Genomic DNA, 72,089 nt, shown 5'->3' with positions numbered 1-72,089 from the left:
ATCGAGGGGGAAGAGAGGCCAAGTAAAATAAATCAAAATATATAGTTTCAAAGAAATACCTACCATAAATAATAATAATAAAAAAATTTATATTTTGACCTGTTAGAAAAACGAAATGACTATATAAATGCAAAACCTCAGTCATTATTATTCTTATTCTTTATCAAAATTAACATTTTATTATGTTTGCTACGCAATAGTTCTATCAACGTATAGCTCACACTGAACGAGCTAATGATTCAATGTATGAATATAAATTAATATTGAAAAGTTTTTAACAGTAATAAAATATAATAGTAATAAAATATAACATAAGACGTACTTTTATCAGGTAAAATAAAGCACTGTTTGCATGTACAACTTCATGATTATGTTATGTGAATATATGTATGATAGAAAACTGGTATAACGACATCAGTTAAAAGATGTATTCTTTGTTTTATTATAAATATGACAGTAAAAATGTACTTACGTAGAATCATGTGATAAATATTTGACAATTAGGTACATAGCTATTGATTCAATTTTTTTGTCATTTCACATGTTGATAAACTTAAAGCCTCGTGCAAACAAAGTCTGCGTTGGCGTTCACGTTAAAAAAAATTTGTACTATAACTGAAGAATAGAAACCTGCGTTTTTAATTAGATACGCCTCATTGATCTAATGAGATGTACTATTTTCTTTTTTATTTAATACAAAATAAGCATACCATACTCGTATGTTAAGTATTTTGAACGAGAGTACAAAGAATATTTGTTCATAGTACAGTCATATAAAAATAATAACAGATACCATTGCTTTTAAAGTTTTTCTCCAAATGAAAAACATCCTATTTCATAAAAGTATAAAAACAATGGTATATATTATTAAAACTTAGAACTCATATCCTATAAATTTAGAAGTTTAAAACGTGTATTAATCATTGTATGTCTAAAATTCCGAGTAATGGTATTCATTTTACTAAAAATTACGAATTTAATGGTCGACCCCGTTGATACAATGGGATGCCCTATTGATGTTATGTTTTTTCAATTATGTGCGTACTATTGATAATCAATGGTATTTATTAATGGGACAATAGTATTTACTAAAAAATAATAATGGTGTGACAATATTAAACCAATCGTATTTCCCATTGGATGAATGGTGTGTGCCCTATTAATAATAACAGTTTCGAAACTATTGTTTCAAAAACCCACAAACCATTGTTTTTACAGTAAAACTATTGTTTCAATAGTAAAAACCCATTGAAACACGTCCTTTAAAAACAATAGTCGTACCATTGGCGAATCAATGGGATGTTTTTTTCTGAGTGTACATAACGTGGAAAAAACGCTAGCACGCGAGAACATTATCATTTGGTGGAATTGGAGAAGGAATAATCAACCTTGTGCATGACAATAGTAAAATACCCATCCTCCACAACTTATTGAAGAGCTTGAATTTTAAGGAGGTTGCAAGGAAGGAAAAATATAATCTTTTGTTAGCCGTATTCAATAGAAAACTACAACTACGAGGAGTGCTCGAAAAAGTTTGTGTTTACTCGAATTCAAAAAATTTATCAGCGTGCTTCCGAGTATGTGATGTGTGCAGTGCATGCTAAAAATAACAACTTATTAAAATTAAATGCCTGAAGAACTTGCTCATATATCCAAAGATTATGTTAAAAATATTTCTTGTATTTAAAGATTTTAAAAAGTACCTGGAAAAATGTTTTGTTTTCACAATTTTAGAAGCCATTTCATTCTCCAAAAAATCTTTATTTTTTAAAGTTTTATTTGATAATCCTTAGAGCGGTTTTCTTTTAAATTAATTTTTTAGGTATACACTTCATGTCACATGAATAGCATTTTTCGAAAAGTATGAAAAGTATGTAATAAGTTTATATTGCAAACAAACTATTTTGATTTAGTTGATAAATAAACGTTTTACAGTGGCTATTCCGAGGATGGTCTTAAAAAGTGCCTATTTTTTGTGTCACATGAATTGGGAAGAGGTCTAAATTTTCCTTGAAGACCCTTTAATAGCTTAAAGAAATTGTTATTAATTTGTGCTGCCTCCTGATTTCTGAATTACTTTAAGCAACCTGTGTGATGTTCAAATGGTAGACATGTGCATTCAAGAGGACACAAGCGTCCACAGGTTTTTCTTAAAACCAACCTCTGTCTATCAACTCCTACTCTCACCACCCCTTGGTGAACATCGGGTACTAGTACCTCAACTGGAGATTGGGTTCCAACCCCATTGGAAATTTGTTGAGGGCAGCAAACGAAAGAGGTGGTGAGAGGTGTTTCCACTAAGGCACCTCTCCTTATCCAGACGGCAGCGGAGGAATTCCCGAGATGGAATCAACGGTGGCGTCTACAGTTCCAGTAAGGTTGAACTACTTAGTGAACACCTTATAGGGCTTCTTCGACTTATTCGGAGCCCAGGCCTGTAAGGAGCGGTTTTATCCGGCTCCCCATCCTTGGAGTTATACTTAGGATCTATCCCTCCAAGTTGGGTGTTGTCCCGTCGGGGTTACTTTCTGACCACGTAAAAACACCATAGTTGCGAAGCATAACAAGCATTGGATACGGACGGATTTAATGTTGACAACCTACGCAAACGAATTAAGGACAACGAACTTTGGATATGCATATGTAATGTTAGGTCTCTTAACAGACCACGTGTAACCGAAGAATTAGCGCAAGTCCTAGACTGCTATAAAGCAGACATCACCGCAAAAAGACCGAAGGCAAAACAGGGAGGTGCTGGGAGAAGGTACAACGTCAAACGGCTACAATCACCAGAGATCAACAAATCCTTTTCCGACCGAGTTACAAGTAACCTTTCTCGAATTTCTCTGCCGCCAACACAATGTATCGAAAACCAGTGGCAACAGTGCCCATATGCAATCAGAGAAGCCGCCTCTGATGTGCTGGGTTTCAAACAACCACCAACAAGGAACCCCTGGTTTGGACAGGCAAATGCAGCCAAACAACAGGCACGCAAAGCGGCACTGCATAAAAGGACGATAGCTGCTCGTGAGCTCTATGAGCAGAAGAGGCGAGAGGAACGCCGACCGACTTCTCAGAAAGAAAAGAGAGGGCATGAGAAGCGTGCGGTCGAAGATGTTGAGAGATATAAAAGCAGGAATGAGGTTCGAAAGTTTTATGAACAGGTGAAACGAAATTCACAGGTACGTTAACCTAGAACCGAAGGCTGCAGACGAAAGTGGAAACATCATAGTGGAACCGCAGTCAATGCTGAGGATATGGAAGGACCACTTCTGCAGACTGTATAACGGCAACGAAGAACTGAATTCAATGTAGACAACCAAAGCCAACAATCCCGTCCTCCCGACCTAGACGAAGTAAAGATTGCCATAACTAAGTTGAAGTCTAATAAAGCCGCTGAAGCGGATGGCTTGAACGCTGAGCTCTTTGAAGCAGCTGGAGATAAGTGGGTTAGGAGCATGCACCAACTTATCTGTAAGATATGGTCATAAGTAAGCATGCCCGATGAATAGAACCTCAGTATTGTTTGCCTGATCCTGAAAAAGGAAACCCTCTAAACTACACCAACTATAGAGGAATCAGTCTCTGCTTAACATCGTACATAAAATCTTCTCTGCCATAATATGTGAAAGTCTTAAGCCCATCGTCGACAACCTGATAGGTCTTTATCAGTGTGGTTTTATACCAGGAAAGTCCACAGTTGATCAAATATTCAAATAACGGCAGATCCTGGAAAAACCCCAAGAACACCAAATCGACAACCACCATCTTTTCATCGATTTCAAGGCCGCTTATGACAGAATATACAGGGACGAGCTGTATAGAGCCATGTCTAGTTTTGGCATCCCTGCCAAACTCGTCCGTTTGTGCAGGATGACCATGGAGAATTCACGCTGCTCCATAAAGGTTTTAAACAAATTAACAGAACCTTTCGATGTCAAAAGACGTTTTAGACAAGGTGATGCGTTGTCATGTGATTTTTTTAACATCGTGCTTGAAAGAATAGAGTAGAGCTCACACGTGAACACTAGAGGCGTTATCTTTCAAAAGTCTGTCCAATAATTACTAGCATATGGTGATGACATTGACATAATCGGAAGAACTCAGCGTAATGTCAATGTTGCTTTTGTGAGTATTGAGGCAGAGGCGGCAAAAATTGGTTTAACGGTTAATGAGGGCAAAACAAAGTACATGCTGTCGTCTAGAAAGGACAAACAACAGCGTCGTCTTGGTCAAAACGTCACAATCGATAGATGTAACTTTGAGGTAGTCAAGGACTTCGTCTACCTAGGCTCCGCTGTAAACGTAGAAAACAATACCAGCGCTGAGATCAAACGCAGAATAACTCTCGCTAACCGCTGTTTCTTTGGACTAAGAAAGCAATTGAGTGGTAAAGTCCTCTCTCGAGGGACCAAAGTGTTGCTATATAAGACCCTTATCATCCCCGTCCTGTTATACGGTGCAGAGGCATGGACCATGACAAAAGTGGATGAAAGCCCCTTAGTTCGGTTCGAGAAAAAAGTTCTTCGTGTGATCTACGGTCCCGTATGCATCGAAGGGGAGTGGAGGAGAAGATGGAACGACGAGCTGTACGGGCTGGACAGCAACGTAGACTTTGCCAGAAGGGTAAAAGTCCAACGACTAAGATGGCTGGGTCATGAAGCCTAATAGTCGCTTTGCTGAAATGGCCTGCAGTTTTTCAATTTTTCTAGTGTGGATAGCGCATAGCAGCCTTTGGGCATGCCATCATTTACCTGTTAGTATGCTCACGAGCAATCGTGTTTACTCGTGAGTCCTTATGCCTGTCCTCGCTAGCTCATCAGCTCTCTCTGTGGTACAAATTTTATTTCTGCTGGCTATCAATGAAAGTTTTGAAGAAACTGTAAGTATTTTCAAACAATATATCTGCAAAATTTTTGATTGCTGAAATATTTACGTTTAAGAAAAGTTGACGGAAAACTGAACAGAACTGAAGGTAAGGAACACTAGTTTCAAAAATTTTTGTTACAGCGGAACATCAAGAAGCTATTACGAAATTTGTGTTGACCTTTTTGGAACTGAGGACGAAAACAGAAGTTTGAAGGAAACAGAAAAAAGCTTAAGGCCAAATAAGTTCAAGCTTAGTTTTTAAGTTTAAAAAAATAGAACAAGAAATGCTATTAATCAATCAATCTAACTTAAATCTAAAGAGACCGACGACACGTGTTTAAAGTATCTTTTCATAAATAATTCGTTCGCAAAGTTAGTCCTTAAGTCTTACTTGCTTAAAGGCCCTTTTTTGTTTTTAATGAAATAACTTGGAAAATACATGTTGGAAGTAGAAACACAGCACCTTGAGCGACTATACTATATTAAGTGATAAAGCCACAAGACAACAACATGCGGTAGGTTTTGAGATCGTCCTGCATCTGTCTACTAATTCGCGCTCACTGATGTTTGATTCTGGTGACCGATCTTTATTAATGTTATATTTAATCTAGATTTTTTGGTTAATTTTGGACAGGCTTTGTCTGCTGCAAACGTTGGAACCGCAAAAGCAATAACGGTAGACGACCACGAATTTGGTTTAATAAAAGCGGCCAATAATAACATGGAAGAAGAACTACTAGGGCTGCTGCTGTATAAGACTGCTAGTACTAACTAATAGATCCCAGACATGACAAAGACACCTTGACATATTATCATCAGTATTTAAGAGGAAAGTCTTACGGAGAATAGTTGGTCCCGTTTCTGAGGAAGAACAATGCCGGAGAAGGTAAAACAATAAGTGATACGAAATATACCATGAAGCTTAAATACTCGTAGCATCAACGATAAAGCTATGCCTCCGCTGAAAAGATGGCGTACACCAGGACGCCTGGAGCCTTGGGGTGCGCACCTGGATGGGGTCGGCCCAGAACTAGGAAAAGCGGAGAAGCATGAAAGGTCGAGGGCCTGGATCCTGGACCGGATTTTAGCGAGTCATTGTGTAGGCCGACAAAGAAAGTAAGTACACTAAAAAAAAAAATTCCATAGACTGAAAAGAAAAGTGTCATACGTCAAAATATTTATCAATACCTGAGTACTTTTTTATTTAACATAATTGGACAACTATTAACGTCACATCATCTGTTTGATTATCAGCAGAGTTATATATTAGCTAAATTTGAACAACTGTTTCCTAATCAGTCCCGGAATGCACAACCTTTCACTCCATGGGCTATCACCGAAAGTGAACTGATAAAATAACTGCAGCGAAAATTACTTCATAAACATCCTGCTAAATGGTTTCAGGAAAAATGCCATCATCTTTTTTGGATTTTGTCTTCATCCTTCTTATCATAGGGATGATTTCATCCAACTCCATGGCTTATAACGATAATCTGAATTATTCGTATATAACAAATGTAGCGTCTTATATGATAATATATGCTCAGGCATTATGACAGTTGTTCTTAAAATCACTGATGTGGCCGCTAACAGCTCTTAGAGTTCTTACCACTTCGTAAATTGTTTTATTATAGCTTACAGTATGATGTTATTCTTCATGAATCGTAAACGACATGAAATGTCCTATGTCCTATACTATGTACCGACATCCTTCACATTAAAGGATTAATAGAATGAACATTGAAATAAATTACATAGCTTTAAAATTTTCAAGGAATAAATTATTATCTTCTATTCTTTCTAAACTGTCTTTGCATTCGAAATTTGCTTTAATTTTACATTTAAAACTCGTATCCATTTTCCTAGGGCCTGAAGTCTGAATCTGAAATGTGAATAAATTGGCGGTGTTCTACAACTGTGGCCAAATAATAAAATTGGCTAAGAGTGTGATTTTTTTCAGAGAGCGTGATGCTTTTAAAAATTCACACACAAAAAATACACTTTAGAACATTAATTTATGATTAAATATTCTGAAGCGCTCACATTTTTTAAGAAAATTGAGCCCTTTGGTTGTTAGACATCATAATCTCCTCTCTTCTCAGACAATTAAATTTATATGTTTTTCAAATTTTTACTTTCATTTATAAATAAAAAATAAATATCAAATATACGTAGGTACGAGATATGAATCATCATTTTTGATTCGGCATATTTATTCAGCCATTAGAGAAAGATAATAATCATTTAAGACTTGGATCATTAAACTTTTGAAGTATCTACGACTATACGTATCTAGGTAAAATTTATATGGATTTATACAAACTCATCCTGTGGAGAATGAATTTTATTCGCACGCATTGGTTTTTATGTTTCGACGGTACCATCTTTTACATTTGGCTTTCATTTTGTTGTAGGTGGTTTTGTATTATCCCGTCAGAATTGTTTTTGTGCGAATACAAAAATCGATATCCAGAGTGTTTTTTGTTGGCTCAGACAGCATTTGTGAATTCATCACCATAATAGGTCTGCTAGGAACACAACATCAGGACGCACGTGGTACTTACAACAGCTCGTAGGCATTCAGAGATGTCTGAGTAGGCTTGCCAGATTGGGCTATTCATTTGAAATTGGACTATTTGTTGGAAATTGGTCTATTTTTGGAAACTGGGCTATTTTTTGGAAACTGATCTATTTGTCAAAAATTGGGCTACTCTTTTGCAAACACTTAAAGGGTTTAATATGCCCAAGATACAGTGTGTGCATTAGGAAAAGAGGGAAGGGTTAGATAGGAGTTGTCGGTGTACATTTTTTTTTTAAATTTCTGAACATTGCAATGCCAGGGAAGGATAGAGCGTGGCAAGGCGTTCCACATTCGCGTAGTACGGCTAAAAAAAGAATCTCTGTACTTCATAGTACGGCCGAAGTTGGGCTCAAGGGTAAACTGATGGGCATTCCTAGAAGCGCGGATATTACGGTTAAATTGTTTAAGGGGAGGAATGCAACTGGCTATTTCAGTAGAACATAGTCCGTTAAAATAACGGTAAAAAAGGGTGAGGCAAGAAACCTCGCGTCGATGTTCGAGTGATGTAAACGAGTAGATGATGTTAATGTCACCAATCATTTTAAAATTTCTTTTTTGAATGTAGTCCAGGAGGTTTAAATAAGTTACTGGAGTACCAGTCCGGAGATGAGAGTTATATATTCAAGTTTTGGACGTATATAGGTTTTGTAAATTGTAGCCAGATCAGACGGAGAGACAAATTTCTTGCAAAGTCTCAAAAAACCTAGACATCTTGCGGCATTTTTGGCAACATCGCGTATGTGATCGCTCCACAAAAGGTGGTTGCTGATGCGCATTCCGAGGATGTCAAGATTTTCCGTTTGATTGATGCAAGTGCCACTCATAGATAGTGGCAAAGAGGGTTTATCTCGCTTTAACGATGCAAGACAGCATTGCGTTTTCGAAGCATTAAACTCCACACGATATTTTATTCCCCATTGTACAATGCTGTTACAATAACTTCCTATGGGAAGTTAATAAATGTCATAATACTGGCAAACTAACAGATAACTATCCATGGATTTAGAGAATTAAGAAAATGGGAATAATTATTTGTTGAGTACCCACAAATAAGATATAGACCGTTGAAAAGCTTAGTTCAAGGCCACCCTTTTTGAGTTCGTACATTGTAAGCCACAGGGAGGTTTGTTACAAAAAAGATTCTTCCTTTTAAGACAGCAAGAGTTCCAAAATCGTAACCTAACAAGCCAAAGCATAACGTCAAATAATAATTATTAGATGGGTGGAAGAAGCTAACGGGCGATCTAAGATCTAAGAAGTTACTTCGAGCTATTGCTGCTGCACAGATCAATGCTTTTCATCTTAAATAATAGGTGGCACAACAGTCCCTCGTGAACAAGGGCCTAGTGGCTAACAACTCTCAACTATGCCTGTGTTAGCAAAAAAATAGCTTATCACTGCAAAATTGTTTTTTTTTTTGGTTAGTTTTTAACTTCCCATAGGAAGTTATTGTAATGGGTCCGATTTGTCAAATTGAAAATTTTGACATTTCTCGACGTTTCAAGGTCCCTAGAGTCGAAATAAAAGATTTTTAGAAAGTCTGTAGTGTGTGTGCACGAACGTACGTTCGCGACGTTTTTTTCGTCGTCCATAGTTCAAGAACCAGAAGAGATATCGTGTTTAAAGAAATTCTGTTATACAGATAATTTAGTGTTGAATCGGCTCTCAAGAAAATTGAGTGGGTAGCAGTTTAAAGAAATGAAATAAACTTTACCAAAAGGTAAAAAAAACCTCGCAAGGGTACCAGCCACGAACCGAAGCCTGTAAAGACGATCAGGGGAACATCGTAGTAGAACCGCAGTCGATGCTGAGAATATGGAAAGATCACTTCTCCAAATTATATAACGGCGATGACGAACCGAATTCCGCTGTAAGGGAGATAGAACCACTCAACCTCGGAGACGCAGATCAACAATTCCGCCTACCTGACCTTGACGAAGTGAAGATAGCTATATCTAAACTTAAGTCGAACAAAACTGCTAAAGCTGACGGCATCGCTGCCGAACTTTTCAAAGCAGTAGGCGATGACTTGGTACGGAGCATGTACCAACTAATCTGCAAAATATGGTAGGAAGAAAGCATGCGCGATGAGTTGAATCTCAGCATATCGTGCCCGATACATAAGAAAGGAGACCCTCTAAACTGTGCCAACTACAGAGGCATCAGTCTCCTTAACATTGCGTATAAGATCCTCTCTGCCGTATTATGTGAACGTCTGAAGCCATTCGTAAACAACCTGATTGGTCCTTATCAGTGTGGATTCAGACCATTAAAGTCCACTATCGACCAAATATTCACAATACGGCAGATCTTTGAAGAAACCCAGGAACTTCAAATCGATACCCACCATCTCTTTATCGATTTTAAAGCCGCGTATGACAGCATCTATAGGGAAGAGCTCTACCGAGCAATGTCTAGTTTTGGCATCCCTGTCAAACTTATCCGTTTGTGCAGAATGACGATGGAGAATGCACGCTGCTCTATCAAGGTCGGAAAAGATCTTACCGATGCATTTGATGTCAAAAAAGGTTTTAGACAAGGCGATGCACTGTCATGCGACTTCTTCAACATCGTTCTGGAAAAAATTGTGCAAAACTCAACCGTCAACACTAGAGGCACAATCTTCCAAAGGTCCATCCAATTACTCGGACACGCAGATGATATTGACATAATTGGAAGATCAAAGCGTGATGTCAGTGGAGCGTTTTAAAGCATTGCGATGGAAGCGAAGAAGATGGGTTTAGTGGTCAATGAGGGCAAGACCAAGTATATGCTGTCATCAAAAAAGGACATTGAACGACAACGTCTTCGACAAAACGTCACCATGGACAGCTATAACTTTGAGGTAGTTAAGGACTTTGTCTACCTAGGCACTGCTATTAACAACGACACCAGCGCTGAAATCAAACGAAGAATAACTCTTGCAAATCGCTGATTCTTTGGATTTAGAAGACCATTGAGAAGTAAAGTCCTCTCCCGAGCATCTAAAATCACCATCTATAACTATACGACACTCATCATCCCGGTTCTCATTTATGGCGCTGAGGCCTGGACCCTGTCAAAGAAAGATGAGAACGTCTTTGGATGTTTCGAGAGAAAAATTCTTCGGGCAATTTTTGGTCCAGGCATAGATGGGATGGCTAGGTCATGTAGAGCGAATGGACATCAACGCTCCAGCCGGGAAGGTGTTCGAATCCAATCCCGAGGGATGGCGCAGTAGAGGAAGACCGCGACTCAGGTGGGAGAGGACCTCAACCAACTTGGCGTGTGAAACTGGAGACAGCTAGCTAGGGACCGAGCTGGCTGGAGACGCATGTTGGTAGAGGCCCAGGTCCGCCCCGGATTGTAGTGCCACCTTAAGTAAGTCGAGGTTTTTCAAGACATGGTAACCCTGCATACGAGTACAAGTGTGTGCGAAGGACATGTGTAAAGGTTATAATAATGCCGTAAAGGTATTCCTATTGGCAGTTAAATCTTTCATTAACATGGATCATTGTTTGCCCCTAACATGTTATTAGGATGAGTCCAATAATATGGTATGTGTTAATGTGGTTTCCCAAATGGTTGCTTACTTTCAAAACATTTCCTTGATAAAACTTAATATTTTACCGTAAACGTTATATCTATCTACTTACCTATCAAACGTATGAGAGGATTCATTAATTTAATTTTAGGCAAAGAGCAACGTCACGTTTGTAAGGGGTATCTATGTTTTTATGCCTTTCTCGCCTTCCAAGGCAATCATATAGCCTTTAAATACAAAAATAATGTTTTTCTTTAGGTTGTAAGATAGGTATGTAGGTATGTTGGAAACCAAGGGAAACATTGAACGCTCTAGTAACTGAGAACACTTAAAATTAATTAAGAATGATGGGGAACACGAAGGCAAACAAATTTAAAGGGAATTAATAAGGTTAATAAGATAGTTAAAGGTTCCGTTCATTTTAAAGCAGTATACACAATTTGAAGGTAGTCAAAAGATTCGTTTAACAAATTGATAAATTTGAAGTAAGTCATTTGGTACTTTCACGAGGGGCATTAGTTATTACTTTCGAAATAGTAAGTCTCAGTTAAACTAACATCTACATAAATGTATGTATATAGATTGTATAGGGTGTTTTTTTTATCTGCATACGAATTTTTGGTGGTTGTTGGCTATAGTTTAAAAGTTCAGAACGTTGACATGTGACTGTTTTCAGATTTCTGTTCTTTAAAGTTTGACAATTCATTATGAATTGTTTAAATTCAAAACAAGAGCGAAGAATTTCTTTTAGTGATCAAGATTTTTTCTAATTAAATGGTTTCGTCAAAAAGCAAAACAAAGTTAAGCTATTAACAAATCTCCATTTAAAACGAGGAAAAAATACCAGTTACGGATGATATTTGGTTGACCATTGACGCCATAGGGCCAGATTTATTTAAAAAAAAAAAGTAGTAACAAATTTTACTACGTAACTATTAGCCGGTGTGGACATGTGCTGGAAATCATATTTTAAAAAATTAAATACATTTATTTACATTTATCTACCACATGATGAAGAGAAAATAATTTAACAATGTTTCTTTTACGTATTATTGTTTATTAAGCTCTTAAGGAAACACCCGATAGATATTTTGCTTTACCTCCAATTTAGTCATTTTAAGTGATGTTTGAAGTCAATTATTATTCAATGGGTTGTCTTGAATAAATAAATACCTTAACATATTTAATTGTTAAATTCAATGAATCGCAAATTAATTTATACCATTAACAGTCACACTCACAGAATTCATTTGAGGATGGTACTTCTTGAGAACTCAAGCTGAAATTTAGTTTCTTTTGATTGAAAACGAAACATACTCGTAGATCTGTAATTTTAATTTCAGAAGGTTTTTACTGAGGTTGAAAGCAATTTTAAAGTAAATTTGGTCCCAAGTTTTTGGTTTAATCAATATCGTGACTTGGTTAACATGAATCAATAATCCTGAAATAAATTCCTATTAAAGATATTGCATTATTGTGTGGAGGAGTTTAATATTCTTATAGTGATATTTTTGAAAATTTCCTAATGTGAAATCAGGCGTACATAAAATTCAAACCAATAATACAGGATTAAAAAAATTCAAAAATGAACATTCAAATCAAAACTATTGAGCCTTTACATTTAAAATTAAAATGGATTCAAGTTATATGTTATCCTGGTCTGCTTGTGCAAGTGAAATTATATTAGTTTTTAAACATCTTGAGTGCACTCAAATCTGAAGAATATCAACTTATGCCTGAGGAGCCTTCATCAGTGATATACTTGTCTTGCAAAGCTTAAGATGCCAGAGATTTTCTTGTTTTCTATAAATGGGTGAAACTGATCTGCAGTTTTTGACAGTAAATTTAAATAATAAGAACACCCCACCTATGAGAGAAGAATGCACGCTTACCAAAGATAAATAAATGTCATAATACTGGCAAACTGACAGTTAGAACATTTAACTATTTTTTGGATTTAGAGACTTAAAATAATGGGAATAATTATGTGTTGAGTACCCACAAATCAGATGTACACCGTTGAAAAGCCAAGTTCAAGGCCATCATTTTTGAGTTTGGACATTGTGAGCCACAGGGTCTTATAATAGGTAGGTTACAAAAAAGATTCTTCCTTTTAAGACAGCAACAGCACCCAAATTGTAACGGAACAAGCCAATACATAACGTCAAATAACAATTATTATTAGATGGATGGAAAAAAACAGTTAAAGGAAGATCTATGCCCGATTTGAAGTTACTTTGAACTACGAGTATTGTGTTCAACAAATCATTAATATTTATGTTCGACAACTTCCGAATTGCTTCTGCACAGATCAATGCTTTCCATCTTAAATAAATTTGGCGGCAAAACATTCCGTCGTGAACTAGAGCCTAGTGGCTAACAACTCTCAGCTATGCATGTGTTATAAACTGTGATTTTTTAAGAGCTTGAGAACTTTAAAAAAAAAAACGCATAAAATTTGCAAAATCTCATCGATTCTTTATTTGAAACGTTAGATTGGTCCATGACATTTACTTTTTGGAGATAATTTCATTTAAATGTTGACCGCGGCTGCGTCTTAGGTGGTCCATTCGGAAAGTCCAATTTTGGGTAACTTTTTCGAGCATTTCGGCCCGAATAGCCCGAATTTCTTCGGAAATGTTGTCTTCCAAAGCTGGAATAGTTGCTGGCTTATTTGTGTAGACTTTAGACTTGAAGTAACCCCACAAAAAATAGTCTAAAGGCGTCCAATCGCATGATCTTGGTGGCCAACTTACCGGTCCATTCCTTGAGATGAATTGTTCTCCGAAGTTTTCCCTCAAAATGGCCATAGAATCGAGAGCTGTGTGGCATGTAGCGCCATCTTGTTGAAACCACATGTCAACCAAGTTCAATTTTTCCATTTTTGGCAAACAAAAAGTTTGTTAGCATTGAACGATAGCGATCGCCATTCACCGTAACGTTGCGTCCAACAGCATCTTTGAAAAAATACGGTCCAATGATTCCACCAGCGTACAAACCACACCAAACAGTGCATTTTTCGGGATGCATGGGCAGTTCTTGAACGGCTTCTGGTTGCTCTTCACTCCAAATGCGGCAATTTTGCTTATTTACGTAGCCATTCAACCAGAAATGAGCCTCATCGCTGAACAAAATTTGTCGATAAAAAAGCGGATTTTCTGCCAACTTTTCTAGGGCCCATTCACTGAAAATTCGACGTTGTGGCAGATCGTTCGGCTTCAGTTCTTGCACGAGCTGTATTTTATACGGTTTTCCACCAAGATCTTTGCGTAAAATCTTCCATGCGGTCGAATAACACAAACCCCATTGCTGCGAACGGCGACGAATCGACATTTCACGGTCTTCAGCAACACTCTCAGAAACAGACGCAATATTCTCTTCTGTACGCACTGTACGCATTCGTGTGGTTGGTTTAATGTCCAATAAAGTAAACTGAGTGCGAAACTTGGTCACCTTATGTGACTGGGAAGATTATTCCACAGTCTGACAGCACAGACGAAAAATTGCCTCCGTGTTGTCAAACAGGTAAACCTGGGGGAGCGCAACAAGGTAAAACGATTTGAAGAGCAAAAATCAAGCTTAATAAATAAATAATTTGGAGTCTTGTTAAAAATTAGTTTGTAGAGAAGCAAACAACACCGATATTTAAAAAAAAGCTTCCAAGTTGCAATATAAAAGTTGACGAGCCTGAGACGAAACGTGATCGTATCTTCGGAGGTTGAAAACAATCCGAGCAATGGCATTGAATGCTACCTTTAGCTTACGAAGCGAGTTGGAGTCAGGACCTGCAAAATATCTCACACCCATACGTTACTATTGGTATGATAAGTGATTTAACCAGCTTTAATTCAACTTGAGTAAGCAGGATTGATCTAGTAACGGATAGTCCTCGGAGTGAAGCATACATTTTGTAGATAGCACTATCGATATGGGTGTCCCACGTTAGCCTACTGTTGAAAGTTATACCTAGGTTTTTTGCATTTGTGACATATTCGATTTGGCAGGCGTTTAACTGAAGGGGTGGAACATTTTAAAGGTAGGGTTTATTTTTACATATTGGAATAGCTTTTGTTTTTTCTGGATTAAGTACTAGTTCATTCCGAGTTGACCAATTGAATATTGAGCATAAATCAATATTCACTTTTTCTATCGCATCTTCAATCATTCCGATAGGAAATATTATATATAATTGTACATCATCAGCGTAGATGTAAAACTGGCAGTAAGATAAAACAGATGGCAAATCATTAATAAACATAGAGAAAAGTAAAGGACCGAGGATAGATCCTTGAGGAACACCTATGTTGACAGGAAGAAACAAAGACATTTTACCGTTACACGATACGGCTTGCATGCGATTAGTCAAGTACGAATAAATAAGATTTTTGGTTGTGTCAGAAAAATTGTAATAAGTCGTCAGTTTATCACAGAGAAGGCTAGAGTTAACGCAATCGAATGCTTTGGAAAAGTTAAGTAGGATTATCACAGTTGTATAATAATAGTCTAAATCTTGTCTTATATCTTCAGAAACTTTTAAAAGGGCTGAGATGCAGCTGTATCCAGATACCCGATTGGAGAGGGTTAAGAAGACGTGTATTTTCAATATAATTTTTGATCTGGTTACTTAAGATAGTTTCAAAAGCTTTAGATAAAAAAGGAAGGATAGCTATTAGTCTTTATTCTATTTTCTTTCCTCGTTTAGGGATGGGTATAACGTTAGATTTTTTCCAGGAGGTGGGATAGATGGAGGTCATTATGATGGTGTTGAAAATGCGGGTTATGTGAGAAAGTATGAAAGAAAGAAGGATTTTTAAAAAGTCTGGGTGTATGTTGTCAAGTCCACTCGATTTGGATAAATTAAAAATTGCAAAAACCAGATCATGATATGAAAACACTGGGACGGATAACTAACTAGAACATTTAACAAGATTAACATCGCTTACAAGGAAAACATCAAGAAGGGAAGGGACACAGTTAGCCTTAAAATGTGTTGGTTCAATATTATTCACAAAAGAGAGCCCCAGAAGTCTTGATGTCTTACAACAATTAAAGGAGGGTTGAAGGAGGTATATATTTAAATCTCCGAAAATGATTAATTTTGGTACTCGATAACACATTTCATCTATTATCGGTGTTATTAGAACATAACTTACAACTCTAGGTGGCATATATGTATGTATATAGTACCGATACTGCATGTTAAGTAAAAAATTAGCTAATAACTGCAAAATTGCTTTTTTTGGGTTAGTTTCTTTTTTTTATTAACTTCCAATAGGAAGTTATTGTAATGGGTCCGATTTGTCAAATCGAAAATTTTGACATTTCTCGACGTTTCAGGGTCCCTAGAGTCGAAATAAAAGGTTTCTAGAAAGATGTATGTGCATGCGTGTGCACGAACGTTCGTACGTCCGTACGTTCGCGACGTTTTTTCGTCGTCCTTAGCTTAAGAACAAGAAGAGATATCAACTTTAAATTAATTCTGTTATACAGATAATAGTGCAGTGCGGGCTCTCAAGAAAATTGAGTGGGTGGTTGTTTTTACCATAGCAGTTTAAAGAAAAGGTTAACATTTTGATAACAAACCAGTGATACCGAACCAGTATATTTTTGGAAAAAAATCCGATTAACGTTCTTTTTACAAATCAAAAAAACTGAAAAAAAAATTGTCATTTCGAAAATTTTACGAATCAAAAATGATTTTATCTGCAAAATCATTTTATGCAACGAAAAAAAACGTTTTTAACATCTGGTAAAATGTTGGGAAGAATAGTTTTTTTTACAAAAAATAAAAACTTAAAAGAAAATTTAATAAATGTTGGTAAAAATTGGTTTTCGACTTAAATATCTTTTCAAAACTTTGAGATATTGGCTTTAAGCTATACTTTTATCTTTTAGAAAATATTGTTGTCAACATTCAGTTAAATTTTGAGAAAAATCTTATTGACATTATTTTTTACAAAAAATGAGAACCTAAAAAAAACAATACTAACACTTTAACAAATTTACTTTCGATTTAAAAAGCTTTTCAAAATTTAAAAATATTGTCTCCAAAATTTTTTAATTCACAGAAAATACTATTTTCGATATTCAATAGGGTTTTTTTTTTTTATAAAAGTCCAACAATTCGTTTGTTTATAAGAACATAAAATCTACAAAAAATAGTACGCAAATTTGGTAAAAATTGATGTTCCGTTCTAGATAACTCTTAACTTTTGTACAATTTGTACAAATTTAAGGAATGGTAGAGAGAAATCGACAGACAGGATGTTAAGTTATCGGTGTGGGTCGCATCCCAATCCCAGCCTCTTTTTTTTCAAATATTGATGCAATTTCAGTTTGTTCCCAGCTTCCCAAAAGAAATCCCAAGAAATCTTCTTTGAAAGTGATATTTTTTTTTAACTGATCGAAAAATACAGAAGACCGTGTTAATGAATCCCCTATTTCAAATTTTCGACCTCGATGGGTTCGTCTCAGTTAATATTCATATAACTTGATTTAAGGAGAAGTAAAAGTGTCGAAATCAATTATGACAAACTTTGCATAATTTCTTAGACACATATTTTAAATTTCAACAAAATTTTAAGTTTTCTTAAAGAAGGTGTTCCAAAAACATACAAAACTCCAATATTAACTAAGATGTATTAAAATAGTAACATAAATTCTCTTATTAAATTCAGAGCCAAAACTAACCTTCTATAAACAAATATTTTTGACTCTAAGGAAAACATTGGATAGGGAAATTTTCAAAACACAATTCCACTTCAGGAAACATAAATCAACGTGTTTAATATCCCTTTTGAAAAGTCTGTACCAAACCTAAAACAATACATCCATTTGTATGCATCATTATTGCAAAAATATTACATTTTCCAGCTAACTAACTCATTTTCCCTTAGCTTGCTTTTCCTATTTTAGTAGCAGGAAATTTACCAATAACTTTTCACCAAGTAAACAAAATTTCATGATGTTAGTGTGTCTATATGTGTAGTGTAAATACACCAACACCAACCTATCTCACTTCGTTGATTTTATTGATATTGGAAGAGTTACCTACTTTGTAGAATGTACTCATAGGTAGGTTGTAAATTATAAACTGAAATGTGTTTTTCCAACTGAAAAGTTAAAGTACCTTTCCTACCTACAACTGAAAGCTTAATGTATCGAATCGATTTCTTGTTGAAGCAGGTAAATTTTGTGCTTATACGTTGCTTGAAGTACCTGTCTGAAAGAATACATTAACGGTATTTGGATTACATTAAAAAAAGTTTTAAAAACTGATGAACCATTTTGTGTTCTATGACCGTTTCCCCTTTGATTTGGTTTACGAGGGTTACCTACAAGGGTAGATGTTTTTTTTTGTTTTAATATAAATTGAGGACACAAGCTTTGGAATTGTTAATGAAGTTTAAAATTAGCATAATAAGGATTTAAAATACTAATTCTGCACGCAAAGTGGTTCATTGAAAAACCGACCATATTCTCTTACATCTATAGGCACTTGGGTAACGTTTTACTAGATTCAGTTCATTAGCTATTCCTTTTTGCAATATACACACATACATACATACGTATGTAAACAAGATTATTTTTAATTAAGATAGTTTCAGACTTGAGGGGTATTAAGTACCAAGTCTTTATTGAAGGACCTTCTCCTCTGATGTTGTTAAATGATAATTTTGTTCCCAAATTTAGAAAGAAGGTGAACACAAGATTTCGTGTTCTAAAAATAAGTTGTTACATTTTGTGACACATCGTAGTTTAGGTACGGACAAAAGGAGACTTATGGACAATATGAAGAGGATGTGGAAAGTTTTTAAACTGAATTTCTAATATCGCGACACCAAAATTGGTATATTTTAACTGAAGTTTTTGTAATCGGTCCTATGTGTGGAGTTGAAAATATTGACATTTCTCGAAGTTTTAAGGTCCCTAAAGGCGAAAGCTTGTACATCCGTACGTTCGGCAAGCTTTTTTCGTCGTATCTTAATTATAATGACAGGTTCGGGAAAACAATACAGAGGTTCCATTCATCGGGCATGCTTTCTTCCGACCATATCGTACAGATAAGTTGGGGCATGCTTCTAACCAACTTATCTCCAGCTGCTTTAAGTGGCTTTGTGTGCCTGTTGTTTGGCTGCATTTGCCTGCCGACATTCCTCATCAAGCCAGGGTTTCCTTGTTGGTGGTTGCTTGAAACCCAGCACGTCAGTGACGGCTTCTCTGATTGCATCTTGGCAATGTTTCCACTGGTTTTCGATACATTGTATTGGCGGCAGAGAACTTCGAGAGAGGTTACTTGTAACTCGGTTAGAAAAAGATTTGGTGATCTCTTGCGATTGTAGCCGTTCGACGTTGTACCTTCTCCGAGCACCTCCCTGTTTTACCTTGGGTCTGGAAATCCGAAGTGCTACCTTGGCTACAACGAGGTAGTGGTCCGAGTCGATGTTAGCTCCTCGGAAAGTTCGGACATCCATGATGCTGGAAGCGTGTTTGGCTTCCATCGCAATATGGTCAATCTGGTTGACGGTAGATTTATGTGGACAACTCCAAGTTCCTTTGTGGATGTTGAGGTGTGGAAAACGTGTACTGGCTACTCGACGATTTGCCACGCAGCAAAATCTATGAGCATGAATTCTTTGTCGGAAGTGTTGTCGTGCAGGCTGTTTTTCCCGATTAATTCACTAAAGATGTCTTCCCTTCGTAGCTTATCACTCCAATCGTCCAGGACAATTTTAATATCGTTGCTAGGGCCCTGCTCACATTTTTCGTCCAAAAGCTTGAAGAACATGTCTTTGGTCTTGTCATCCTTCTCTTCTGTGGGGGCGTGCGCGCATATCAGGCTAATGTTGCGGAATTTAGCGTTGATGCTTATTAGACGCTCGTTAATGCGCCTATAGTTCAAGACTTTTTGCCAAAGTCTGGCTCCAATGACGAAGCCGCATCCAAATAAGCGCTGTTGGTTTTCTCGGTAGTAATCACCATTGTAAATGTCGCAGTTTTTCATACTCTTTTTGCCCGGCCTGGTGATGTCTGCTTTATAGCAGTCTAGGGCCTCCGCTAATACTTGGGCTGCACTTGGTCTGTTAAGTTACCTAACATTCCACGTGCATATCCGAAGTACATTGTCCTTAATTCGTTTGCATAGGTTGTCAACAGTAAATCCGTCCGTATCCGAGGCTTTTGGTGCTTCGCAGCTATGATGTTTTTACGTGGCCAGGAAGTCACCCCGACGGCACAAACTCCAACCTATACGGCCAGGTCCTAAGTATAGCTCCAAGGATGGGGAGCCGGATAAAACCGCTCCTTATAGGCCTGGGCTTCAAATAAGTCGAAGAAGCCCTATAAAGTGTTCAATAAGTAGTTCAATCTTACTGGAACTGTAGACGCCACCGTTGATTACATCTCGGGAATTTCTCTGCTGTCGTCTGGATAAGGAAAGGTGCCTTAGTGGAAACACCTCTCCCCCCTCTCTCGTTTGCTGCCCCAATAACTTTCCACTGGGTTGGAACCCAATCTCACCCGATGTTCAACAAGGGGAGGTGAGGGTAGGAGTTGATAGGCAGAGGTGGGTTTTGAGAGAAACCCATTCAAGAGGACGCTTGGTATGAATATCAGTGTGAATCTAGATCACAATACCAAAATGTCGGTTTTCCACGTTATTTAAATTAAAATTATTCAAAATTGCATATTCGTTCATACGTATGAAAAATATAATGCTTTTTGAATGTTGCATTCTTATTGTCGGTTGTAACTTTCTAAGAAAAATGTTACTGTCATTCTCCAAAAATTCGGTATTGTGGAAGGTCTTTCAGCTTCAATTCTTGCCCTAGCTGTATTTTGATTAATTATTTTTATTGCTACAAAAATGCGGATTCACGTTCATGACATACGATGGCTGATATAAAAATAAAAAAGAAGCTGTCCCATCCTGTCCTTCGATTTGTCTTGCTTAAAAGTTTTGTAGATTTTCGTGTTTTGTTAAAAAAGTTGTCAGTTGAATCATTCTTAAAATTAAAATAAAAAAAAACTAAAATAGTAAAAATATTTTTGAAATGGTAGACATATGCATTCGAGAGGACGCTTGTGTTCTGGGTTGTGGGGTTTTGAGCTATGGACGACCAAAAAAAAACTTCCTTCCCGAACGTACGTACACACGCGTGCACAGACATCTCTTTAATAATCCTTTATTTCGACTCTAGGGACCTTAAAACGTCGAGAAATGTCTAAATGTTCAATTCGAAAAATTTGACCGATGAATAACTTCCTATATTAACAAATAAAGTAGTACAACATTCCGTTGAGAACTGGGGCATAGCGAATTACAAATCTCAATTATTCGGGTGTGCGAGAAATGTTGTCAGGGATGGAGGGGACCAACTAATTTGAGAAAGCACTTTTCATGACAAGAGTTACTCCCAAGAGGTAAGAAAAACTTTAGATGGCACAGGTAGGGATTAAACCCAAGAGCTCTAGCATGACAGTTCTACGCACTAACGCCTTTGTTACTAATGACCGATTTAGCTGTGATATTTTGCCCAGCTACGATTCTACGTAAAAGTCTTTAAGGTTGAAAATCCAAATATTTACAATTGATGCGAAATTAAGTCACAATAGTCCAGTATAAAACGGAAGAAGCGTATAAAGCTTTTTTCTTGACAAGAATGACTCTTGGAGAATTTGTCAATTCGTCACAAGAAGCAGTAGCCGTAAAAAAACTTCAGATGGCATAGGCAGGGATATCACCCAAGACCGCGGGTACTACTTATGAAGAGTTTATTTGCTTTCAAAAAAATTTCGATTTTTTTTAAGTACGCTTTTTAAAAATCAAATAAATATTGTGATTTTATAGGATACGAAAATTGAGTATCTTGAGTATTGGGTTCACGGGCGAAAAAATAAAAGTTCCCTCTATAAATTAATATAAAATATTTATAGTGTTTATCTGATTTGAATTTCATTTTCATATTACAATTCATTAGAGGGTGAAATGATGGAGGTAAAGCATCAATTTCAACTTGTTTGGATTTTGAATACTCAAGAGTCTTGACGTTCGATGGGATGATATAATATTGAATTGAAGGTATGGTTTTTGATGTAGGAGACGACATACATTAGCATATCCTGAGCTGTGTATATTAAAATTGCAGAAACTTAACAGAGACGTTACGATTAAAGGTGTAATTTAATTTTTCTATCTCCATAAGTGTTTGACGTGTTAATAAATACATAGGTACACATGAATAATAAGTCAGTTTTGATTGACACTTGATGAATTTTGAAGTGCGATTTGTTTGACTAATTATGCTTAGGTTTCAGAATGATGATAAAATTAAATTTTCATTTTAGATTATGGAAAACAGTTCGAGCACCCTCGATGAATGATGAACTGTACCTATTTCTTTACTTATTTAAGGCTGAAAAATGTGATTATGAAGTCAGTTTTCTACTTCTGGGTAGGATTTATCATTCCAACTGGAAAATTTTGATGGCTGGCTTACCAAAATAGTTGTCAAAAACGGTTTGCCACCAATTGTACGTTGTGCATAATTTCACCATATTTTTTAAATAAAGAAATAGTTTAGTTTAAAAATCTATTTTTTTAAATAGATGTTTAGTCAAAAACTTTTGGTAGAATCTCTTAAATTTTAATAAATTGGATGAAAAATTAATTAATTTGGGAGATATCAAGAACAGAACAAAATTTTGTACCAAATTTGCGTATCTACTATTATTTGCAGATTTTATTTTTTATGAAAAAAACGGATTGTTGGATTTTTATAAAAAAAAACTACTGAATATGGGAAACAATATTTTCTGACCAATAAAAACAAGATTAAAGACAATATTTTTAATTCTTGAAAAGCTATTTGAGTTACCAGCTTTTAGTATTAGGTTTTTGTTTTTGAGTCGAAAATTAATTAAGCCTCCAATTTAGTAATGCTTTGCTTAGGTTGTTATTTTTTGTAAAGCAATCAATTAGATTTTTCTCAAAATTTGACTGAATGCTGACAACCACATTTTTTAAAAGATAACATTAATTTAAAGCCAATATTCCAAAATTTAGAAAAGATTTTTGAGTCGAAAATCAATTTTTAAAATTTTAATTTTTTGTAGGTTTTTATTTTTTGTAAAAAAAAACTGTAAATTCGATTTTTCTAAAAAATTTCCCGAATATTGAAAACAGCATTTGCTATAACATTAAATTAGTTAAAAGCCATAATCTCAAGTTTTTAAAAAGATATTTGAGTCGAATATCAATTTTTACCAACATTTATTAATTTTTTTGTTTGGGTTTTTATTTTTTGTCAAAAAAACTGTCAATTCGATTTTTTTCAACATTTTACCGAATGTTGAAAACAATATTTTTTATAAGTTAAACTAAGTTCGAAGCCATTGTTGTAAAATTAACAAACCGTGTTCTATTATTATTCTACTAGATCATGCTGCACCCAACAACTATATACTAGGGTTGGGGGAAGCAAACGAGAGAGGGGGGGAGGTGTTTCCACTAAGGCACCTCTTCTTATCCAGGCGGCAGCGGACGAATTCTCGAGATGGAATCAACGATGGCGTCTGCAGTTCCAGTAAGGTTGAACTACTTAGTGAACACCTTTTTCGACACATTCGGAGCCCAGGCCTGTAAGGAGCGGTTAATTCGGCTCCCCTTCCTTGGGGTTATACTAAGGATCAGGCCCTCCAGGTTGGAGGTTGTGCCGTCCGGGTGATTTTCTGGCCACGTAAAAACATTGTAGTTGCGAAGCACCAACAAGCCTCGGATACGGACGGATTAACTGTTGACAACCCACGCAAACGAACTTCGGATCTGTACGTGTAGTGTTAGGTCCCTAACAGACCTCGAGCAGACGAACAATTAGCGGAAGCCCTAAACTGCTACAAGGCAGATATTACCGATGGGATGCGATGGGATTTACCGGGCAAACCCAAACTAAAAGATTGCGATATATACTACAGGGACTGTTACCGAGAACAAAGACAGCGTCTATTTGTGTGTGGATTTGTTGTTGGAACTAGACTCAGGCAAAAAATTTTGAGTTTCAACAGTGTGAGCGAGCGCATAACGACAATCCGCATCAAGGCTAAATTCGCCAACATAAGCCCAATATGCGCGCATGCCCCAACAGAGGAGAAAGATGAAGACACCAAAGACATATCCTTCAAGCTCTTGGACAAGACATATGAGCAGTGCCCTGGCTATGGCATTAAAATTGTCTTAGGAGATTTTAATGCAGAGCTAGGAAGAGAAGACATCTTTGGTGGCATAATCGGGAGATACAGCATGCACGACACTACCTCCGACAATGGATTCAGGCTGGTCCATTTTGCTGCGGGGTGAGACGTTCTGGTAGCTAGTACGCAGTTCACGCATCTTAATATCGACAAGGGCACATGGAAACCTCCTGATCAATCAACCTTCAACCAGATTGACCACATTGCTATCGACGCACGACACTTAGACGGCTACAATCACAAGAGACTGCCATGTCGTTTTCCGATCGAGTCTCTTATAACCTCTTAGGGAGTCCTATGGTGCCTGCATTAAGCATTGAAAACCAGTGGCAACATTGCCTTGCAGCCATAAGAGATGTCGCCTCTGAAGTGCTAGGTTCCATACAGCCACCACAGCGAAACCCCTGGTTTGATGACGAATGCCGGCAAGCGCACGCAGCGAAATAAGAGGCATACAAAACGGCACGGCGGCGCTGCACAAAAGTACTAGAGCGGCTCGCGAGCTCTACGAGCAGAAGAGGAGAGAGCACCGGCTTCTTAGATGGAAAAAAGAGAGCATGAGAAGCGCGCGATCGAGGAGATAGAGGGATGTCATAACAGGAATGAGGTTCGTAAATTTTACCAAAAGGTAAAAAAAAAACTCCCAAGGCTACCAGCCACGAACCGAAGCCCGTAGAGATGATCAGGGGAACATCGTAGTAGAACCGCAGTCGATGCTGAGAATATGGAAAGATCACTTCTCCAAATTATATAATGGCGATGATGAACCCAATTGCGCTGTAAGAGAAATAGAACCACTCAACCTCGGCGACGCAGATCAACAATTCCGCCTACCCGACCTTGACGAAGTGAAGATAGCTATATCTAAACTTAAGCTGCTTTAGCTGACGGCATCGCTGCCGAACTATTCAAAGCAGCAGGCGATGACTTGGTACCGAGCATGCACCAACCCATCTGCAAAATATAGTCGGAAGACAGCATGCCCGATGAGTGGAATCTCAGCATAGTGTGCCCGATACATAAGAAAGGAGACCCTCTAAACTGCGCCAACTACAGAGGCATCAGTCTCCTTAACATTGCGTATAAGATCCTCTCTGCCGTATTATGTGAACGTCTGAAGCCATTCGTCAACAACCTGATTGTGGCTTCAGACCAGGAAAGTCCACTATCGACCAAATATTCACACTACGGCAGATCTTGGAAAAAACCCAGGAGCTTCAAATCGATACCCACCATCTCTTTATCGATTTCAAAGCCGCGTATGACAGCATCTATAGGGAAGAGCTCTTCCGAGCAATGTCTAGTTTTGGCATCCCTGTCAAACTTATCCGTTTGTGCAGAATGACGATGGAGAATGCACGCTGCTCTATCAAGGTCGGAAAAGATCTTACCGATGCATTTGATGTCAAAAAAGGTTTTAGACAAGGCGATGCACTGTCATGCGACTTCTTCAACATCGTTCTGGAAAGAATTGTGCAAAACTCGACCGTCAACACTAGAGGCACAATCTTCCAAAGGTCCATCCAATTATATATGCTGTCATCAAAAAGGACACTGAACGACGACGTCTTGGACAAAACGTCACCATGGACAGCTATAACTTCGACGTAGTTAGGGACTTTGTCTACCTAGGCACCGCTACAAACACAGACAACGACACAAGAGCTGAAATCAAACGAAGAATAACTCTTGCAAATCGCTGCTTCTTTGGACTTAGAAGGCAATTGAAAAGTAAAGTCCTCTCTCGATCATCTAAAATCACCATCTAAAAGACACTCATCATCCCGGTTTTCATTTATGGCGGTGAGGCCTGGACCCTGTCAAAGAAAGATGAGAAGGTCTTAGGATGCTTCGAGAGAAAAATTCTCGGGTGATTTTTGGTCCCTATATGCATAGATGGAGAATGGAGGAGAAGATATAACGACGAACTGTACGTGCTGTACAGCAACACTGACCTAGTTAGCAGAATTAAAGTCCAACAGCTTAGATGGCTTTTTCATTTAGAACGGATGGACATCAACGCTCCAGCCCGGAAGGTCTTCGAATCCAATCTCGACGGACGGCGCAGTAGAGCAAGACCACGACTCAGGTGGCGCACCCAGGTGGAAGAGGACCTCAACCAACTTGGCTTGCGGAACTGGAGACAGCTAAGTAAGTAACTAAATCATGATTTAGGTTGGCGGAACAACGATCCTTAAAGTTCAACAAAACAAAACTATAAGAAAAACGAAATGATTTAAAATAACAATGGGTAGGTAGCCGGCGCTTACGAGTGGATACCTACTTATTGATTATGGCACCAATCACCAATCAAGATAAATAACATCAAAAAAAAGCGGAAATTGACATCCCAATTAAAATAAAATTCGAGATTAATTTTTCACCTAGAAAGGTTAAGATATTTTATTTTATATTTTATATGCACTCTTCTTAGCTTCTCTTTAAAAAAAGCGAACTTCCTCATCCAAGAGGCCACGACAAGTATACCACCCTACTCTGACCTTTTTTTATGATCTGGTTTTCTATTTCGGTCTTACTGCTACACCCGGCTTTTTCGCTGGGGTGCATGTCGATTTCGAAAACCAGTCAAACCTTTGAGGTCTCTTTCACATTGGTGATTTGAACACCAACCTTGGCTTAATGGACGAGTTCAGTTCTTATCTGTCGAATCCAATTGGTCTAAAAAGTAAACGAAACATTTTTGAGAGTTCGCGAAAAATTTTAATTTTTTTTGAAATTCTGCATCTTAGCGAAGTTAGCTACGTTTCATTTTATGTGAAACATAAAAATTTTCTGAAAACCAAAAACCAAAAAGAATTAAAGATGTACTCAGTTGTGGCATAGATTTAAGAAAAGTATCAGGAAACGAGCCATAAACATCTACAGCACCCAACAAAGCTCTCTAATAACAATCCTTAGGCAAAATTTCTTTCCAAGAATATGTTCTGTAACGACGCTATGACAGTATGACAACGAGTATGAAAACATCAAGTTACATAAAACTTCGTCGAACTTGTGACAAATTCTAATTACGAAATAAACGTCCACCCTCCAACTTTGACAATTTTAAACCTTATACTTTTATGAATCGTTCTGAATATGAATGACCCTTCATTTAAATTAACTATGTAAGCTTGGTGAAGCATACATTTAGCAATAAGTCCTCTTCCTACCCTATTCCCAATGGGTTTTGAGTTCATCAGGTTCTATACAAACCACATTCAATGGCGATTTATGTTGAATTTTAAAACCTACCAGCATTCGGATGTGTCCCTACTCCCTATCCCTCTTCACTAGCCATCCGTCCATTCATCCATCTATCTTTCAAAGCACATTCATCAACTTGACAGACGATAGTCCGCCGTTCGTTAACTATGTATTATTTGTGTTGGCTCTGTGGAATTTATGAATTGCTAATTTTTCTATCCAGCGTTCTCAGTCCAAATTCTCTGATGATTTCTTGTTTTCAATTATCGTTGCTGTGAAATTTAGAATTCTCTGAATCTATTTACAAGTTTCATCAAAGCTTCAAAGGGAATACAAACAAAGATGAAAGATGAATTCATTTCTATTTAAAAGTCGATTTTTTCGCATCAGACTCAAATGTTTCGATACTCCCGTCTTGACTTTTAAGATTTTGAAAGAAGCTCTAATATAATTTTAAAGGGACAATATGAGTCCCTTAAACATTTTGAACAAGAGCCAATTTAAAATTGTCAAGGACCCGACTAATGTATTTCGATTCTTCTTACAGTGCTACTCGAAAACTTTTTCCGATTTTATTTTCATTTGATACTTTGTATTAAATTAAAATCGAATTAGAGTTATGCTAATAATGTTTCTTAAAATGTTAACTGTAGAACGAGTTTCAGATCGAGTGCCAGATTAATTAAGATATTAAAACAATTTTTTGGCAATTCAATAAGAAGTTTTTAGAATAAATTTTAAATAATAAAAAAGTTTTTAACATACACTGTGTGGCGGTTTTTTTAGGTCCGATGAAAACGACGAAAAGAAGGGTAAATCGAACACATGAGAATTCGTGATTCTTCCAACATATTAGATCCATGTTGTAAAAGGTTTGTGAAAATAAATATTATAACATTTTTATAGACAAGTACTTCGGTTTCAGCTTTGTAGAAATTTCAAGCTCTCAAAAGAAGACTTTATCTATTTTTTGGCAACAGCAAATTACCAACACAAGATTGGTGGAGACAGGATCGTACAAGTATGTCCAAAATAATGAAAGATGTTTATCACCTTCAAAATACCCGAAGACTAGAAAATATAATCAAAATGGATTTTATTTGAAAAGTCTGGAATACCTTGAGCGATCGGAGCATAATGTACTCATATGTTGAGAGTGACACCTAATAGTATTAACGCTATTGTTGTTAGTTCTCGAAAAAAGATATACATACATATTCTTGAATCTAAAATTAATTTTTGTTAACTTTCCATAGGAGTTATTGTAAAGGGTCCGAGTTGTCGAATGGAAAATTTTGACTTTTCTCGATGTTTCAAGGTCCCTAGAATCGAAATAAAAGATTTTTGGAAAGATGTCTCTGCGTGCGTGTGTATGTACGTTCGCGACGTGTTTTTTGGTCATCCATAGCTCAAGAACCAGTAGAGATATCGACTTCAAATACATTTTGTTATGCAGATAATAGTGCAGAAAGATGCAAAAAAGGCTCTGAAGAAAATTGCGTGGGTGTTTTTTCTACTATGAAAAAAGGTTAACATTTCGGTTTAAACAAAATATTGCCACCTGTAACAAACCCACTTGGGTGTAGCAAAAAGGAGAGGGTGTCCAGGCCAGGGTAGCTTGGCATGCTTGCATAAGCGTGAACTATAGCTCGCCGACGAGGGCTGGGATCTTGCTACCGCAGCACTAGACAGGGTTACGATTGCATGCCATCATCTGCGAACAAATTAAAAAAAATTGAGACCCGTATTGTCTATGGGTTGGGTGAGTTATCCCTATAGAGGGATTTGCTGGTAGAACTAATAAGATAAGGCAGTTTTCTTTTGGGATTAAACAAATATTTTAAAATAAGATCATATTCCCCTTTTTCTTTTGTCATATCTTCCCATAGTTGGTCTCTTAAAAACAATTTGTCTCGCATTTTTTAATTAGTTTCTTGCAATGTAAGAAATCATTTTTAGGAGCAATACAATTATATACGAAACTTTATCTTTCACTTCTGACATCTGTCACCATTGACATCTGCCTCTTTTAACAGTTGTCACCTATGGCATGGGCCTCAGGTGACCATCTCTAGGACGTCCACTTTGATTTACTAGTGTCCTTCTACGAAATATAAAAAGAGGCTGGGATAGGCCCACACTGTTTACTTCCCATCCCGTCTGTCCATTTGTCTTGCTTAAAAGGTTTGTAGGTTTTCGTGTAAACCTTGTTATACAAAGAAGTATGGATTCGTCAACACCGATGAAAATGAAGGCAGTTCAATAAGTTTTGATAAAAGTATATTGGGTCGGTTTTGCAGCATGTTAAGAATCGTTCTTGATGTCACTGAAGTTTCTTGGGTGAGGCTCTAATTTACACGGGACTGTAGCGCCTTCTTAAGGAAGTAAGATATAATTCGGGCAATTAGTCAAAAATTCATTTTGCGCCTTGATGCTGCATCGTGCAAAAACATTAAGCAGTCTTATACTTGCTCTTTTTTGTACAAAATTTAATTTCTTTAAAATACAATTTTTCTCTTACATTCTCTTTGACAACCAATAGTGATAACCAAGACTCAATTTAAAATTGTATGTGCGAGTACGTCACTGATTAGTGATTTTATTTCTTTAGAGATTCGCCATCTTCATATCTACTAAGCTTTTTACCGCTTCGAAATATTGTTGGTGCTGGAAAATACCAGCGCAATAACATATCACACTGCTGGTTGTTATTCTATGTATAAAGTAACAATTCATTTTTTAAAGGTTAGGGACGTGTTTGAAATTCAACTGAAATTTCACATTAATCTTTATTTTTCATTTTAAGACTTTAGTGTAAGTGACTTGGTCTAAAAAAGGAAGAGATATTATAATGCCAACAAGTGTAACTGATCAAATAAGTTGTTTGAAGAAATCCTGCAAGTAAAAAATCACTTTGGTATCTTAACAAATGAGTGCTAACCAGTGGCGTAGCTAGACCTTTGGGGGCCCTGTATCCAATTTTTTGTTGGGCCCCATCACCTCTTACCAAAACTGGGCCAAAACCTTATACCAATAAATAAGTTAAATTTAATTCAATGTATAACAACATAGGAACTTTAACATAAATACATACTATACATAATATATAGATACATAAATGTTTTATAAAGCTCAAAAAAAAATTAAATAATATTTGCACTTCTTCTCAAAGTACTACTTCCTTTGCCTTTTTTTCTGCAAATTTATTTATTAAATCTTCCATACCTGAAGAAAATTTAAATTTTTCAAGATTATCTGCTTCTATTGATAAAGTGATAAATCTGACAACCGCTTCTGTCCCATTAAAGTTCTGCGATAATTTTTTATTATTTTCAGCTTTTAAAATGATCTTTCAGCTGTCGCTGTGGTGACCGGAAGAGTCAAAAAGAGAAAGCATGCTGTTATTACTTCAGAAAAACTAGAAGCAAGACTCTTAAATTCGATGACTAATAATTTAGCAAGTTCTTTTATGGAATGAATTTTGAGGATTTAGATTTAAGGCATGTTTTTAGAGCAATTAGTTGATTGCAGAAATCACCAGATATGTCTGTATTGTACTTTTCCACTAGCTTTTTTGAACGTTGATTTATCTCATCATTTGAGAACGATAAAAGCTTATCGGGTTCTAACACTTCAAACATACTACTAAGACTATGAAGGCTTTGAAATCTTTGCTGAGTTTGTCCAATCAAAATGTCCAAGCTTACTTACTTACTTAAGGTGGCGCTACAGTCCGGGGCGGACCTGGGCCTCAACCAACAAGCGTCTCCAGCCAGCTCGGTCCCTAGCTAGCTGTCTCCAGTTTCGCACGCCAAGTTGGTTGAGGTCCTCTCCCACCTGGGTGCGCCACCTGAGTCGCGGTCTTCCTCTACTGCGCCGTCCCTCGGGATTGGATTTGAAGACCTTCCGGGCTGGAGCGTTGATGTCCATCCGCTCTACATGACCTAGCCATTTAAGCCGTTGGACTTTGATTCTGCTAACTAGGTCAGTGTCGCTATACAGCCCGTACAGCTCGTCGTTATATCTTCTCCTTCATTCTCCATCTATGCGTACGGGACCAAAAATCGCCCGAAGAATTTTTCTCTCGAAGCATCCTAAGACGCTCTCATCTTTCTTTGACAGGGTCCAGGCTTCAACGCCATAAATGAGAACCGGGATGATGAGTGTCTTATAGATGGTGATTTTACATGCTCGAGAGAGGAATTTACTTTTCAATTGTCTTCTAAGTCCAAAGAAGCATCGATTTGCAAGAGTTATTCTTCGTTTGATTTCAGCGCTGGTGTCGTTGTCTGCATTAATAGCGGTGCCTAGGTAGACAAAGTCCTTAACTACCTCAAAGTTATAGCTGTCCATGGTGACGTTTTGTCCACGACGTTGTCGTTCAGTGTCCTTTTTTGATGACAGCATATACTTGGTCTTGCCCTCATTGACCACTAAACCCATCTTCTTCGCTTCCGTCGCAATGCTCAAAAACGCTCCACTGACATCACGCTTTGATCTTCCAATTATGTCAATATCATCTGCGTATCCGAGTAATTGGATGGATCTTTGGAAGATTGTGCCTCTAGTGTTGACGGTTGAGTTTTGCACAATTCTTTCCAGAACGATGTTGAAGAAGTCGCATGACAGTGCATCGCCTTGTCTAAAACCTTTTTTGACATCAAATGCATCGGTAAGATCTTTTCCGACCTTGATAGAGCAGCGTGCATTCTCCATCGTCATTCTGCACAAACGGATAAGTTTGACAGGGATGCCAAAACTAGACATTGCTCGGAAGAGCTCTTCCCTATAGATGCTGTCATACGCGGCTTTGAAATCGATAAAGAGATGGTGGGTATCGATTTGAAGCTCCTGGGTTTTTTCCAAGATCTGCCGTAGTGTGAATATTTGGTCGATAGTGGACTTTCCTGGTCTGAAGCCACACTGATAAGGACCAATCAGGTTGTTGACGAATGGCTTCAGACGTTCACATAATACGGCAGAGAAGATCTTATACGCAATGTTAAGGAGACTGATGCCTCTGTAGTTGGCGCAGTTTAGAGGGTCTCCTTTCTTATGTATCGGGCACACTATGCTGAGATTGCACTCATCGGGCATGCTTTCTTCCGACCAAATTTTGCAGATGAGTTGGTGCATGCTCCCTACCAAGTCATCGCCTGCTGCTTTGAATAGTTCGGCGGGGATGCCGTCACCTCCAGCAGCTTTGTTTGACTTAAGTTTAGATATAGCTATCTTCACTTCGTCAAGGTCGGGTGGGCGGAATTGTTGATCTGCGTCGCCGAGGTTTCGTGGTTCTATCTCCCTTACAGCGGAATTCGGTTCGTCATCGCCGTTATATAATTTGGAGAAGTGATCTTTCCATATTCTCAGCATCGACTATGGTTCTACTACGATGTTCCCTTGATCGTCTTTACAGGCTTCGGTTCGTGGCTAGTACCCTTGGGAGGTTTTTTTTACCTTTTGGTAAAATTTACGAACCTCATTCCTGTTGTGACATCCCTCTATCTCCTCGATCGCGAGCTTCTCATGCTCTCTTTTTTTCCGTCTAAGAAGCCGGTGTTCCTCTCTCCTCTTCTGCTCGTAGAGCTCGCGAGCAGCTCTCGTCCTTTTGTGCAGCGCCGTTTTGTATGCCTCTTGTTTCGCTGTGTGAGCTTGCCGGCATTCGTCGTCAAACCAGGGGTTTCGCTGTGGTGGCCGTGTGAAACCTAGCACTTCAGAGGCGGCATCTCTGATGGCTGCAAGGCAATGTTGCCACTGGTTTTCAATGCTTAATGCAGGAAGCATAGGACTCCTTAGGAGGTTATTAGAGACTCGATCGGAAAAGGACATGGCAGTCTCTTGCGATTGTAGCCGTCTAACGTCGAATCTTCTCACAGTACTTCCTTGTTTTGGCTTGGATCGGGATATCCGTAGCCGTACCTTGGCTACAACGAGGTAGTGGTCCGAGTCAATGTTGGCCTCTCGGAATGTTCGGATATCCTGGATACTGGAGAAGTGTCGTGCGTCGATCGCAATGTGGTCAATCTGGTTGACGGTTGATTGATCAGGAGATTTCCATGTCCCCTTGTGGATATTAAGATGCGTGAACTGCGTACTAGCTACCAGAACGTCTCGCCCCGCAGCGAAATCGACCAGCCTGAATCCGTTGTCGGAGGTACACAGAAAAAAATAAAGTTGTCATATTAACAATCGTCGATAGTCAACCTGAAATTTGCCCAAATTGTCGCATTGACTACCAAAATAGTCAATATGACAACCTTATTTTTAAAAATTGACTACTGGATAGTCAATAGAACAATTTTCGATTGTCAATTTTGGGTAGTCAATATGACAACTGCGGTAGTCAATAGAACAACTTCGGTAGTCAATACGACAATTTGGTTGTCATATTGACTACCCAAAATTGACTATCGAGAATTGTTATATTGACTACCGCAGTTGTCCTATTGACTACAGCAATTGTCATATTGACTACTGCAGTTGTCACATTGACTACCGCAGTTGTCATATTGACTACCAAAATTGACTATTAAGAATTGTTATATTGACTACCGCAGTTGTCCTATTGACTACCGCAATTGTCATATTGACTACTGCAGTTGTCACATTGACTACCGCAGTTGTCATATTGACTACCGTGGTTGTCATATTGACTACCAAAATTGACTATCGAGAATTGTTATATTGACTACCGCAGTTGTCTTATTGACTCCCGCAGTTGTCATATTGACTACCGCAATTGTCCTATTGACTACCGCAGTTGTCATATTGACTACCGTGGTTGTCATATTGACTACCAAAATTGACTATCGAGAATTGTTGTATTGAATACCCGGTAGTCAAATTAGATTACGGTTTTCAGAAAAAATTGCCATATTGACTATCGTACTTTTCCTATTGACTACCGCTGTTGTCATATTCACTACCACGGTTGTCTAATTGAAATCCTTAAATCTATTTGTCAATTTATTTTATTTTGAGTGAGACAAATAATTTGAAGTCTATATCTTTATTTGTTCTCCTAACACTTGAGTCGAAAACATTTTTTTTTTGTTTTTAGCATGTTTTCGTGTTTTGTTAAAAAAGTTCTCAGATGAGTTTTTTGAAAAAAATTACTTAAAACCAGGAACAATATTTTGAATACGATGAAATAGTTTGATTTCAAAATTCTAAATTTTAGCACAAAATAAAATCAATATATTCACAAGATATCGTGAATCGAATATATCTGTTTACCAATTTTTATTTTTATGAATTTAACTAAATGTCGAAAATAATATCTTCTATAAGATGAATGAATTGTTTCAAGCCAATATCTTAAATTTTTGGAAAGATATTTGAGTTGAAAATCAATTTTTACTAATTATTTTATGTTTTAATTTTTTCTTAAAACCGTCAATTAAAACTTTTCTAAAGTTTGATTGAATGTTGAAAAGCATAGTTTTTCAAATAAATACATTTTTTTCGTAAAATATTCGTGACAAATATTTTGTTTCATTTTTTTTATTTTTATCTAAAAACTGACCGGTTACAATAACTTGCTATGCTTAGTTAATATTAAATTATTAGGCAACCAAAGTAAATACTTAATGGTTGTCTTATCAATAAACACTAGATTTTGACAAATAATAACGTTTAGTGAATGTGTAGCAATGGTATTTAAACTCTCATGGTTTTCCTGTGCTGAGATTCTCCAGTGTTTAAAAAGTGCATATACTTGACTTTTTCAAATAAATTTTAAACATATTGACGGCGCTTCAATTTTATCGGTTTACAAATCAACACTTTGAAATACGAATACGTTTATAGAATGTAATAACTTTTACTTTAATAATAATATTTGTATGGTGCTGTAAACGTACAGGTTTTAACAGGTTTTAGTTTCTGCTGCCTGTTTGTATTGTATTTTCTGAGCTTTCTGTATAATTTTTGCAAATTTGTCATAGTTCACTTTTGCACTTTTTTAATACATGTCCATAGAAAAAAGCTTAAAAACTTGAATAAAATATTCGAGAATTAATATTTATAACTTTTCCAAATGTATATGCCAAAAATAATAAAATAATTTTAAATAGTAAATTATAGTATTATTGTGTCCGTTTTCCCTGTTGACAAAAACCAAACCCCTTAAGGTGTTCTGTGCCAGACACCTTCATGGCAAAATCAAATACAAATCTGAAAATATTTAGATTGCGTTCAGTGTACTCGTAATAGAAGTAAGTTTTTCAATAATTTTTCTGTACGGTCGCGAAAATTTTTTTTGTATTCAACCTCGAATTTAAAATGTTTTGAGTGTATGTACCTAATCAGCGTAATGTTTAGAAAGTTATAAGAAGGTATGTATGTAAAAGCATTATATTTATTAAACACATAACTTTTTTTTGTCAGAATAAAGCTATATTTAAAATTTATTTTTTTCAGTGTGCAAAATTCAAACTCCCTTAATTTCCAGACTAAAACGGTAAATCAACATTTACAGTTATGTTAAAACTAAAGTTGTCATATTGACTACTGAATGTCATCCTATTGACTATTACGATAGTCAATATGACAACTCGGTAGTCAATGTGACAACTCGGTAGTCAATGTGACAATTTTATACTGAATTTTCTATTCAGTTTTTTCCCCAAAATCATTATTCTTTCTTTTGCTTTGGCGTCTGGTCGCAAAACAATTTCTTTCCTAAAATAAAATAATTTTTAAAGTTCTTAAATTCCAAATAACTGGAAATTATAAGTTTTATCTAGTTTCGTTAGTACATTATTAAAAACACCCAAAAACTTCAATTGAAAAAAAATTACAAGGTAAAACATTATCAGTCTTATTTATAAACGCTGTATAGAGCCTACATAAAGTTATGTTATCTCTATAATGCCTCTAAACGCAAAAATGCTATTTATAAAACTTATACAAGGTTGCATAGTCCCATAATAAGCTAAACGCGTTTTGAGGTTGAATAGAGCCTACATAAGGAAATTATTGTTATTATTATTTCGCAAATGTCATTTTGATTTCTCTCCTCTCTTTTTGAAATTAAAATAAAAACAATAATGCCTCTCGAGTTTAGCTCGTGAGCCGAAGAAACGAAGAATCTAAAAAAAATATAGATTTTCGAAAGAGAATATCATACAAATAATTGGAATTATTTTGTTATATTTTAGTTGTTATGACAACTAGCAGATTTTATAGTACTTTTGGCACTTTTTTTGATATAAGCATTGTATAACTAAAATTTATAGCAGATTTTTTTATAAATAGGAATTTTTGCAACGTTACATAGAGCCTACATAAATCCTTATTCACTGTATAACTATTCATCTGTTTAGCGAATTCTATTAAATAAGACTGTATATTAATAAGAAAAATATTTTGAGATATAAAGTTACGGCGTCCTCTTTCAACTTAATATTTTTCAAAGTCATTAAATTCAAAATATTAAACCGACTTATATTGTTAAATAGGTGCATTTTGAAATACATACGTAAGAAATCTATTGAGAGAAATGTAAGATAAATCAAAACATATAATTAAAACAAATTATCTAAGGTATTAAGGGGGTATTCTGGTCTAGAAATTAAAAAAAATCGATTTTTTTTTCTTTTCATATTTTCATAGTTTAATTATTTAAGAATATGTCTACGAGAGGATTTTCCCAAATTCAAATTATTTTCGGAGAAATAAGTATTTTGCTGAGCAGCCATCCAAATCGGTTGGGCTGCAACTAATAGAACAAAAGACATAATGGGGTACTTTAAACGCGTTTTTCTCAGAACTGTCTTTTTGAATTTGATACCCACGATTTCTCAGGTTCTGCCGAACCGATTTACTTGAAATTTTAAGAGATTCTTCTTTAGGGACTTGTCTACGTCCGGAACTACGGCCATCCCCAAATTTTCATTTTTAATATTTTTAACAAATCGAAGAATGTTCAAAAAAATGGTAAATTTTTTATATTTTTCTTTAGACAGCCGCCATTTTGTAAAAAGAAATGTTTGTAACTTTTCCGTAGTTCCAGACATTGCGACATTATTGTAGATTAATAATCTTTTTTAGTTTTTGATTTCAGATTTCTAGGAGAGTTAAAATCGTGGGTATGGTCACGCACCAAATTTTTGAGACGCACCACTCCATGAACTGATAACTAACGGAATTTTGATTTTTTTTTTACTTTTTTATTTTTTTTTGTATGCTTCTAATGTGAATAAATAATGTATAAAAAAATGTATGGTAAAATTGTTGCTTGCTTTTTTCTACAGCACTTCAAAAATTTCCTAAAATTCATGTCTCTAGACCAGAATACCCCCTTAATACTTTAAAGAAATGCTAATTTGCCAAAAAAATGTAAAGACAACGTGCATCACATTTTCCATCGCGGTTTTCATATTGACTACTGGATGTCATCCTATTGACTATTGCGATAGTTAATGTGATAACTCGGTAGTCAATATGACAACTTTAAAATTTTCTATTGAGTTTTTACTTTTTTCCAAATATCATTATTTTTTCTTGAGCTTTGGCATCAAGTAGTAAAAAAATGTCGCTGCTAAAATTAAATATTTTGAAATTTCGTAACTTCTAAATTTTAAGAAAAATATTAGTTTTAACTTGTGTCGTTACTGGATCTTTAAATAGATATTGAAATGTATGTGCATCAAATTGAATACCCCGGTTGTCATATTGACTACCGCGATCATCCTGTTGACTATTTTAAATTTAGATTGCAAACATCTTCGTTTTTTATATAAATGTAATTTATTTTGTATTATTAATACACGATTGTCCTTAATATTTTTTTTCAACTCTTAGCATTTCCACATCAATTCTCAAGGAAAAAACAGAGGAAAGCATTTAATGGAGTTTTACAAAGGAAATTATTGCTTTCAACAACAACAACAACGTTATTAAACAGAAAACTAAGAAATCATTTCGTAAGTACAAACAACAATGAACTAGCTTTTCTTGATATACTTGAGTTTGCAAATGCTTGAAAATTAAAAATAGGTTTCATTTTTGATTAAAAACTGTTATAATACAAAATACTTATGATTTAATGATTCAGTACTAAAAACACATTTTATTAACAAATTAAACTTACACTTTTAGATGCAGATACAGATACCGAAACTTGATTCAATAGCTTGAAGTATGACAATTTATCGGTCAAATAATTCAACAGCTTGTGGGCGGCATGTAGCCAATTAACTTCATCGAACAAAGCGAAATATTTGAAAAAGGGCCCTATTATAAGAAACTCAAGATCAAGATAAGTTGTTACAAGTTTCTGTTTTCAATCATATAACATACAATTTATGTTGAAAAGATTGAAGCAACATTTTAAACAATCTTATTTTAACAATATACTAGTTAGTAATTCGTTAAATATTTAAAAATTTACTAAAGGAGTCCAAAATTTTAAAAAATATGTTGCGTCTTTATTTTCATTTGGTTTTAGTTTCAAATGAATAGTTTTTGAAAATCAAAAATATAAAAAACTTTCATATTTTTTCAGTTTGTTTTTTCTACACATTATGAGAAGCTTTTTGACTACTAAAATGAAGCTAAAAACTAACTAAAATTAATTGTTAACAGGTCAGTTTATTTATTTCGAAGATAATATGAAGTTTGTCTAAAACAGTTCTTAACTGAGCACAAATTGATCTACAATCTTATAACCACTTTTATATGTATGTTTTTTCTTATTTCGTTATTAGATCGATAAAGACTTTATAACGTTCTATGCAACCAGCACTTCAATACCTTCCTTGTGGCAAAATCATTGGAATACATAAAAAAACTTCATGAAGGAAAACATTAAGGACTAAAAGATTACAGAAACATTGAAGACTTGGGAGATACTAATTTTGGAGAAGGTACGTACATTTATAATTATGTTCCTTTTTATTTTATAATGATTGAAATACAAATTAAATTAAATCTTAACCCATACCTTAATTATGTCTACATAAACAATTGCAGAAATTGATGTGTCAACTTAATTTATAAATTCTCTGTATGAAATTAATAAATACATAAATGTCAAACTGTGCATTACTAACGGTATCCTTTTTTATTTTTATTCCTTTTAGGTGATTTCGTGCTAAAGATAATTAAAAGTATTCACTTCTAATTATTTTCAATAGCAGCAGTTTCAAGAAAATCTGACACCGGAGCCAAGTCAAGAAGCAAGTTCACCATCAAAGAGTGACTGATGGCATTCATCTTTGAAGCAGAGACGATGCAAAGTATTAGAGGACAACATAGCATTCCGGAAATCCAGAGGTGAAACTATTCAACCTCTAATACTTACATTAAGGGAACAAATTAATACTTCATTTCGTTATATGGCCAAAAATCAAGACAACCAATGACATAAAAGCTGTGGACGTCTGTTTCAAATACTTTTTTTGTTCAACATAAACTTTATAGAAACATAAATCCAGAACTGTCAACAATGCAACCTACGTTAAGTATATAATTTTATTTATTTATAAACAGAAGTAAGTAACTCTGTTGTGTTTATTTGTGGTGTATTATTTCTTGGATTTACTTTTTTTGAACATTTTTTTATTTCTTAACTACATTCAAAATAATATGATTTAAAAAAAATATGTAAAGTAAGCACATCAAGTTAGAAAAACAAGTAAACAAGAATCATAATTGTAACACAAGAAATAACACACACAAAATAAAAATAACAAATTAAGCTGTTTTAGTTTTGTCCATCACTGCATAAGTTGTATTTAGTATATAAGTATTAATATAATAAAAAATATACCAAATAATCTATTAAAATAAATGTATTTACACAAAAAAAAAACAAATTTTGTTTTTAATAAAATTTAAATTTTGAAGATTTTACAGATTGGAAGCAAACGGGGTGAGGCCACAACTGCGGTAGTCAATATGAAAACTACGGTAGTCATTATGACAACTGCGGTAGTCAATATGACAACTATGGTTGACATACTAACTACCATAGTTGTCATATTGACTACCCCGGTTGTCGTATTGACTACTGCAGTTGTCATAATGACTACCGTAGTTTTCATATTGACTACCCCAGTTATCGTATTGACTACCGCAGTTGTCATATTGACTATCGCAGTTGTCATATTGACTACCGCAGTTGTCGTATTGACTACCGCAGTTGTAGTATTGACTATCGCAATTGTCATATTGACAACCGCAGTTGTCGCATTGACTACCGTAGTTGTTACATTGACTACCCCAGTTGTCGTATTGACTACCGCAGTTGTCATATTGACTACCATAGTTGTCATATTGACTATCATAGTTGTCGTATTGACTACCGCAGTTGTCACATTGACTATCGCAGTTGTCATATTGACTACCGCAGTTGTCGTTTGACTACCGCAGTTGTAGTATTGACTACCGCAATTGTCATATTGACTATCGCAGTTGTCGTATTGACTATCGCAGTTGTTATATTGACTACCGCAGTTTTCATATTGACTACCATAGTTGTCATATTGACTACCGTGTTAGTCAATACGACAACCGTAGTTTCAATTTCTTTCAACCAAAGTTGTCATATTGACTACCGCAGTTGTCATATTGACAACCAAATTGTACAAAAATTTCAGATCTCAAAATTGACAACCGAAAATTGTTCTATTGACTATCGCGGTTATCGGCTGAAAATTGACTACCAAATTGTCATATTGACTACCAAAATAGTCAATAGGATGACTTTTTTCGTTCTGTGTAGTGTCGTGCAGGCTGTATCTCCCGATTATGCCACCAAAGATGTCTAAGACAATTTTAATGTCATAGCCAGGGCACTGCTCATATGTCTTGTCCAAGAGCTCGAAGAACATATCTTTGGTGTCTTCATCTTTCTCCTCTGTTGGGGCATGCGCGCATATTAGGCTTATGTTGGCGAATTTAGCCTTGATGCGGATTGTCGTGATGCGCTCGCTCACACTGTTGAAACTCAAGACTTTTTGCCTGAGCCTAGTTCCAATAACAAATCCACACCCAAATAGACGCTGTCTTTGTTCTCGGTAGCAGTCGCCGTAGTAGATATCGCAGTCTTTTAGTTTGCGTTTACCCGGTCCATCCCATCGCACTTCTTGGATGGCTGTAATATCCGCCTTGCAGCAGTTTAGGGCTTCCGCTAGTTGTTCGGCTGCACGTGGTCTGTTAAGGGACCTAACATTCCACGTACATATCCGAAGTTCGTTGTCCTTATTTCGTTTGCGTGGGTTGTCAACAGTGAATCCGTCCGTATCCGAGGCTTGTTGTTGCTTCGAAACTATGATGTTTTTACGTGGCCAGGAAGTCACCCCGACGGCACAACCCCCAACCTGGAGGGCCAGATCCTTAGTATAACTCCAAGGAAGGGGAGCCGGATGAACCGCTCCTTATAGGCCTGGGCTCCGAATATGTCGAAGAAGCCCTATAAGGTCTTCACTAAGTAGTTCGACCTTACTGGAACTGTAGACGCCATTGTTGATTCTATCTCGAGAATTCGTCCGCTGCCGCCTGGATAAGGAGAGGTGCCTTAGTGGAAACACCTCTACCCCCCTCTCTCGTTTGCTGCCCCCAACAACTTTCCACTGGGGTTGGAACCCAATCTCCAGTTGAGGTACTAGGCACCCGATGTTCACCGCGGGGAGGTGAGAGTAGGAGCTCAAAACCCACCTCTGTCCAAGCAGGAATAGTAAATATTGACTTTGAAGTAAATTTCCGGATCAAAAATTCTATGATCTTCTGCCAACTCATCAAAAAACCGCTTCGTTGTTTTCTTCCTTTTATTTTTGGAGACAGGCGTCACTCCCCAATAATCACAAAAAAGTTTAGAGAAATTTTTTAAAATGTATATCCACGCACAGACAGATTAAACATTTCAGTTTACGTGTTGAATTGAAATCCGTTTTGCCTAGTTCACTCAGACAATTAACGGGACTTTTTTTGGTTGCAGATACATACAGGGTTCGGAATATTTTGAAAGCTCGAATAAAAAAGTGTTTGCAGGTTGAAGTTGTAGTATTGTTGGTTGGTAGGTCATGAAAAAAGAAAAAGATACACAGGAAAAAAAATATTTGACGCATGTAAAAAATAATCATCAGAACATTTTTTTGTAATAAAACTTTATTAAATATTTAAGTGAATTTTTTTACACACGTCTTGTGCTATATATGTTTGGGGGCCCCTATATCTCGGAGCCCTGTTACAAGGATACAGCGGTAGCTACGCCACTGGTGCTAACTGACACTGCACACATATTGAACAGAACAAAATTCTCTAAAGAAAAATGTTTCTTCTAAAAAATCTCTTTCTGCTGCTCAACCTTATTTTATTCCCAAACAGACAAAATCAATTTCAACTAATACTCCAGGGAGCAAAATAAATAAAGATATTGCGATTGCGATTAATTTAAATTCTCTTTCTGCTGCATCTGATGCTAATGAGATTATTGCCAATGCTGCTGTGGCTATTATTGATGAAAATATTGCTGTTGGAGATATCGTGGTTCATGATGCTGTAGTTTTAGATATTGCTGCTGCTGTGGATATAAATGGTATTGTTGCCTCTAATGATGCTGCTGGTGCTGCTGTTGGTATGGAATTGAAACAAGTTGTTCCTGATTCCTCAAAAGTTGTTGCCTACATTCATGCTGCTGCTGAATATGTTGCTGCTGTTAATCAAAATGCTTTGTCTGTTTCTAATGATCTTACTGCTAGTGCTGTTGATAAGAACGATAAGACCTTTGCAGCGCCTACTGCTACGTCCCATGTAAGTGATAAAATTATGTTGGGTACTAAACCACAATGCAGTGATCTTAAGATCGTAAGAAACACAAAATGGTTTCATATTGGAAGCTTTCACAGCATGATGAAATTATAAATTTCTTGCTTTAAGCTCACTAAACACAATGAATGTGATCTAAACTTAAAGTTTGTAAATTTTAAAATTGGGATTTCTGCCGAATGCGCAAAAAAATATATGTTGTTACTTTTTGGCCTCGCGGGGTGAAAATTCGCCCTTTTAAATTCATTAATTTACGATTCGTTGATTTCTTTACGATCAGATCTGTCAAAACCTAATGGCATGGACAAAATATTCTGTAACTCATCGCTTAAGGTGTACTATCGCAATGCTCGTGGCATCCGAACGAAAGTTTCAGAGCTTTTTATCAACTCAAGTCACCTTGATTATGATATAATCTTAATTGTTGAAACCTAGCTCCATCCTGGTATATCTTCGTATGAACTTTTCGATTCAAAATACTTCATTGTCTACCTACGTGACAGATGTGACACCCTTTCTGAACGTGAAGGAGGTATTTTGGTTGCCGTCAGTACCATTCCACCTAAGAATGATTTTGAAATTTATGAGAAACATGTTATGAACATTGAAAATATTAATAATTTATGTTCTGATTTTGATAATGTTTGTTGTTTTGGTGATTTTAATTTATCTAACATTGTATGGAAGTGGTCTGAAGATGATAGTTTATTTTATTTTTTTCGTAATAAATTCCTTCACAAGTGTTATAAATGTGAAAAGAAATACGTCAGGCTACCCAAAGCAAATGATATTTGGGGACACTGAAGCATCAGATACATCATCAATAATTTGTCTATTTGCTGACGTTTTCCAATCCGTTTATTCACTTGCTAAAAATTACAGTTATAGTTCACTCTTGGATAATTCAACCTGTAGCGTTAATATCGGAGGATTACAATTCAGTTTATATTAAATATATTCTGGACTCCAGTATATAAAGCCCAAAACTATACCTGGAGCTGATGGTGGACCCACTTTTTGAGCTAAGTCCCTATGCTATCCTTTGTATTGCATATTTAAAAATTCTCTATCTCAGGGTATATTTCTAAGTGAAGGGAAAATATCTTATCTTGTGTCAATTCATAAATCTGGACCTAAAAATAAAATTGAGAACTATCGCCGTATTCCAAGTTGTCTGCCATCCCTAAATTGTTTGAGAGCCTAGTCAAAAACAAATTGGAATTCATAACCCGAGATCATATTTCTGACCGACAACATGGCTTTGTTTCCGGTCGTTCTAATATAGCTCTTTTCTCAAATTATGTGTTAAATTCGTTTGTAAGTAAGAATCAAGTAGATGCGATCTATACCGATTTCAGTAAAGCTTTTGATTCGGTGGATCATTCCACTTTAATACACAAATTAAAACTTTATGGTTTACATTCTACTCTTCATGATTGGCTGTCATCGTATCTAATGAGAAGATCTCAAAAATTCATAATACATAACACTTTTTCGAGATCTATTCAATGCACATCAGCTGTTCCTCAAGGAAGTCATTTGGGTCTGCTCCTCTTTGATATTTTTTAAAGTGATATAACTATACAGTGATAAAATAGTCTCAATACCTCCTTAACGCTGATGATTTAAAACTCTTCTTAAAAATCAATTGCATCCATGATTGCAAGCTGCTACAGGACGACCTTAATCATGTCTTCGAATGGTGTAAATTAAATTTTCTAAAATTAAATATAAAAAAATGCAATGCTCCACATTAGCTTTTATTACACGATCAATTCTAATGTATTATCTTGTGTAGAAAACAAAAGAATTAGGAATTATATTGGACAAAAATTATTCCTTTAAAAGTCACATGGATTATGTAATTGGAAGAGCTTACTCAACTGTAGGATTTATAAAACGTAATTGTGTTGACTTCAGTGATCCTTACGCATTACTATCCCTATATATATCTCTTGTGAGATCTATATTGGAATATGCAGATGTCATTTGGAATCTGGGTTTTAAGACCTGTGGTTTACTAGATTCATATTTTATAAGATGAAGCGAACTTCTATCCCAGATTATAAAGCAAGATGTCTTTTTCTAGGTCTTAAGTCTCTTGAATCTAGAAGAAAAATTCATGGTATAATGCTTGTGAGGGATATTTTATGTTATCACGTACGTTGCTCATCTTTGCCTTTAACTGTACCAATTTATGTTCCGTCAAGAGCTTTGCGTAGTAGAACATTTCTGTTTGAATCTTTTCACAGAACAAGCTACGGTAATAATGAGCCGATTTGATTTTGCAATGAAGTTTGTCAATTTATTGAATTAAGTAATTCTAGGGATTTGTTTAAGGCCAATTTATTGTTATTGTTTACTTTTTAATATAATATCTGTTCCTTTAAGCTTGTAGATAAATAAATAAATAAATAAATTCCAATTGCTGGTGAGAACTCTGGTCCTCATGAAAATTCATATTGGAAAACTCAATATAAATGTCCTCGCTCAGTGCCAACGAGCTGAAATTACACAAATTCAATACATGTTTTTTTTTTTGGCCTTATGCTTTTAAAGATTAAATCTCTTATTAATAAGACATCCCACTTTTTTAAAGTTTACTATTAGAGCAACTCTTATTTTAGTTTAAGATATTCAATGTTTCTAATTCTAATGATACCCTTCTTCTTAGCAGAACAATACAGGCAATATAGTTCAATGTTGATCCATAGTAATATAATACAAAAACTTAAGCCGCATTAAAAAGGACAGTTTTTATCAGTAGCATTAAAAGATTAGATTGCTTTTTCGCTGTTCCTTTTTTTATTCAATCTTTTGAGTCCGATCATGCCCTGAGGGCCAACAAAGAATAAATAAAGTTTTAAACCATACGAGGGTTTGACATTTCGGGGCGATAACAATCTTCTGTTTTTTTGTCAGCGATTCCATGCAAAGGTTTACGAAGAGTCAAGAGAGATAGTATCCTCAAAGTGAATGCAAAATACTCAACGAAAATAGTAGGCACTTTAACTTCTTGCAACTCCATCACACAACATCAACAAAATCGTATATTTTATTAACTGTGTATAAAGCTGTTGGTTAAGGTTCTTGAAGTTAGAAGTTTGCTTTTTTTTCTTCCTGTTTGGCATTAGCTCTTATATCAAGACGTCTTCGTCGCTCGACGGCAGGATGACAAAACAAGAAACAAAAAACACTATAAATTATTCTAAGATGCTACCTTATGTCGTATATGTGGCTTGTGTCGTTTGGGGATTTTCGGCTTCACAAAATGTATAAATCGCCATCAGTAAAAGTATCTCGATGAGAAGTAGATTAGTTTTATCTGTTTATTCTCTTTTTTCTAAGTCATAAGGAAAACAAAAAAATAGAAAGTGCTTCAATTCCGCACTTAAAGAGGAAAATGAAAAAAAAATAATGGGGTTAAGAAGTCGTAAGATCAGAAATGCGTTTAAATTTGCGAAACAGTTTTTGAGAGTCGATTACAAATAGCGATTGAAAGTTTTAAATGTATTTATGACATCATTTGTCTTTTGATTAAGGTTGAAAAATGCAGACGGCTCTTGGACAAATTCAAGTAATGAATCGCTGAATTTACTATTGGACACACACTTTCCTGGTAGTTCTCTTACCCAAACTTGCAACAATTATATACGTTCAAGTTCAAATACAACAAATCCACAAGGTCTGATCACAAGGGATAAGCTACAATGGGCTCTCAACAGTTTCAAACCAATTAAATCGGCATTACCAGATGGAATAATACCAGCCGAGTTACAAAATACTTCTGCTATAATTGCACCAATCTTTGAGGCAATTTTTACCAGCTGTCTTTACCTGGTCCATGTTCCCTCCGCATGGAGAGAAGTTAAAGTTATTTTTATACCCAAGGCAGGTAAATGTTTGCAAGGCAGTCCTAAAGATCTATGACCTATAAGTCTATCATCATTCCTTCTTAAGACCTTGGAAAGATTAATTGATATTTATTTAAGGGCAAGTATGGATACAAGACTTCCGTCTTTGTCTCGATATGCCTGCTGTAAAGGTAAATCGGTGGAAACAGCGTTATACGCACCTTCGAATATTCTTTCCATCATAAAGAGTTCACTATGGTTGCTTTCCTTGACATCGAAGGTGCCTTTAACATTGTGGACACATCTGCAATCACATCTGCACTAACATCTCTAAATGTAGAGAGTTCGCTTCGGGAGTTAATTCATTTAATGCTTACTAGCAAAATAGTTAACTCAAAACTGGGCAACTCTTCTGGTAGACGGTTCGTTAGTAGAGGGACAACGCAAGGTGGTTCTCTCTAAGCAGATCTCATATAAGCCCGATAATAGGTGTCATATCCGGACACTATCTAAAAGGAGAGCAAGCCACGAGACTAGGCGTATTCTCAAATGACTTTTGCAGAAGCTGTAAGGAAGAAACGGTTCTTCATCTTCTCTGCACATGCCCTGCTCTGGCTCGAAAACGCAAGAATTACCTAGGAGAATTCTTCTTTAACGATCTAAACGATCTAAATCAGATCGGTATAATCAGCCTCTCACGTTTCGTTAGGGACTCAAGATGGTTCCATTGAGCTTAGGAGGATGCTTCAAGATTTATGTGGTATCACAATGGGCCATTAAACTGGCCTAAGTGTGTCCGTTTCCATCTTTCCACTATAACCTAACCTAACCTAAGGTTGAATATATTTTTTTTCGAACTCGAATCTACAAAACTTTAAGAACAGAACAAAATATTCTAGTTATTAAAAATTAAAGCACACAAAGGGCGAGGCAATATATTTTTATATTCCTTGTCATTATCGATGAATTTATTTTACTACCTTTGTCTCTTTGAATTTATAATTTTATTTTTCGAGTCAATGAAAAATTAATTAATATTCCTTGACTTAGAAAAATAAGGTTTTGGGAATCACAGTATAAACACAATTACCGAGCACTTGCTTCTGTTTATTCATTAAGGGTAATAACTCAATTTTTCTTGAAAAGAACAATGAGGTCGAAACATCCATCTGCATACATATGTATGTACAATATACATTTAATTCGAAGAGAGGATTTGGGAGATATATTTTTTTGTTTAAAAGGGTTCTAGAAATTATTACTTTCCTTCTTAGCATTTATTTCCACCTCAATAACTTTTTATCATCACTCATAATTTATTTTATTTATTTACGGGTGAAAAGATAAAATTTAAAGGCAAAAGAATAATTTTGAATTTTAATAATTATTTTTTTTATAATAATTAAGCTTTGTCGTTCTACCGTTCTACGCATAAAAGATTTTTCAGGAAATTAGAATGCTAGTTGATTTTAGGTAATAATTTTTTAAGATACTCAGGGAAAAATAATTCATTTCAAGAAATAAATACAGGGACATAAGGAGACGAAATGTTTTTATGGAAATGGACATCAATAGAGATTTCAACCTGTACCAGAACAAGAGAACACAAAGCGAGATAGTATCACATTTTTTGTACCATCCTTCGAAATTTTGGCTATGGTAGAGGGTGACTTTTCTCGGTTAACCTTGAATGTAAATAGATCGAGCGGAATAAGCATGTGAATCTTCACTTTGTAGCTTGATGTTCTGCATGCAAACCAAACCATCCATAGGTAGGGAACTTCTCACAACACGGATGCCTAGTACGGTTGTTCATACGGTAGGACTATTAATAATTTGAAATTATTCAATGGTAGAACTCTACCTCGATGAAGGGAGAGTAAGTCCTGAAAAACCACATAATAAATGCTGGTGTGCCCCAGCGCTCTGTTCTATCTCCAACACTCTTTCTCATTTTTATTAATGATCTCCTGTCTGCAACTTCTAATCCAATACATTGTTTCGTTGACGATAGTACACTACTTCTTATTTTTTAAAAGCAACTTTTAAATGATGGAAGGATCTAACATGGCAAATACTCATAGAATTACATCAAAAGGAATATATAATTAAATAAAAACAAAAACTTTACACTGCATCTAACATCAAACTTAATTAAATTAAATCCAATAACATAATTTTGGACTGTTGAAGACTTAGTGATTTGTTTTTAAGACGGTTAAGAAAACAAAACAAAAATAGAAGTAAAACTTCTGAAGAAAATAGTCTGCTGAAAATGTCCTTCCAAACTTTGAAGCATTGAAACACTTCTTCTTCCATCACTAGCAAGTATAGTGCCTAGTTCTTGGAGCCTTAAAAAGCAATCAAGAGTAGAAAGTTGTTGACTTTACAACTCTTTCTTTGAAATAAATAATGAGTTTGAAAATGAGGACAATTAAAAACTTATTACTTTGCTTTGAAATTAAATGTTGATATTTTATTTGTCTTCAACGTAGCATAGCCAAAGGAAGTAAGAAACTTATTTGTTTATAATTATGTTACTATTACATTTTTGTTGCAGGTTTGTATGATCAATAAAACGAAATGAACTGAAGGGAGTAAAGTGTCCTTTAAATTCTCATTTGGGTATAATATTTTCAACTATTAGGATTACTAAGGAAATGACTGGAAAACATAGCCATCTACGAAATGCGCTTTTTCTGGATTTAATGACCTTTTTATTGAAAGAGCATATATTTTACTTAGGTATATAGTTGGTATTGTAGTTCGTATTTTGTATAATTGGTAAAATAAGCTCTCGAAAAAGTTAATAAATAATCCAAAATACAGAAAATTAATGAAAAGAAAATAGATAGTAAATCGTTAAATAGTATTCTTTATAATATTCCTTTTCAGTAAGTAATAGTTATTAACTGGTAGCACACAAAAAAAGAAGAAAGGATTACGCTTTGTACATAACCTTAAGCGTGTTGTTCAACTGGCTAATGCATAAAAGAGGCATAAGACAGGTTAGGTTAAGTTATAGTGGCTGTCCAAAATGGAAACGGACACACTTAGGCCAGTTTAATGGCCCATTGTGATACCACATGAATCTTGAGGCTTCCTCCTTAGCTCAATGGAACCAGCTTGAGTCCCTTACGAAACGTGAGAGGCTGATTATACCGATATGATTTAGATCGTTAAAGAAGAATTCTTCTAGGTAGTTCTTGCGTTTTCGACCTAGAGCAGGGCATGTGCAGAGAAGATGAAGAACCGTTTCTTCCTCTTCCTCGTCCATACAGCTTCTGCAAAAGTCATTTGAGAATACGCCTAGTCTCGTGGCGTGCTGTCCTATTAGACAGTGTCCGGTTATGACACCTATTATCGAGCTTATATGCGATCTGCTTAGAGAGAGCAAGCACCTTGAACGTTTTAAATCCAGTGTTGGCCAGATGTTTTTTGTGGCTTGACACGTGGTGATGTTGGTCCACCTGGTGCCTGCCCTCCTCGCAGCGTCTTGCATTAGCAACAGTTTACAAGTAGCGATTGGTATGCCAGTACTTGCCAAACGTGGTAGGATGGGCTGTACTATCCCGTTCCTGGCGAGTTCATCTGTCTTACATTTACCTGGAATGTCTATATGGCCCGGCACCCAGCATAGGTGAATATCAAACTGTTGCGCCATATCCATAAGAGATGATCGACAGTTATGGACTGTTATAGAGTTTGTAGAGATAGAGTCCAGAGATTTGATAGTGACCTGGCTGTCAGAGAAAATACGGATATCAGATTTTGATATCACGTTTTCTTTGAGCCAAAACAAGACTTCTTTAATCGCAAAAAGTTCCGCCTGGTACACGCTACAATGATTGGGAAGGCGGAATGAGAGACTTATTTTCAGTCGTTCAGAGTACACACCTCCACCAACCCCAATGGATTGACTCATCCTCCAAGAATGTCCTATCCTCCCAAAAAGATCTGGTAGGTATAGAAATCTAGAAATTGCTGTCGAATTGTAGTTGGGGGATGTTGTAGTCTGTGTGCCTTGAAATTGATTCTAAGTGCCTTAGAATTACGGAGTGGCCAATGTTGTTGTTAGTCCACTGCGACGAAGCATTGAGGCAAATAGCAGAGCTGGCAGCTATTTGTTTGCTAAATATGACAAGAGGTGTAAGGTAGAGCAAGGTGTCCAGAGCCGCAGACGGGGTCGTGCGAAGCGATCCGCAATCCACAATGGCGCTCCTATAAAGACCCTTCACTTCCTCTAGCTTGGCTATTTTCCAGTTATGCGTCGGAAGGGACGGGTTGCACACTTTGAGCATCTTGAGAATGTCCTCGATACCAGCAGGTTCGATCGGTATCCAGATGCGGGCTCTAGGTCTGCTAGGAATGTCTTCCACAGCGACAACCTCGAGCTTCGCACCTGGCCAAACTTCACCTAACCGGCTGACAGCAAGCTTGTATAGGTCACAAGACCTCTGGTCGCCACAAACCATGAGTTTGACATGGCCTTGATGCAAACCCCCATCGCTTATGGAAGGAAGTGGTCCGGGAAGCTCCCTCAAAATGCTCAAAAATCCAACCGAGAGCTTAACCTTGAACAACTGCCAACGGACAGACGATATTGTGCCATCAGCATCGCTCCTGTAATGACCGCAACCACGACTTTTCCCTTCGCGACGTCACTGAAACTGGATTGTTTCCTGATGATATTGAGGGGGGTGCTCGTGTTATGCACCCGAGGCCGTTTTGGTGTCGGTGGGGCCCCTTCAAGAGACCTTCCTCTTTTGGACGTAGAGTAGTTATTGGATCTTGTTGTAGCAAGTATGCTTTTGGGCCATTCGACGCTAGCAGTTTGCTGCGGTCTCTTTTCAGCCCCAGAGGCCTTTAAATTTTCGCCGCTTGCCGCCTTTGTCTATAAAGGCCTTTTGAGAGTTTTCCATTTCTGGAAGTATTCTCACTAGTAGTGGTAGGGCCATTTTTCAAAACCCTGCAACTACTGAAATTAGGTATCGCTACCTTTTTATTCTCGTTGCTACCAACAGCAGAGGAGGCTCCATGGTTAGCCACTACTCCCTTCTCTGTGTTGGCCACAAGAGATACCGGTCTCATTTGTTTTTTTTATTTTTATTGTTGGTTTTGTTCAGTTTGGTCACACGAGATGCGAAGCAAAAAGGTCCATCTGCACAGAGATTCGCATGTACAGATAAGGCTAGTTAATCCGGAGGTCGCCAGGTATCCAGATACTCCGTTAGAGACTGGGCTATTTTTGAATTGGTCCCCCAGCCAGGCTGATCATCGGCACGGGTCGTTTAACACCTTAGATCCAGCCCAATAAAGATGAGAGGTGGTTGGGGAGGAATAGAAAGGGTGAGGAGTCAGTTGATGTTAATTCATCATTCTGACGTGTAAAGAAAAGATTGGGATTAGGTAACAGCAATTCAGCTAGGTTACCTAGAGTGAGAAGGAGTATAGGAGATAGGACCGTTGCTACCTTTTTCGCCATTACAAACGTGGGGGGTGGGATGGGAGTTGGTGACATAAACGTAGGCTGGTATGTCTTGTTTATGTGGGAATGGATGATGATTTTGGGAAGGTAGAGGGATAAGAACGTCCTTTAGTTTCAGGACTCATCATTAGGCTATGAGGTTGCTGAACTGCTAGCCAACCAAGTTGAGTGTGCTGAAAAAATTAAATTTTTGGAAGCTCAAAATGCGCGTTAAGAATCCGAAGTTGAAAGTTTATTAAAGAAGGAATCAGAAAATAATCTTATCGTTCACTTCCCTAGTTCTGATTTAAAGACATCTTTAGCGAAGGCAAAAAAAGGTGTGTGATGGTCTTTTAGACGGTGTTTTTTTCGTTAGAATAGCAATATTAAAACTATGAAACAAACTAAGCTATTAACCTTATGTATAGTTCATATGCAACAAAAATTGTTAGTTATCTATCAACGATGTTAAAAGCTTATTTGTAAGAACGTTTCATATCACTTATCGCTTTACACTCCTTCGTCTTTTAACTTTTGTACTTACTTGAATTTTACCTCTCGAATAAAGAACACTTTTAAAAATTTTGATTGATCGCACATTTCTAAAGAGGTTATGGGCCAAGCCCGAATAAATTAAAAATTGAGTTCTGAAAAATATAATTATTTAATAAAATGGCATTATTGTCGGGAAAAATTATTTAATGGGAACAATTTTTACTTGCGACATATAGGAACTATATGGTGAGTCTTGCATTCGTGCAAAATTTCTAACTCAAGATTTTAATCAAACATGATATTACGATGGTAGACAAGTCGAAAAAAGTGGGTCCCGCGATTCTGTACGGTCTATTTTGTCTGTCTGTCGACGCTCCTACAGCCTAAACCATTGTGTAGATTGAGTTCAAAGTTGGAAGTTAAGGTTTTGAGCAGATTCGCGTTAGGCGTTTTTTTCATTTTTTTAAGATCAAAACTAATTCTTTTTTTAATTTTCTCTAAAATTTTATTTTCTAACTTGGATTCTTTTAATAAGAAAAACATATTTTTGTTATTTTCTTATTTTCGAGCTAGATGGATAAGTTTGTTGGGTGAGGCCCTAGCTCCCACAGGACTGTAGCGCCACCTTAAGTAAGTAAGTAAAACGGATTAAGGACTTGAGGAAATGTTTCGGTAGGAGAATGATCTCCTATCATTTCAAGAGCTCTCTCGATCCTATCCAGAAGAGTACGTTTTTCGCCGCTTGCCGCCTTTGTCTATAAAGGCCTTTTGAGAGTTTTCCATTTCTGGAAGTATTCTCACTAGTAGTGGTAGGGCCATTTTTCAAAACCCTGCAACTACTGAAATTAGGTATCGCTACCTTTTTATTCTCGTTGCTACCAACAGCAGAGGAGGCTCCATGGTTAGCCACTACTCCCTTCTCTGTGTTGGCCACAAGAGATACCGGTCTCATTTGTTTTTTTTATTTTTATTGTTGGTTTTGTTCAGTTTGGTCACACGAGATGCGAAGCAAAAAGGTCCATCTGCACAGAGATTCGCATGTACAGATAAGGCTAGTTAATCCGGAGGTCGCCAGGTATCCAGATACTCCGTTAGAGACTGGGCTATTTTTGAATTGGTCCCCCAGCCAGGCTGATCATCGGCACGGGTCGTTTAACACCTTAGATCCAGCCCAATAAAGATGAGAGGTGGTTGGGGAGGAATAGAAAGGGTGAGGAGTCAGTTGATGTTAATTCATCATTCTGACGTGTAAAGAAAAGATTGGGATTAGGTAACAGCAATTCAGCTAGGTTACCTAGAGTGAGAAGGAGTATAGGAGATAGGACCGTTGCTACCTTTTTCGCCATTACAAACGTGGGGGGTGGGATGGGAGTTGGTGACATAAACGTAGGCTGGTATGTCTTGTTTATGTGGGAATGGATGATGATTTTGGGAAGGTAGAGGGATAAGAACGTCCTTTAGTTTCAGGACTCATCATTAGGCTATGAGGTTGCTGAACTGCTAGCCAACCAAGTTGAGTGTGCTGAAAAAATTAAATTTTTGGAAGCTCAAAATGCGCGTTAAGAATCCGAAGTTGAAAGTTTATTAAAGAAGGAATCAGAAAATAATCTTATCGTTCACTTCCCTAGTTCTGATTTAAAGACATCTTTAGCGAAGGCAAAAAAAGGTGTGTGATGGTCTTTTAGACGGTGTTTTTTTCGTTAGAATAGCAATATTAAAACTATGAAACAAACTAAGCTATTAACCTTATGTATAGTTCATATGCAACAAAAATTGTTAGTTATCTATCAACGATGTTAAAAGCTTATTTGTAAGAACGTTTCATATCACTTATCGCTTTACACTCCTTCGTCTTTTAACTTTTGTACTTACTTGAATTTTACCTCTCGAATAAAGAACACTTTTAATAATTTTGATTGATCGCACATTTCTAAAGAGGTTATGGGCCAAGCCCGAATAAATTAAAAATTGAGTTCTGAAAAATATAATTATTTAATAAAATGGCATTATTGTCGGGAAAAATTATTTAATGGGAACAATTTTTACTTGCGACATATAGGAACTATATGGTGAGTCTTGCATTCGTGCAAAATTTCTAACTCAAGATTTTAATCAAACATGATATTACGATGGTAGACAAGTCGAAAAAAGTGGGTCCCGCGATTCTGTACGGTCTATTTTGTCTGTCTGTCGACGCTCCTACAGCCTAAACCATTGTGTAGATTGAGTTCAAAGTTGGAAGTTAAGGTTTTGAGCAGATTCGCGTTAGGCGTTTTTTTCATTTTTTTTAAGATCAAAACTAATTCTTTTTTTAATTTTCTCTAAAATTTTATTTTCTAACTTGGATTCTTTTAATAAGAAAAACATATTTTTGTTATTTTCTTATTTTCGAGCTAGATGGATAAGTTTGTTGGGTGAGGCCCTAGCTCCCACAGGACTGTAGCGCCACCTTAAGTAAGTAAGTAAAACGGATTAAGGACTTGAGGAAATGTTTCGGTAGGAGAATGATCTCCTATCATTTCAAGAGCTCTCTCGATCCTATCCAGAAGAGTACGTTTTTGGGACACTAGTCTAAATATGAGAATTATATTCGAGGTATGGACAAATAAAAGCTTTGTAAATTATAGCCAGATCAGAAGGGGTGAAAAACTTTGTTTATCGTCTTAAAAAAGCTTAACACTTAACACCACTTTTGGCAACGTCGAATATGTGATCACTCCACAAGTGGTTTGTGATGCACATACCTTCAACTGAAAGCTGTTCAGTCTCCTACATGGAAGTACTAACCATAGATAGTGGTATTGGGAGAGGGTTACACTTTTGCGACAGTGGACAGCATTGAGTTTTCGAACCATAAAATTCGATTTTTCCCCATTGGAGAGACAATGCTGTCAATATCATAATTTAATGAGCTTTTCATACGCTGCCCTTGATAGTCCACAATAAAAAAACAAAGATAAGAATATATAAACTAAAATGAAACTGAAAAATGGTACTGTCATCATCAAAACAATTAAGTGGGTTGGAAGTTTCAGCTAAAATATCATTTTTTTTTAAATAAGGAAAAGCGTCGGAGCTAATACTACTTGAATTAAACGGTCTGAAAGTCAATTTCTAACCCAACTAAGAAGAAATTTACCAATACCTAAAACACGCATTTTCGATAAGAACTCTGTAAAATCTTTACTTTCTTCAAAACGATGTTAAGATTGGTTCCACTTTTGGGTGAGATAAACTATTAGATCACCAGTGGATCTATTGCTAAGAAAGCCATACTGCCGGTCATTTAGAAGCTTTCTTTCTTCGAGATATGTATTTCTTAAGCTGATAATTAACAAGCGTTTCCATGACCCCGGAAAGAAGGGAATTGGGTGCTCTTGGACGATAGTTGGAGGGTGTCGAAGATTCGGCTTTTTACTCACAAGCTGTACAAATACTGTTGTTCATGCACTGGGAAAGGGGAAAGAGGACAAATGGAAAAACGTTGGAGAACACCTTAATACTATTATGTGTTTCTAAGAGAATTTCCTTATGATGTTAACAACAAAATGTTGTATGTTTTAAAATATGTTATCAACTGTAAGAAAGCCATTTTTGAAAGATGAAATTAGTTTGAAGACAATATTTTCAATTGTTGTAAAATTATGATTATAGTGCACTTAGCTTGAATAAGCGTGGTTCAACCGCATTTGTTCAAAATAAGAAGACTTCTGAGGTATTGTTAAAGACGTAAAAACGAAGCTCTTTCAACAAAACTTAACTTCATCGACAAATTTTCGAAGTAAGACAATATTGTCATCTAATTTTCCTGGACCGTAATTATTGTTTTTGTTTTTTTGTATTCTTCTGTCAATCCTTTGTATAAATGTTTGTGACCCTATGACCCTGTGAGTTTTCATGTGGAATTATAATTGTCTAAAATGCCTTTGAAGAGAAACAAACAACAGCCTGTCAAAGCTTTTATACTCTTCTCTTCTACATTCTTCCCTTTGTGAGCTTCACATCATTATCGTTATTACTTACACTTAACCTCTTTTGTTTTTCGCTTAAAGCTGTATTTAGATATTTAGTTTAATGACAAAGACAATCAGAATTCTATTTCACGTCCATGACAACTTTCATAACGTCTGAAGACAGACATTGAAGTATATTGTACATTGTGCAGAGCTGGAACTTAAAAGAAGTCTATAACGACGACGAAGACGATACGATAATAATTTAAATTGTTTTTATCATAATAGAGATATCTCTGTGGCTATATGAAATTCTTAAAAGCTTTTATTTACGTTAGGTTCAGAACAAGAATGCCGACTGAGTATCTGCTGACTGAGTATCTACTATAAAAAAAAAGATTATATTTGACATAATGACTCAAAATTTTGAGGATTAACTTTTTGGTTTGGAATAATAATTGCGCGGTGAATATCATTTCTGTTTATTTGTGAGGCTTTAGGAGTTGTCTGTTGTACTTAAGACGCCATTAAGGTTGATTCAGAACTCAGACCGTGTTCTGAAGTATTTGTTTTAGGCAGGAGGCTAATCTCCTCTCAGCCGTTGGCTGTTTACACCGTTGTTGGTAGAAGACATAAATATGAAGAATATTAAATGCAGGAATCCTTCTTTAGGAGTTAAGGTATATTTTTTTTGAAAGTATCTATGTTGGATACTTAAATGAAATGTTAAGGACATATTATATTGAAAATTCATATCTGAATAAATTGAAATTGAAACCAAATGTATTGAAGTTGGAAAACAAAAAAGTCCTTATGAACAATTCCTGAAAGAAAAAAGCTTTATACTGAAAAAGTCAAAGTAAATTTGGTTCACTGAATTGGGATAAATACGTTAATTTGTTCGAGGCAAGTTTTCCCCTATTTCCGGTAGTTTTGAAATGTACTTTTTCTATTTGGGTCGATAGGCCAATTATGTAAAGAACAAGTTATTTTTCTAACTTTGGTTATCATAAGCCGTCTTTTTTTTTGCTGTTGATACAACAAAATTTACTTAAAGAGAAATCTAGGGGATAGCCCACCTAAGAGGGCGACAAAATAAGGATTTTTGAATGAATTTTTATTTTAGGAAATAGTATTTAATGGTAGATATCATTGACTGCTTACAATATATTTTTCGAAGAATATATTTCAAAATTATCTTATAAGAAAATTTGTTTTCAACATCCAGTACAATTTTGAAAAAAAAATCTAATTCACAGTTTTTTTACAAAACATAAAAAAAACTAGAAAATAAACAATACTAAAACTTGGTAAACATTTAATTTCGACTCAAATAGCTTTTTAAAACTTTGAGATATTGGCTTTAAACAACGTTTATCTTTTAAGAAATATTTTTGTCAACGTTCAGAAAAATCTAATTGACATTTTTTTTACAAAAAATAAAACTAGAAAAAAAATAAAAAAACTTCATGAACATTTACTTTCAACTCAAAAGCTTTTCTTAAATTAGAAATGTAGTCTTCAAACTTTTTTTATTACACGGAAAATATTGTTTTCTATATTTAGAAGTTTTTTAACTTTCCATAAGAAGTTATTGTAATGGGTCCGATTTGTCAAATTGAAAATTTTGATATTTCTCGACGTTTCAAGATCCCTAGAGTTGAAATAAAAGATTTTTTAGAAAGATGTCCGGCGTGTACGTACGTTCGTACGTCCGTACAAAAAACTGAAAAAAAAAATTTTCACCTCCAAAATTTTACGACAAAAATATGATTTATAACAATTTAGTGCAATGAAGAATAATGTTTTTTGCATCTGATAAAATTTTGAGAAAAATCGAATTGACAGTTTTTTTAACACAAAATAAAAACCTAAAAAAGCACTTCTAAAAGTTCGTAAAAATTGATTTTCGACAAAAATATCTTTTCAAAAATTTGACATTATGGCTTTGAAATAATTTGTACTTATATGTAATATTTTTTTCAACATTCGGTAAAATTTTGAGCAAAAAAGAATTGACAGTTTTTTTTACAAGAAAAAAAACCTAACAAAATATTAATAAAAGTTGGTAGAAATTGATTTTCGACTCAAATGTCTTATAAGAAATATTGTTTTCAACATTCGATAAAATTTTGAAAAAATCGAATAGACAATTTAAAAAAAAAAATTAAACCCTAAAGAAAATAATACTAAAACTTGGTAAAAATTTACTTTCGACTCAAATAGCTTTTCAGAAATTAAAAACATTGGCTTCAAACTTATTTTATTTTACAGAAAATATTGTTTTCGATATTCAGTAATTTTTATATAAAAATCCAACAGTCCGTTTTTTCATACAAAATAAAATCTACAAAAAACAGTACGCAAATTTGGTAAAAATTGATACGAGTACATATAGACAAGCTTTTAAGCAAGACAAATCGACAGACGGGATGGGAAGTTATCAGTGTGGGTCGCATCCCAGCCTCTCTTTTTGTGATTTTGGTAGGTAAGTGTCCTCTTTTCCTTGTTTCTATATCTGGTCACCCTAAGCATAATCATATTATTCGTTGTTACAAACTTTAGTTGGTAGATGGGTTCAATACTTTTCTTATAGCCAAACAGGCATCCACCACTGGCTGTTCCCAATTTGAGCATTTTTGTAGCAGATATCCTTGCTTACTTACTTATTTAAGGTGGCGCTACAGTCCGGGGCGTACTTGGGCCTCAACCAACACGTGTGTCCAGCCAGCTCGGGCCCTAGCTAGCTGTCTCCAGTTTCGCACGTCAAGTTGGTTGAGGTCCTCTCCCACCTGGGTGCGCCACCTGAGACGCGGTCTTCCTCTGCTGCGCCGTCCCTAGGGATTGGATTCAAAGACCTTCCGGGCTGGAGCGTTGATGTCCATCCGCTCTACATGACCTAGCCATCTAAGCCGTTGGACTTTAATTCTGCTAACTAGGTCAGTGTCGATGTACAGATCGTACAGTTCGTCGTTATATCTTCTCCTCCATTCTCCATCTATGCGTTCGGGACCAAAAATCGCCCGAAGAATTTTTCTCTCGAAGCATCCTAAGACGCTCTCATCCTTCTTCGACAGGGTCCAGGCCTCAGCGCCATAAATGAGAACCGGGATGATGGGTGTCGAATAGATGGTGATTTTAGATGCTCGAGAGAGGTCTTTACTTCTCAATTGCCTTCTCAGTCCAAAGAAGCAGCAATTTGCAAGAGTTATTCTTCGTTTGATTTCAGCGCTGGTGTCGTTGTCTGCATTAATAGCGGTGCCTGGGTAGACAAAGTCCTTAACTTCGTCAAAGTTATAGCTGTCCATGGTGACGTTTTGTCCAAGACGTCGTCGTCTTGCCCTCATTGACCACTTAACCCATCTTCTTCGCTTCCGTCGCAATGCTCAAAAACGCTCCACTGACATCACGCTTTGATCTTCCAACTATCTCAATATCATCTGCGTATCCGAGTAATTGGATGGACCTTTGGAAGATTGTGCCTTTAGTGTTGACGGTTGAGTTTTGCACAATTTTTTCCGGGTAGGCGGAATTGTTAATCGATGTTGAAGAAGTCGCATGACAGTGCATCGCCTTGTCTAAAACCTTTTTTGACATCAAATGCATCGGTAAGATCTTTCCCGACCTTGATAGAGTAGCGTGCATTCTTTATCGTCATTCTGCACAAACTAGACATTGCTCGGTAGAGCTCTTCCCTATAGATGCTGTCCTACGCGGCCTTAAAATCGATATAGAGATGTGCGTATCGATTTGAAGCTCCTGGGTTTTTTTTCCAAGATCTGCCATAGTGTGAATATTTGGTCTATAGTGGACTTTCCTGGTCTGAAGCCACACTGATAAGGATCAATCAGGTTGTTGACGAATGGCTTCAGACGTTCACATAATACGGCAGAGAGGATCTTAAACGCACTGTTAAGGAGACTGATGCCTCTGTAGTTGGCCCAGTTTAGAGGGCTCCTTTCTTATGTATCGGGCACACTATGCTGAGATTCCACTAATCGGGCATGCTTTCTTCCGACCATATTTTGCAGATGGGTTGGTGCATGCTCACTACCAAGTCATCGCCTGCTGCTTTGAATAGTTCGGCAGCTATGCCGTCAGCTCCAGCAGCTTTGTTTGACTTAAGTTTAGATATAGCTATCTTCACTTCGTCAATGTCGGGTAGGCGGAATTGTTGATCTTCGTCGCCAAGGTTGAGTGATTTTATCTCCCTTACAGCGGAATTCGGTTCGTCATCGCCGTTATATAATTTGGAGAAGTGATCTTTCCATATTCTCAGCATCGACTGCCGTTCTACTACGATGTTCCCCTGATCGGTTTTACAGGCTTCGGTTCGTGGCTGGTACCCTTGGGAGGTTTTTTTACCTTTTGGTAAAATTTACGAACCTCATTCCTGTTGCGACATCCCTCTATCTCCTCGATCGCGCGCTTCTCATGCTCTCTTTTTTTCCATCTAAGAAGCCGGTGTTCCTCTCTCCTCTTCTGCTCGTAGAGTTCGCGAGCAGCTCTAGTCATTTTGTGCAGCGCCGTTTTGTATGCCTCTTGTTTCGCTGTGTGAGCTTGCCGGCATTCGTCGTCAAACCAGGGGTTTCGCTGTGGTGGCCGTGTGAAACCTAGCACTTCAGAGGCGGCATCTCTGATGGCTGAAAGGCAATGTTGCCACTGGTTTTCAATGCTTAATGCAGGAAGCATAGGACTCCTTAGGAGGTTATTAGAGACTCGATTGGAAAAGGATATGGCAGTCTCTTGCGATTGTAGCCGTCTAACGTCGAATCTTCTAACAGTAATTCCTTGTTTTGGCTTGGATCGGGATATCCGTAGCCGTACCTTGGCTACAACGAGGTAGTGGTCCGAGTCAATATTGGCCTCTCGGAATGTTCGGATATCCTGGATACTGGAGAAGTGTCGTGCGTCGATCGCAATGTGGTCAATCTGGTTGACGGTTGATTGATCATTAGATTTCCATGTCCCCTTTTATACGAGGATATTAAGATGCGTGAACTGCGTACTAGCTACCAGAACGTCTCGCCCCGTAGCATTTAAGTTTATAACCTACGAAATATTTCTCATAATTTTTAAAATTCTCAGATAAAACAAGTGTTTCGAATAAAAAGAAAATTTGAAATTTACAAATGAAGTATTTGAAAAAAAAAAAAATTGTTTAAAAGACGAGGTATATTGTAGAACAAAACCTGACAGCCAATGCTAATTATTAGGGCAACCAAAAATATGTTCGAACATATTTTTTGTAAACATCACTAAACACGAGAATTTCTTTCATTCAAAATTGAATTTGCTTTGTTAACTTTGTTTTTTTTTTCTTTATTACATAATATATGTGTGCGAACAAATTTTTTGGATGTTTTATTTATCTTCAAAAAGTTGGAGTGAAGAAGAGTTTTGGTTTTTTATTGGTATTGCTATTGTTAATTAATTTCTTAAAGCAAATAACGCTTCTTATAAACATATTTTACATTTATTGAGCATATTTCAAGGGCATATATTTTTTTAAAGGGTATATTATAAGCCAGTAACAAAAATTATTGCAAATTTTTGTTGCAGTAAATAACTAACATTTAACTAAAATTTTTGAAAATCAAGCTTTGTCTGTTTGATCGAAAAACAAATTTATACATGGAAAAGCTCAATGTAACAGAAGTGATCAGAGCGTATTTGAATGCTAAACTTTAGCAATTGTATATGTTCTTCAACTGCTAGCCATTGCAATAATATTTAGTTTATCGAAGCTAGCATTTTTTTCACTGATTTTGCAGGCTTGCTGTTAACTTATAATTTGTGTGCTGGTGTTGAGCGATAAACCACGTGATTCAATTTTTGAAATTTATGTTACTAGAAACGCATAGCTTGATGCCAAAAAAAAGCACACAAAATCCGAACAATCCTTAAAAAATGCTTGGCGTAGTAGTTCACCGCTTCGAGCCATGTCCCCCATTGTGTTATGATTGGTTGTGGAGGAAGTTCCAGTCCAGGTTCTATGAGTTTTCACTATAGATGGAGCTTTTAAAAACACTCTTTTTCCATTTGCTATAAAGATGTCAATGTCAGCATATTCACTTTTAACGTTTTCATATACTCGGTGAAGTCCATTCTGCGAGGCATGTAACATAAATCAGAATTGTATGCAAGACTTTTGAAATATCCCACCTGACTTCTCTCTTCTTTTTCGTTCAAAACCTTCAATATTTGTTTTTATTTTTTATAACCTCTCGCCTGACTCTTGTTTCTTCTCCTTTGTGCATCTTTTCAACTTAGCTTCATTTAAATATAACTCAAATGTGATAAAATCCGACCTTATCCATTTCGAGCTATTCTATGTTTCGAGCCGAACTATAGTTTCACATTTCATTAATTTTTTTCTTTCTAATGTGTATCATTTAAAATATTTGTATCATTTACATCAAAAAATTATTCTAAATTAAAGCAGAAATCTTCAAAAGTGACAAAATTAAATAAAATTGATAAAAATAACTCATTACGAAAAAAGTTCAGCAGTCAAATATGACGAAAGCTTTAAATATCAGAAAATAAGTTAGATGAAGTTGATAAATAAGTGCAATAATATATAATTGGTCTAATGTATTATGTTTATTTATAAACCTGATTAAATATTTTCTCAATTTGATGTTGAATAGACAAGAATTTTTTAAGCACCCTTAAGGAGTTCAACAAATGTGAATCTTACTTTGGTATCTTCAAACTGTGAAACATTCGACGCCCCCAACATTACCATTACGAAGGACGAACTGGTTCTTGAAAAAAAAACATAGCTACAGGCGCAATTGCAACGAAATATTGTCTCTAATTAATCATAATCATAATCATATCCTCTAGCTCCTATCAACGAATCAAGTTGAGAGGGAATGAATTATGTAGATAATTTATTTATTAATGTACGACTGATGAAATTTCGCGCGTTGGATAATTTATCATATTAATCATTATACATTATAGAACAGATGTCGCCTGAGAATATTTACCCATAGAGAATTATTGTAGATGATAACAATTATAAAACTAATACAAAAATAAAATGATCGCGTTTTTTATATTAAATTAAATAAAAAATTAAAATGTCATGTCAAATGTGTTATCTAAAGATTTTTCAAGGGTACTGCTTCTTGCGAGGAATTGAAACATCCTCCAAGAGTAATTCTTGTCCTGAAAGGAGATGTTGCAAATCAGAAATTCGGATTTGATAAATGTATAAACTGTAGGGCTCCTCCATCCCTGACAACATAACTCACAAACATAAATAGTTCAGAGTTGTAAGGTCACTATTTTATTTATTTTATTCTGCTTGCATATAAGGATTAGATTCTCTTAAAAACAATTATTTCTCTACAATTATGTGATTCAACAAAAAAATTAAAGTGATTATTCAAATTTACTTACTCCGAAACACACAAAATTGTTGTTTATTTAATTGAGTGCTCTTCAACTACTTCTAAAATGTTTGTGTTAATTTAAATATTTCTATCCTGTTCCTTATGGCAAATTTTATATTGATTTTTCACCAAGGAACCAAAAATAATATTCATTGCAAAAGTTAAGTTGCTGAGCGGTTTATTAAATTTAAAACCACAAACTTTTATATGCCTGTAGCTTAAAACCAACTGCATCATGATGATAATGAACTAAATAGAAAAATTATAGTTTCGAAATGGAAACTTTTTGAGCAAAACTTTATCTACCAAAAAATTATGGAATGTAGATATATGGAAAAAGGCAGTATAGTGAAAATAGATCTGAATTCAACTAAGCATAGAAATCTAAGAAAACTTTATCATGGTTCGACAAACTTACCTTCAATTAAAACGATTTAATACGAGAAAGTTGTGATATTCTCTCCAATTTTCTGAAATAATTTTTGTGCGTATAGACATAATTTTTTTTTTAATTCACGAAACAGTAAATTTGGTTTGTGAGAATGTTAAAAAATTGCTGATACTGCTTATTTCTACGCAACTTGATAGAAAAAGTAGGTACCTGATTGATTGAATCAAATATAATGTTATTTCACTTATATTAAGGTATCTTCTTGGTGTAGAAAACCAACACCAATGTTCACATTCCATAGTATTTTAAAGAAGCCCAGTTAAAAGCCATTAACAAGCCGATTAGAAGCGATTGGCAAGCAAGTTAAAAGTCATTGATAAGCATCTGTAAGAAACCCACCATACGCACTAAAAATTGATTTCGAGAAACAAGTCGAATAAAAATGTTTCATAGTTGTAACTACAGCTCTGAGGTTTTTCGAGTAATCATTATTAAAACAATTGCTGCGGTTAAGTAAATAAAAAAGGTCTTTTTACGAATGGAGCTAATACGGTTTCATCACGTTATAATATTCTTCAGATCTTTCTTTCTCAACTAACTTTAAGTAAGTAAGGCCGTAATTTAATTAATAATTGTATCTCCATGAAGCACCTAACAGTAAAATAAAAAAAGGTCTGTTGGATTTAAAAATAAATTGACAATAACTTATGGAAGTTGGTCCGTATTCCCTCGGCATAGAAAGAAGTTAAAGTTGTTTTTATACCCAAAGCAGGACAATGCTAGCATGTCAATCTTAAAGATCTAAAAAAAAGTCTATCATTATTGCTTCTTAGGAGCTTAGAAAGATTGGTTGTGCAAAATCGTATCGTCACGTACTAGTGGTGCCCGCTGGATAGCCTAAAGGTAAACTAACGACGAACGTTGGAGCCATCGGATCCAGAGCTGTGACTCTTGGGTTACGTTCTCAGGAAGAAGGAACAAAAACCAGATATCGCTCTGAAGAACCAGCTTCAACGATCTCAGTCATGCGCAGGCCTCACAACCCGGCCATGAAAGATGAAAACAAAATCTTCGAATGAACGGACTGATAATGTTGACAAACCAATCACCCCCTCCCCCAGTAATGAAATGTACGTACACCCAACCAGCCACGCAATGCAGATCAGCTTACCGATGCCCTCGCCGAACTCAAAGCTGATATGACAGGCTTCCAGGAAATGCGATGGAATGGGCCAGACAGTAGGAAGATTGAAGGCTGTGATTTCTACTATCGTCTATTCGATAAGAGGAGGCGTTTATTTGGATGGTTTTGCTGTCAGAGGGAAACTAAGGCAAAGAGTTTTAAGCTTTCGGGAAGTAAGCAAAAGAGTGACGACAATCCGCATTAAGGCCAAATTCCACCACCTAAGCCTTATCAGCGCGCATGCCCCGACGGAAGAAAAGGATGACAATACCAAAGAAGAACTCTACGAGCTCCTCGCCAAAACGTATGAGCAATGGCCCAAAAACGACGATAAAATTCTAATTTGAGATTTTAACGCCAAAATTGAAAAAAAAGAAGGCATCTTTGGTCAATCCATAGACATAGACTACATGACATCACATCTGGAAACGGACTCAGGCTTATCGAATTCCTAGCCGAGAAAGACATAGTGTTTAGTAGCACTAGATTCCCGCATCCAGATATACACAAAGGTACTTGGCACTTGGCGGTCCCTCGATGATCGAACATGCTACCAAATCGATCACGGTGCTACTGACGGAAGTCACTCCTCTAGAATAATTAGCGTTCGTACGTACAGATTAGCCTACATAGATTCCGAATACTACCTAGTTTGTTCTAAACTGCGCGTACGAATATCCATGGAAGCTCTAAGGCGAACAACAACAACGAGGAGAAGATTCACATTGCAAGACTGCAGCAAAAGGATACCGCCAATGACTTTGCTGACCAAGTATATCTAGAGCTTGCGAGAAGTCCCATAACGGACGAGACCCACTAGCAGCTTTGCAAACAGTCAGTCAGGAATCCTGCAGAAGCGTTGCTAGGCTTCTCACAGCCTCCACCAAGGAAATTGGTTTGACTCCGAATGTGCTCAGGCAAACAAAGAGAAAACGGAAGGACACATATTATGGCAGTAAAGGAAAGCAGGATCTTCCCGCCAGCTATACGTTGACAAGGGAAGGGATGAGAACCGCTTGTTGAGAAGGAAGAAGAAAGTGCATGAGCAGCGTGAAGTCGAGGAGGTCCAGGGATGCTTTGACAGGAAATAGTTGTGGATCTTTTATAGAAGAGTTAAAAAGAAAACAACGGGATTCACTTAGGCGCCCTGGATCCTGCAAAGATTCAACCAGCTGCTTAGTGGTGTTTTAGTCAACGATTCTGCCAGCGAGCAGCCACGTTAAATCCATTTGTTTGACTATCTAGAGTTTCACCCACCCGGACCAGAGTGACATCAATCACAGGGCTGAAGTCGAACAAAGTGGCCGGAATGACGATCTAGTACCCGCTGCATGATGGTTAGTGCGTTGGACTGTTATCCCAGAGTTCTTGGGTTCGATCCCTGCATATGCCATCTAAAGTCTTTTCAAGGGTACTGCCTCTTGCGAGGAATTGACAAATTCTCCAAGAGTTACTCTTGTCATGAAAAAGTGCTTTCTCAAATTAGCCGTTCGGATTCGGCATATAAACTATAGGTCCCCTCCATTCCTGACAACATTACACGCACACAGGAATATGGTTGAGAGCTGTAAGTCACAAAGCCCTAGTTCTCAACGGACTGTTGCGCCACCCAATTTATTTATTTTTATTTTATAATGACGGTCTGCAGGCTGAGCTTTTTAAGTGCGCTGGAGCAGATCTGGTAAGGAGCATGCACCAGCTTATTAATAAAATTTGGTCGGAAGAAAGCATGCCCGTCAACCAATCCATAAAAAAGGTAAAATCTACAGAAGCATTAGCCTTTGAAACATCGCATACAAGATCTTGTCAAGCGTAGTATGTGAACGCCTGAAGCCACTTACTGACGAACTAATTGGATCTTATCAGTGTGGCTTCAGGAATGGAAAATCTGCCATCGACCAAATTTTCACTCAACACCAAATCCAGGAAAAGACACAAGAACATAACATCGAAACACACCATCTTTTCCTCGATTTTAAAGCAGCTTATGACAGTGTAAACAGGAACAAACTATACCGAACCATGTTGAGTTTTGGTATCCCTATCAAACTGATACGACTTATCAGGATGACGCTGGAAAATTCTCGTTGCTGTTTTAAAATTGGAAGAAACTCAACCGAAACCTTCGAAACGACCAGAGGACTTCGACAAGGCGATGCGTTGTCAAGTTGCTGCTTTAATATTGTTCTTGAATGATGCGCCACATCAACGCCAATACAAGTGGCTCCATCTTTCAAAAATCTACACAATATCTTGGATAAACAGATGACATCGACATTATGGGAAGAACCAAACGAGCACATAGTAGTGACGGCTGCCTTCTCTAATATAGAGTCTGAAGCAAAGAAAATGGGTCTTGACATTAACTAGAACAAACCGAAGTATTTACTGTCGTCAAATAGAGACGATTAACCGTAGACTTGGATCAAACGTGACAATTGACAGATATAACTTCGAGGTGGTTAACGAATTTGTTTATCTGGGCACTGCTGTTAATTCTGTCATGACATTAGCGCATAGATTAAACATAGAATTACCCTTGCTAATCCCTGTTTCGTTGGCCTAAGTAAACAGTTGAGAAATAAGGTCCTATTGCGAAGAGTCAATTGCAATTCGACAGAAACTTTTAGATTTTTATATCTTCTAGATCTTTTTCTCAGGAAAGGGCATTTCTGGAAGACGAATCAATCCACTTTTACACAGATAGATGAAAAACAAATAAAGGGGTTGGTGGAGGTGTGTACTCAGAACGACTGAACATAAGTCTCTTATTCCACCTTGCTAATCATTACCAACTTTTGTCTTGTCCTGGTTTAAGGAAAACGTGATATCAACATCTGATATCCGTAATTTTCTCGTGTAGTCATCAATCAAAAAAAAAATCAAATGGGGTGGCGCAACAGTCCGTTGTGAACCAGGGCCTAGTGACTTACAACTCTCAACCATTCCTGTGTGCGAGTACTGTTGTCAGGAATGGAAGGGACCTACAATTTAAGGCTGAATCCGAACGGCTAGTTTGAGAAAGCACTTTTTCATGACAAGAATTACTCTTGAAGGAATTGTCAATTCCTCGCAAGAGGCAGTACCCGCGAAAATTATTTTTTTTTTTTTTAAATTATGGTGGCACAGGCAGGGATTGAACCCAAAAACCTCTTGCATGACAGTCCAACGCACTAACCATCATGCTACGGGTACTACTAGTAGTCATCAATCGTTACATGTAAACTATTGCTAATACAAGACGCTATGAAGAAGGCAAACATCAGGTGGAAAAAAAAACAGTTGTCAAATCATTTAAAGCACTCAAGGTGCTTGATATCTTTAAGCAGATCGCATATAAGCTCGATAATCGGTGTCATAACCGGTCACTGTCTGTAATAGGAAATCACGCCACGCGGCTAAACATATTTTCAAGTGACTTCTGCAGAAGCTGCATGAATGAGGAAGAGGAAGAAACAGTTCTTCACCTCCTCTGTGTACATACCCTGCTCTAGCTCAAAAACGAGTAATAACCTAGAAGAATTCATCTGTAAGAATCTAAAAGACCACAATCATATTTACATGATCAGTTTTTCACGTTTCGCAAGTCTCAAACTGGTTTCATGTGGTACCACCATGGACTATTAAACTAGCCTAAGTGTGTCCTACTCCATCACGGATGCCCTTTTTGCCTAACCTATAAAAGTTGCATGTCAGATTAAAGGAGATCTACTATGCGACTGCTGTGCGTTTCTTAAGAACATGCTCCAGTGTTTTTTTCTTAGCTTTCTTAGCAGGAGTTTTTTTAAGAAACATAATATCTTCAGAATTATAATTTTCGATAGGATTTTGGGAAATATATTATTTGTTAGCTTCAGATAGATAGAAAGATATTTTTTATTCATTCAAACAAACTTCAAGCTATAGATACAAAATGTTTTTAGATTGAATGAAATTAGTGCACATTCGGTAACTATAAAAGTTAGTGTTGAATGACACGCCAAATAAATGAATTCAAGTAATCAGTATCTGATGACAATCAGAGTTTAATTATTTCAAAGAAATTAAGTTAATAATAAAAGTAAAATTTGAGCAGAAAATTAAAGAAATTATTTAAAAAAATAAACTTAACAATTCAAAAATAATATACTGTAAGAAAAAACAACAAGCAAATATTTAAACTATGTAGCTATGTTTGTGCTGCTTAATAGGATAAGGTTCTTAAAAAGCATTCAATGCATTCATAGAGATGTCTCATTGGTAAAATTTGAAATTCTAGGTATAAACGGTTTTTATTAAAAATTATTCTTATTGCATGTTTTGAGCTAACATAAAGGTTCTAAAAGTATTTGCGTATGATCCACCCCAGCTGGAAATTCCGTATTGAAGCTTTGAATGCGCATAAATTAAATTATAAATTAGTTTTAAAACTTTTTTCGAGCAAAATGGTTTTATGAGGTACATTTTACGAAAAAACCAACATCATGTGTGATTTCAAGGAGCGAATATATTCTTTCCAATTTAATTTGAAATCGATTAGAACACCCAAGTATTTGAATTTTATCACTGACTCAATTTTAAAGCAACTATAAACTATGAGAATAAAAATTACGTTCACAACATTTATGAATAGGTAAGCAAAATTGTTTACAGTTATGAGCATGAAACATAGGTTATAATCAAAAAGACTGTTATCAGAAAGTTTAAAAGTTACTAACTTAGTTTTCTCGCTCATAATTAGCTTATGAGCAGCAAACCATGTCCTTAGGATTTCTAATTCTTCTTCAATTTTGGCCACACATTCAAAAGTAGTATTAAATTGATAGGTGTATGCCATATCATCTGCAAAGGCAGTTGGGTAACCATTTAATTTAAGATTTATATAAATTAAAAAAATAATGGACCGAGAACGGAGCCTTGTGGGACTCCATTTTTTAAAGGAAGTGAATTCCTAAAAGTTCCGTTCATATTAGCTTTTTGTTCTCTTTCCTTTAAGTAGGATTGAAGCCATTTGTAAAAACCAGGGGTGGAGTCGGCTAAGGTGATTGTTGACTATCAAATTTTTGATAGTCAAATTGATTATCATTTTCATTCCGTCTGCGTAAGATGATTCAATTCAATTCAATTCGATTGAACAATTTCAGATTCAAATTGAATAAAATTCTTACTTTTCTTGCTTTTTTTCGAATGTCGTAAGCTTTGTCGGTCACAGGAATGTGTTTTTTAAAGGAAACAAAGTGAACTAAGAAAATTTTCCAGTCGTTTGTGTAAGCGTCTGGTAGCTCTATTCGGAATAAACAAATTTGTTTGAAAACGACTAACACATTTTTTTGTGATAGATTTTTAGGTATCAATTTGACTATCAACTTCTGTAGATCAAATTCGATCATTTTGATTGTCATTTATCAACAATCACCTTAGCCGATTCCACCCCAGTATTATACAGTTAGTTTAACAAAACGTCGTGGTCAACCATATCCAAGGCCTTATTCATATCAACGAAAAGAGCCGTGGTAGTTTTGTTGCAATTTAAACTGCTATATAAATGAGTACACAGCCTTAAAATAGCGCCTCCGGTAGACATTCCTGATCAAAATCCAAATTGAAAAATTTATTTTTGTCCAAGAAGGAAATTATTCTTGCATTATTAAGTTTTTCAAAAAGCTTTGAGAAAGTTGAAAGAAGAATAATAGGTCTGAAAATAAATGGAAAATGCAGTTTTAGTGTTGTCAAGGAGGTTTTTGGAGCTCAGCAGAGCTCAGAAATCTTAATGAATCATATTGGGACAGATTGAAAAATTCGAATGTTAATTATAACAAACTTTGTAGAATTTTTAGGTACAATGTAAACGGATATCCAGGGCTAGACAAAATTCAATAGAATCCGAAAATACAAGACTAGCCCAAAATCCATTTTCTAATTTTGCACTTTCTCTGAGCCAAAAACCGGCATCAAATGTTAAACTAATTCTTAGTGAAGTTGCAGGTAAGTACCAAAAGTTTTAACTACCAATTCGTATTTTTGAAAGAGCTCCCAAACTCAAATACAGTGTCAAGTCTTCTCATCTGCTTCTTGCTAAATATATATTTTCCCATTTAACACTTTTCTAAGTCATGACTTTTGTGTATGACTCGATATTTGACCGGAAAATCATTAGAA

This window comes from Eupeodes corollae, chromosome 1 (assembly GCF_945859685.1).
Source record: "Eupeodes corollae chromosome 1, idEupCoro1.1, whole genome shotgun sequence".
Lineage (NCBI taxonomy): Eukaryota > Metazoa > Arthropoda > Insecta > Diptera > Syrphidae > Eupeodes > Eupeodes corollae.
Note: the sequence above shows the minus strand (reverse complement) of the source record.